This window comes from Coffea eugenioides, chromosome 3 (genome assembly GCF_003713205.1).
Source record: "Coffea eugenioides isolate CCC68of chromosome 3, Ceug_1.0, whole genome shotgun sequence".
Taxonomy (NCBI): domain Eukaryota; kingdom Viridiplantae; phylum Streptophyta; class Magnoliopsida; order Gentianales; family Rubiaceae; genus Coffea; species Coffea eugenioides.
In genome coordinates this window covers 19769893-19841981 of record NC_040037.1, presented here as the reverse complement: position 1 = coordinate 19841981, position 72089 = coordinate 19769893, and the positions used below count along the sequence as shown (strand labels likewise).

Sequence of the window (72089 nt, the reverse complement as noted above, 5' to 3'; positions counted from 1 at the left end):
CCTCAACGTTCCAATATGCAATGTTGTCAATCAATCTATTTACCAATATGCTTCACCATTATGTGACATATTTACCATGGCCTTTGTATAAGAATTCAAGAGTCGGTGGCACTATGTATAATTAATAGTCATCCTTTGCTGATAAACTTGACATCCTTTTCGTACTGGCAAGACTTTAACGTGAAACTTGTCTCTTGCTGAATTCACCTAATTGTTTAGGTTCATACTTTCCATTCCACTCCTAAAATTTTAGATCTACTAGGCATAATTCTTGATGTACAATCATATTGTGTTGAACATTTTTTCCAACACTCCCCCATCTAAGTTTGACAAAATTCAGTCACAATTTCGCAGAACGACGTATGCAGTATGACACTGCAGACAACAAATATAAACTGTAAAAAGCACAATATGTAAAAATACAACAAATTTTGTCACTTATTAAAATTTATGCTCCACACAGAATCCAGTTTATTCAATTTCAAATTAACCATCTCCAACCTTTACTTTTTTCTTTCTTTTTGCTTTTACTTTGGTAAGGAAAAATTTGAGGAGGAGGGAAAGTTATCTTATCCCAAGGCTATGGCAACCAATCACAACATTTTGTAGAGATTTATAGTAATTTTTCTAGATCACTTATCAACAAAGACTGTCGGCAGCCAATGATCAGGGGAGGGGAGGACTTTTAAAGTTCTCGTCGCAATCAGGTTCAGGATTCAAATTCTATACTTGGGCCTTGTTTGGTAAGTGAATTTTTTGGATGTTTGTCTAAAATTTTACTGTAACTTACCGTAGAAGTTTTTTAAAAAATTTTGAAATGTGTTTTTTTTTTAATATTTTGAAGTGTATAGTTTGAAAATTTTTTTGAGGTCACTGTAGTTAAAGTTTTTAAAAAACTTGTAGCAGACAAATTTGATAAAAAACTTGTCTGCCGAACAAGGCCCTTTTGGGAGTAGGAAGAGCACGGGGGAGGGGTGGGAGAGTTAAAAAGAAGAAGAAGACTACCGACAGCTCGAACCCAAACATATATAGAAATGGAGCCTCACTATTTCCAATTCTACTTAGTTGTGTAAACTTTATAAACATGAATTATAATTGAATTGACATAGAACTCCCAATTACACCAAAAATATTATTAATTTACACTAAAATTGTGTCAATTTACACAACTAGACAGACGTGAACAGAACCCCAAATACAAAGACATCGGATCCCAACTTTTTTAAACTAGTCTTTCTAGGTTACCCAACCTCATTGGTCCACCTTAACTATACTATACAATCACTGCAAAGAGCCTGGATCATCTTAGAAGGCCATGAAAATCATGGTCTTTGCTCCTTTCTGCTTGATTTATTAGCGACATGCATTTGCCACGTTTCCTTCTTTATCCTGGGAAGGTAGACATAAGCTTTTATTTTTGGTCGGCCCCTGTCTATGAGATAACTTCCCCGCATCACATCTGCCTGAAGATTAAATGACTTCTTCTGTTCCCAATTAGAAATCTGGAGAAAAAGACAAAGAAAGACAAGATTTGACTCTTGTGGAGCTAGTGATGCAATAATTTGGAGTCGTAGTTAAATTACTAATTTTGATTAGGGATTTTTGTAAGATTCGTTAATCACTTAACGGGCACTCTAACAACTAATTTATAGTATTTAATCTAATTACCATTTAAACGGAGACGCGTGTAGATCTTCTACCTTCTCGAGATATTTTTTATTACAACGTTACTTTTACAAAAAAAAAAAAAAAAAAATAATTAACACTTGAGATCCCTATTAACGTGTTTAACTATTGCACATTAAGCACCCATCACACAAATACTTTAGTTCATTACAAAATTTTTCTAAGCGTTGGTCAATATATCCAATTATTGCTTCCATTGTGTTTAGATAATTTTTAATTTAATTTTCACTTCTTCCAAGTACTCGCATTTGGGGATCTTTTTAACCAATGCCCATTAAACATCCTCTAGACATATCCTGTATTATATAGCCATTTGTCAATTTTGTTTTTCAAAGTAATTAGTTTGTAGTTTTTTATGAAGGCATCATTCATAAGACCAAAATGCACGTTTAGAGCCATTGAATAAATTCAATTGCGTGGAGTGACTTTCTTCTTCTTTTTTTTTTTTTTTGAAAAAATATCATGATTTTATTAAAATTCGCTTTAATGGCAGAAGTTACATCATCAACCATACACAGATATCAAAAAATAAATCTGAAGAGAATAGATACTACAAATTTGAAGAACAAATAAAAATTAAGATAAATTAATTGTAGCATCAATCAGATCACCGCAATTGTCTCACAATAATACAAAGCATAGACTAACAAAGCTGATAACATGCTTAATGGAGAAATCAAAGGCAGATATTGAAATTAGTGTCAATCTTTTTTCTTTTTAAATAGCATGAATCATGTGTACTTCAATTTTGATTGCATACAATAGTCATGGGGGAGAGAGATAGAGACTGGAAATTGTTTCAAAATTCGTGTCCCTGCAAAGTCCATGTGAATATCTCTACATCTACGCAAAATCTAAGCTTAATTTATTATTTGTCAAGGAAGTCTTAGTCTAATGGTTAAGATCCCTCCCAAGTTGTTTTTGCTTCACTGTTTCAGGCTCACTCGTAGCACTCTAGAATGTCCTCCGCTGTATATTTGTTTGACTAGCTACAGATGTTGCTTAATAATATATAAGTAGTTTTTTCTCTTCACATAAATTATGATCAGTTTTCTCCCTCCATTTTAATGCTTAATTTGTGCACTTAGCTTCTTACTCCCTGAAATTGACACCAAAAAAAAAAAAGAAAAAAGAAAAAGGAAAAGGCATATCATACAGTCTAATACTTCACAGTATGTAAACATTTTCACCCCTTGCTAATCATACCGGGATAAATGCTAATTAAGTAATTTTTAGATTATTAACTGATAAGGCTACAAACAACCCTCTAATGTAAAGTGGGATATCCACTAGCATGTTAGATAAACTCACAAACTACAATGGTCATAGCAAGCGTGGTTGATTTGGCAAATCGATTTGGTTTCTACGTTCAAACCAATTGTCATATACCAATTTTTTTTTTGGTCAAAGTACCTGCAGAGGATACAAACTCGACCTTTAAACTATGGACGCACTTTCACTTTTATCCTTAAACTTTAAATTTGGATACTTTATCCTTAAATTTTGGCTAAATTCTATAATTCAGGAGTCCAGAATAGAAATTAGTCTAAAAATCTACACATTATGCAACTTCATGGATTTGGAAGATAAGGTTTGAAATGAAAACCATATTTGCAATCGTATAATGATGATTTGTGTGTATATATAATACAATTGGTTTGGCTTTAATCCTCTGTGTGTGTGTCTATATATATATATATATATATCACATATCAATGTATTTTAACAACTCAATTGAGATTGCCAGATGACTTTTTATTTTGTTTTATTTTATGTAACGGTACATATATTGGGGGGAGGGGAGCCTACTCTAAAGAGTGGCTCAACTGAGCCGGGGGAACTTGATGGAGACTGAACCACCATCAGATCAGACGGGTGTGTGGTGCAGTTATATGAATTTAGAACAAATATCATATAGAGGCATATTAATGGGAGACAAGATTTGAATTCTTAATCTCCCATCTCACAATTAATATGGTGGTCAACTCCTCTAGAGGGAGTTTGTTGATTGCTAGATCACTTAAATGACCCAATTTTGGACTCCATTTTCACAACATGCAATTAAAAAAAAGGCCTCAAAACAATCTGTCACCTTCTCCACAGATCAGAAAACTCATCAATTTTATGGCCAGCACTTAACTGTCGACTTCAATAGTGCCCTGAAATCGGTATACCAATCTCAAGCCAGATCATGGCCACCATAAAGCATAACATGATCTAACACCGACTAAGTCTTAAATTGAAACGACAGATCTTAATTGGTCAGCGCTTTCATTCTTGGAATTTTCTATCATATTGTGATTGTTCTTTATACGTATTCTCTAATTTTTAAACTTTTGTTTTGGTATTCCATCATCTAGGAGCCAACCAGGATAGATGGCAACCGGGGCAGTGGCGCGCAGGGGCACGAGCGACGCAATCAGAGATGCCGGCCATGTGACACAAAATCTCCTCTCGCTTTAAATGGGGCGAGGGATGGTGGAAGCCCATCCACCCCTGCTCAGTGCCCTGCATAAAATTTGATATATATTTTCATGCAATATGTATTTACTCTTATATATTAATGCTCATGTTACGCAGTAGCAAAGCCACGTGCTTTTGAGGAGAGCGAGGGTGCTCACCTCAAGTTTTGTGAAATTGTAAAATTTTGCACCTAATTTGCACCCCCTCAATTCTCTAAGAATACCTGTTTGTCCCCTTTAAGTTTTATGAAATTATAAAATAGGCTTGACAGTTTATAGTAGTGTTTTCGCTTTTGCACGTTATTTGGACCTCCCTCAATTTTCTAAAAACACCAATTTGTCCCCTTCATCCCTGTAATTTTGTAAAGTTCTTTATATTAGACCCTTTACAAAGCTTGAACGTTTATTTATGTCTCATTCAAATTTCTAAAATTCTCTCTCTATGTAAAAATGATGCATAGGTTTACTTAATTTGACTTTTTTTTTGAGAAAAAATTAACTTTTTTTTTAAAGTTTAAACACAGTTATGATGTTACTTATAAATCTCAAGCAACAAAGTGAATATAAGGGTATATAGTCGTTCATATTGAAGATTTTGTCCTACTACAAATTTATATATTGACGATTGTCCCCCCCTAATCCATAGGTCCTAACTTCGCCACTGACGTTACGTGTATTTATGTATGTAGATGAGTGAAATGTTCTTATTTACTTTGTTACACAAATATGTAAAGTGTCTTTTCCAAACTTTATTAACTTACTAAAGTTTCATCACTATTTTTTTAAAGTAGTTTGAACTTTTAACAGAGTTTTCTTGTATTGTTGTTTATACTTAGTAATATTATTTGAATTAATCTTTCTTACATTATCAATATATACATTGAAAAGTTTGGATGTATGCTATGTCATCTCAATTTAAATTTGAACACCAAACTTTACATATATGATATGCATTTAGGGCCCACTTGGCATTGCAATAGTTTATTAAAAAGTACTTTAATAATAAAACTTTTAATAAAAGCACTTATTAAGTGCTTAAGTCTTTTTAAGTATATTGTTTGGATATATAGTTCAATAAATACTTATTGTATTGGAAAATGTATAATTTGAAAAATTTTAATGTATTATCTCTTTATTTAGTTCGTAATATAGGATAAAATGATTAAATTTAATACTTTATTTTTAAATATAAAATCTATTTTAAAAGTATCAAATTTGAGTTTTGTTAAAAGTGCTTTTAATACAAAAAAAATCTGTTCCTAATTTTATGAGATGGTGTTCATCAAACGTTTCAAAAAGCACTCAATAGTGCTTTTTTACTAAAAGCGCTGCAATTCCAAACGAGGCCTTAAACTTGCTAGTATATACACTGTTGGTATATAAAAGTTTTAGTAGTTTTCAATATCATATTGAAGTTTAAGTGTTAGTTTCCAAAATTCTATTCTATTTGATTATTTAACCTAAATATCTAAATGATCATGCACCCAACAAGGAGATAAAGGGGATGCAACGCCGAGGTGGAGTGAGGATGACGATTGAGTGTGCTCGCTTACCATTACTCCAATCAACATGGTAGATGAACTTAGGCAATTTTCACCACTTTGTATGCCCTTCAAAAAAGTTATATTTAAAGTCGTTGACCCTTTTCTATCGAAAGAGATAAAGAAATAGCCGAGTCACCTTTCTTTTCTTTTTTTTTTTAAAATCAAACGATAACATATTTACATGGGATAATTTCAGATACCTCCCTTGATGTTTCTGATAATTGTACTTAAATATCCTCTAAAATTAAAAATTACACTTGGTTCCCTTTGGTGGACACATTTGATAAATATTGCAGCCCCTGTCACTAAAAGAAAGTTAAAAAAGTGGGAAAAGATACTGACATACAATTTTTTGCTAACTTTACTCTCTTTATATTCTGAACAAAACATTTGCCACTTTGTTTATAAAAATTAATTAAAAAAGAGAAAAAAGATACAAAAGTAGCAGGGATCCTCTCAGTACAACAACGAATACATTTACAATTTTGCACTTGTGATCGTTAGAAGCAAGAAGAGTTGGACAGATTGCAACAGCTATATCTTGGCACCGTATAAGTTGGATAAAATGTGAAAATTGAATGCTATTTTCAACTCTTGGCATTCTTTCTCTCTATGGCATTTGAGGAATAATAAAATCAATTTTGCTTTTCAGGATAACAGTTGAGAAATGACAAAATCAAATTTTCTTTTGTAGATGCTTGCACCAAGAAGTAAATAAAAAAATATTATTGTTGTAGGCAATTTTTTTCTCACATTTTTACAATAATACTAGCCACAACATTTTGACAGCAAGTTAGTCATTAGGAGGCTTTTGGTGCTGACATGTTGTCACATCCATCACAGAAAGGAGGTAAGTGTAATTTTTAATTTTAGAGATTATTTAATTATAATTGTTAGAAACCTTGAGGGGGTATCTGAAATTATCCCTATTTATATATTGAACTTGAAAATACAGCATGCCAGTTACAAAAGAGACAGTTGTCCTATTATACTCCTGTATACTTTCTTTAAGCCACGGGGAAAACTTTGTTTCCATGTAATATTGGAAACAAGTTCAGTTGGAAATTGTGCCATTTTATGTGCACACCTATTTCTAGTTGTATATACAAAAGAAAAAGCATACTATCGGAACATGCCACCCAGTTGTCCTAATTCTTCTATTGTGGTTGCTATTGGTGATTCCTCCTTGCATCCCTTTTGGATTCTTTCAACGGCAGCTTTGCAATCAGACTGCATCTCAATTCTTTGAGAATACCTATTTTGTACCACCTATAGTATGCCTACTATTTTTTGTCGATCCTAATCTTTTAGGTTATTCTAACTAGCACTCTTCTCATGCCATATCATCAAGATACATTCCAAGATCTATAACTATTTTCTTTTATCATTATTTTGCATGTGGATCATGCTAAAAAATCATTCAGGAAAAAAAATGATATGCCTTAACACATAAATATTTGCACTGTGCAAAGTATTTAATGGAAACTGATTTATCCTTATTGTTTTCACTTAATTTACAGCTTAACCTTAGTAATATTTGTTTCTTTTGTCATAAAGTGGCACAATAATTTAAATGTATATGCAATACTTGAATATTTTTATCAATCCCATCCCTTAAACATCATATATTTTTGTCTAAATATCTAGTAATTACTTTCTCAAATGCTAATATACGTCGTTGATATAAACATGTGCCCAGTGAACATACATTAGAAAGGCCGAGAAGCTAATTATCCTTTACATTATATTAAGGTAAAAGAGAATAGGGTGAGATGAGGAGTTCGTAAAGTGTACTCATAGATCTTTGATCAACTTGGTCAACTCTACTACCGCTGATAAAACTAATTCTGTTATTGATGGTGTTAATACTTCGAAAAAGGAATACTAGGTCACTTTCTTAATGATATATTGAAAGGGGAAAAAAAAGTGATGGGACGCAATTTGGCGTAAGTTAAAAGATCAGAGGGATGATACGAAAAGCAAGTTTTAAAGGAATAAAACAAATTCAAATATTAAGGCTCTATTTGATAATTCAATTTAACACTTTAGAGTTATCGGATTCAGATTTTAATATATTAATATATATTTGATAGTAAAAAATAGAACATTTTAATTAATTAAGTGGTTTTGAATTATCTAGGTAAAATTTATTTCAAAAAATAAATGATAAACTGTTCACTTATCACTTAATACAAACTACGCTCAAATGATGGGATTTCAATGCTTAATAATTCAATAACTTAATGGATTTAAGGGAGAGGGTTGGGTTGGGTGGTGGAGGGTTGGATTTAAAATGTTTTGAATTCAAGTTTTCTCACTTACCAAAACAAAACTTAATGAATTCAAATTTTAAATTTTAATTTTATCAACCGTATCCTAGAAAAGAAATCAGATAGTTAAGGCGTCAATCTCACTTTGTTGATTTCCAAATTATTGATCTTGGAACCCTTTCTTTAGTTTCGCCACCCTTGGCCGCCTGTGGTTCGCTAGGCGTACAACATTTCTTGTCTTTCCTCTTTTAGCCATGCGTTGGGCTTTGTATTTAAGATTCTTGGTTTCATTTTAGGTTCCCTTTTTTTTTTGTTCTAATTTGGCTGTTCAAATGCCAATTTGTCAGTTGAGTTGCCAAAAGGTTAATTCATTAGATTTAAGCCTCCAATTTAAGGTGGTGTCAACTTTGAATTTCATTCTAGCTTTACACATTGGATCTTCAACCCAAATCCAATACTGCCCAGTCTAATTTACAAGGACTCTTTATAATTTGGCCATTGCTAGGACGACAAGCAAGATGGGAAAAAACCCTCTATTGTTTCAAGGGAGCGGAGCCTTTTAGCCTTTTTAACTACAATAACGAAATTTAGGGTTCATGAAATCCCACGTCAAAAGATAACAACTCATTTTGACACTAAACACGTACATGACCATTAGTTTTGTCATTTGGGCATTTCTCCATTAAGCAAAACGTAAGTGATATTATCTAATGTGAATTTTGTGATTCACAGCTGAACTTATTATCAGGTCTACATAAGTATTGTGGTCTAAAATATGCATATTGTCTGTAAGATGACTAAGTTTGCAATTAAATCCAATTTTTTTCTTTTGCTCTATCTTTTTTTTTTTTTTTGGTTGTATAAAAAAATTTCTAGTATTCTTGCAAATAAACTCATAAAAGAATACCCTAGTTTGAATGATCAGAAGGAGAAGTTACAAATGCAGCATTGACTATAAGAGAGGCGGTTAATGTAAGTTGTCCAATTTATTCATATACATGCCACTATTGCCAAAGATTAAGTTAGATATGATTAGAAAGAGCATCTTCAAATCTCGGCCACATGGCTTGTTATTCTTCGTAAATAACTGCCTATAGTCAACTTGTATCCTGCAATCTCACTTGTTCAATAATGCTTGTTTTCTCCATCATGGTCCAAATAGTTGTTCATTTTTTTTTTATTCCAAGTAGTTGTTGTGTTTCGAACATGTACCTATCATCCACCTTTTAACTAATATATTGTGCCATTGAGTCGGTGACACTTCAATTTCAACTGTGCAATCACAAATGGTTCTTTCCACAATGTTCCCAAATAATTCATTCTCTAACTGACCTTGCTTTTAGAATAGGCTATGCATTAGGGTTTTCATGGCACCAAGTGTTTGATTATTAATATGGCTTGTTAATTGTCATTGACCACCAGAGCTTTTCTTGAGTTACTCTATTTAATTCAACTAGTTCAATCTAGTCTTCCGTTTCATTACATGAGTTCTTTTGACTTAAGTCATGTGGAATTTAAACTAATGGTCTTAAGATTATGTACTTTATGTGAAATTTAACGTGAATACGCATTTTTTTTTTATTGGATAAACTCGCAATACATATTTTTTTTCATAACTTAGATGCCATGCATATTACTTGGAAGCACTTGGATATTTATTTTACCATTTTAGTGTCTAAATTTAGAGTCTTTGATAATTATTTGGAGTACATCAATGTGTCATGATTCAAAAAGTTAAAATACCTCTAACTTGTCATTAATCTTAAAATAGCACTTATGAATTTCTATGACTTAAGCGAACCCTAGGATCTTCCTGTACTGCTTCACAAGCATTTCAGAATATGTTTCCAAGTGGCTTAATTTGTTACCGACAAGGCAGAAGCATGTGAAAAACTATAGGCTATAATTTTGACATAAAACATTGGATCCCTAGTAGTTAGACTGTCTCTTTCGAACCGATCTACAAATATCATGCTTACAACATTTAGTGTATGTTGGACCATGTCTGTCTTCTTTGACAAATAATCCCCATACCATCTATAAAGACTCAAGTGGAATTGACATTTTAATGTCTATCACATTGATCCTGTTGATCCAATGTCATTTATCTATAGTAACTTCAATTCTTTCAAATTGTATTTCCCTTCCGATTGACATATTTGTCTATATATGCAGAATAAGACTAGACACCAATAATCAGAGGTCAGTATCAACATGATGGAAAACTAGTGATTCAAAATTAATGAAATTAAAGATGTTATTTTGATTTAAGCTAGCTAACAAATTGATTAATGTTTTTTGAATTTAGCCAATGTGATGATGTAGTTCTTATCAAATTGCATTGCACAAGAAACTAATATTCACGGCATGGAAGGGGTAGAATTTGGATGTAGTGAATTAAACTGGATGATTAATGTTCGGGCAAATTACATTTTATCCCCCTGTGGTTTAGCCTTTTTTTACAGAACCCTCTTATGGTTTCAAAAGTTATACATAACCCTCTCATGGTTTGGATTAAAGTGTCAAAGTAACGGAAATAGTTATTCATAACGGAATTTCTAAAAATATCGAAATTACTTTTATAAACACATGATACATTAACCCCATATGATTTTTATATTTTACCATATAACCCCCTTATGGTTTAATACATTACCATATAACCCCTTTATGATTTTCAAAATATACACATAACCCCTCTTGGTTAATAAATAATTTTCAACTTTACATAAGGGTATTTTTAATATTTTATGTGACTCCATTAAGAATGATCATTTCCGTCACTTTGACACTTTAATTCAAATCATGAGAGGGTTATATATAGCTTTGGAAACCATAGGGGAGTTAAGTAAAAAAATGGTAAACCACAGGGGGTAACTGGAATTTGCCCTTAATGTTCTAAAGTAATTTGAATTAAGAAGAAAGTAATCAGTTGAGAAACATCATTTGCATGTTGTGGGTTCATATATTTCTTACAACTGGTATATGTGTAGATGCATGCATGAGTGTGGTATATTAATTTATACATTGGACCTTTATTTACGAGTTTAATTTTTCATCATTCTTTTGTATATAATGAAATGCACATTATTATAGCCAACAATACCTGATTATTTTGTTGGGACTTTGGAAAACAACAATATTAACTGCATGAAAGGGGAAGAATTTGGATTAGTGGATTAAATTGGATGTTTAATGTTCTAAATTGGTTTGAACTACATCAGAAATTTTCAATTTAGATACATCATTAGCATGCATGTGGTGTGCGTAAATGAAAATATGTATCTATTTATGTATTTATATGGTATTTTTATAGACACTTACATGAGGTGGAATCTATACTCAAGAATCCCTTCAATTACAAGTTTTGCATTATTTTTTTGTATATTGTAAAAAGCACAATTGTTGTAACCAACAATACCTAATGATTTTGTTGGGACTTTGGAAGAGAGAATATTGCTTTTGAAATAAGTGACCAAAAAGAGGATATATTGTGATGTATGAAAATCTCAAGATAGTGTATGGTAGATTGGTAGGTCTCTAGTTGTTCTAACTATTAGTTGTCTCCACATGGCTGCTAAAGCCTCTATAACCTTTAGCTACGTGTCCCATGTATTCTTTTCCTAATTAATAGTTCCATGTTGGGATTTCTAATTTGCTTTGCCAATTATTGTCACTGTGATTACAACTCTTAACAAGCACTTTGGGACCCCCCTCCCCTCCCACTAATCCAATATTCCTTCACCCCAATACAAACAAATTCCTTAACAAATTGGAGGCCCTACCTCAACAATCCCCCCAACATCATCAAGGGGCACTTTTGGACAAAACCCTTATGGGAGTTTTCCTTAAAATTATTGATGGTTTGATGGTATTAGTTAAGGTTATATTAATTAGTACTCATCTAGGCTAGATAGTGTACTCAAAAGTTTATTTATAGTTCTTTTACAACAAGATTCAAATTGTTTATAGTTGCTTGAATTATGTCATATTACTAGATTAGGTAAAGATGATTGGACATCTTGTTTTAATTTATTTCAAGTTATCAACAATGAGGGCACCTAACCAACTGGGGTTGAGCCAAGTGGTAAGCAGTTTGGTTCCGCTTAAGCAGGTCTCGGGTTCGAAACCTGGCGTATGCAGCTACCCTTGTTGGGAGACTCACCCACCACAGCCAGGTGTGCGACCCGGGTCGACCAACGGATTAGTCAGGGCAAAGCCCTGGATACCGTGGCAGGCAACCAAAAAAACAATGAGGGCACCTTTTGGATTTTATTGATGATGAGGGTATAATTAGGGGTGACCTTAATTGGGTTAATGTTAATCTACTTGTGTTTTATTGATTAGTTCAGATATTGTTTGGTCAAAATACATATCTCACTAAGAAATCATGATTTTGGGTTCTGAGCTGTGGCGAAATCAGGAATCATTAATGTACAGTTTAGGAATATTCGAAAAATAATTTCGCTGGTCTCTTTTAAAAATTTTTTTCTGGGTTGTTACCTGTGCCGGCTTTATGAAATGCATGAACTAAGGAAGCTTCTTCTTGAGTGAAGCCGCTTTTTAGTAATTTTATTTTATTTTTGTCTTGAGAGGAATTTCAGTTGTTTTTTTTTTAAAAAAAAAAAAATCTTCCCACTCTCAATTGTCATGTCAGGTCACTGAGCCAATCCCAGTGGTTGCATAGTGAAGCTTCCAAGAATAATTTCACCACTTTAACATGTAAAGCCATGCATAGGGTACCTTTTCAAAATTTTTCTTATAAAAAAATTTTGCATTGTAATTGTCTTCCTTAACCAAAAGGAAAACATAGGAATATAAGTATCTTAAATTTACTTTTTTTTAATCCAATTGCTAGTCCCAATGAAATGAGGCCTTAACCTTTGAACTTCCATATGTTGAATTTGAAGATTGAATTGTTAGATAAATATCTCTTTTAGCTGTTACATTACCTATTTTTAACTTTTTAAATCTTAAATTAGTGTTCCATTCTTAGATCCTCTTTTCCCTTGCCCTCCCCTCCCTGCTTCTTAAATCCCACCCATTCTCTACTTAAAAAAGATTTTAAAAAATGCAACAAATTACAGTACAAAAATATTACAAAATGTAAAATGAATAAAAATATAGTTGGTCTTTATATATTGTATAAGATTATGAAAAACTTATGGTAATAGGATTAGTGCAAATAAATTACAATTCAACAATATTACAAATATCAATAAATGGTGAAATGAATAGTAACAGATAGTTAGAAGAAACTCATTTGTCAACAGCTGTCCGAGCATATTATTAGTTTTTTCTCAATTCTTTCACCAAACTTTTGCATCTTAACAAAAAAAATTTGGCCTCTAAAATTATATGCAATACATACATACATATATAAATATATATATATAATTGGTTGTGTGCATGTATATATAAAACATTTCTCTATCCTTTAGAGTTTTTAATCATCCAAGAATCAAATTTTAAGTGCATTTATGTTCTATTATTATTTTCTTACATGTAAAGATTTTGTATTAATACATTCGAAAAAAGTGATGACATTTCACATTTCCTAATATATCTCTTTCTTTCATATATTAACTTATTAATATTAGTTTGAGTAATACAAAAATGAATCATAGGGTAAAATTTAGTTGAAACTAATAATTAAGCTATTGATGAATTTATTATTTGTATTCTATTTAATTTCAAATTTTCTCTTGCATTTAGTATCTTAAATTATACAAACCTTGGTATTCAAGTTATTTTATATCAATAATTGTTCAAAAAGAAAACAAAAAGAAAAAGTTCTTAATAATAAAAAGTGTCATGCAAATGCAATGGTGAATAACTCTTTTAATTAATAATTTACTATTAATTAGCTAAATTGGTCCCTGAACATTTACACTAAAACCAATTTAATCCTTTATGAATTTTTTTAACCAATGTAGTCTTGGAACTACTTTTTGTTTTTTAAAGCAGGACTTCTATGGCGTCACCACCAAATTTTACATCTCTTGTGCGACTACTTAGGGGTATTTTTATCATGTGGATCACATTTTTCAATAAAGTGGTTAGAACAAACACAACACACGATTAAATTTGAAACATTTAGGGGGAAATGGAGAACATCTACTCACTTTGGCCTGAGGGTAAGTCGCCAAATTCGCACCTCCTTGTGCAAATTCTCTCCAAAGAAATATATTAGAGGAGGAAACTTCGACCATGGTCCATCAAGTTCAAAAAGCAGTCAACAATCAAGCCATGATAGGAAAGAAAGTGGGCAATCATCAAGGGTGAATAGAGGAAAGGTAGAGTTCTATAATGGGAATGAGGTTGGTTTCCATCACGGGCGAATAGATAGAGGAAAGGTAAAGTTTTACAATAGGGATGAGGTTGGTTTCTATCACTGACGTGAAGCATGTCGAATAGTGATTTCGTGGATATTGTTGAACCTAGGCAAAAGATTTCATGGCTGCTCAAATTATGGGGTAATTTTTTAAATTAATTTTTGCCAATAAAATATGATGTAGTTATTAATTAATTTAGAATAATGATGGTAGTAATTTTTATTTTAGGCACCAAATGCTTGCAACTACTTTTTGTGGTATGATCCACCTATGCCACTGATGACAAAGAATATGGTGGCCAAAATTTTGAAGAATCTGAGGACGGCCGAGGTGGAGAACACATTGATGAAGATTGAAATTGGAAAGCTTCAAAAAGAGAACAAGATGATGAAGATCGAAATTGAGAAGTTGAAAGCAACAACGAAATTGTTAGCGGTTATAGTGATTTGCTCTTGTTTTTTTTTGGTTTGCTGTAGTTCTTGGCAGTGGCCAGGAAAGACAAAGTGTCATGGATTTGAAGCCAAAAATGTTGCAATAGAGCTGGTATAAAGATGGACCCAAGGCATGGTTGTGTTTGTATTTTCGATTTTGTTGTAAGAAAATTTAAATCCATGAATGTAATATCTGTGTATGTAATATATGCAATGGGAAGTTGAATTTCAAAAATGTTGACATAGTTGCTAAACTTGGTTGTGGCATTTGGGGTTGAAAAAAATTTGGCAGAATTTTGCCTTAAATTTTGATATCCGCTAATTTGGACCTGTACCAAGAATCACAAAACAATGGAATGACAATCACAAGACATGATGTTGGTAACAAAGCCACTTCCATTGCTTAACCAAAAAGTTTACATTAAGTTCCGAACCAAAAAGAGGACAATCAGCACACAATCTTTGTAGATATATACTGAGCAAAGGATAATATATAGTCCCTAAACATCTGCACCAGCAAGTCTGGTTCTAATTTTGATCTTCAAACAAATGCCAGCCTGAGTTATGAACTTGCGGGTATGTTCTTCATCTAACAGCCTATGTGCCTGCATTGAACAGATGAATACTTCAGCAAACTATATTTACAATCGGACTTTTTTTAAAAAAAAAAAAAATGACAGAAGTAAACTCACTGTTTCTTTTTCCCTAGTTTTCTTTTCCGTTGATTCAGGAAATGGACCATAAATCCTCATATCACCTCTTCTCTTTCGCCATTCTTGAGCCTGGCAACTTGAACATGTTGTTCCGTTACCTATGCCGTGGCATATAGAACACTCACTGATCTTAGTTTGGTCTTTGAGGAATTTGGTTCGAAGCTGAAAGCTGGACATCAATGACTTCAGGCTCCTCACTCGCAGCATGTACATCTTCACCCGATAGCATGAAAAGTAATCTCTTAATCAATCAGCATAATATTAAATTTAGCTGAAGTGTAAAGTAGATCTTGAGTAAAAATCTAACTAGCCATTATAAATGATAAGAATTGCCTTGTGGGGGTCTTTGATTTCTCTCATTGTCGCATACTTCGTCTAGGAAAAAAAGAATTAGGCCATGTTTAATAATTCAATTCAACACTTAAACTTAATAGATTCAGATTTTAACATGTTCAGACGCGTTTGATAATAAAAAATTGAACATCTGAATTAATTAAGTAGCATTGAATTCTTATGCAAAATTTGCTATAAAAAATAAGTGATGACCTATTTACTTATCACTTAATGTGATGTCTACTCAAATGTATTAGATTTAGTACGTAACAATTCAATAACTTAATGGATTCAAACTTCAGATTTTAAATTTTAAATTTTAAATTTCAGTTTTCAGATTTCCGTTTTATTAAATGCACCCTTAGTCTTAAGTTTATAATCATGTAATAAAAAGCCAAGAATTGTTCAAACTTGGACTTTACCAGCTCTTATATCTAAATGAGGTCTTCCTTTCACATCAATTTTGTTTGGACAGGTTCTTTTGTTATGACCCTTCATTTTTTGCACTAGGCACACTTGTTGCTGTTAGATAGAGAAGGCCTTCTATTACAAGATCCAGCAATTACATCAGGTTGTACAATCACTGGGCATTTCCTCACTATGTGGCCTATTTGATGGCGTTTTGAGCATGTCATTTTGACAAGTCCACTTCTTGGAAATGTGATACCATCACTTGAATTTGTCCTTGGTTCATCTGGCTCCCTTTTCCTTGATGTCTTCGGCTTACCCGGCAGCATCAACTTCTTAGGTGGCAAGATTGGTTGCCTCTTTAATTTGACCCAAGCATTAGGCCCGCTCATTGGACCTATAATTGGTTCATATTCCTTTCAAGTAGCTCTCTTTTGAGTAGTATGGATGAACTAAACTCTCTGTAGACACACCCATCAAAGAACCGTTTGGATCGACCTATTTTTAAAAAATAAATTTTTAAATACAATGCTATAGTAATATATAAATAAAAATAATTTAAAAAACATATCATTCATATAATATATTCAAAACAACTCACAAATATACACAAAAAAAAAATAAAAAAAATTAAATTTTATAACATTTTCTACCTATCACCACCATCCACCATCACCCCCTCCCCCACCCCCACCCACCACCGCTACCACCTCCTCTCTCCTTCTTTCTCCTCCCCCGCCCTCTTGGTCCTTCTCCATCTCTCTCTTCCTCCTACACCCCCCTTCCCTCACTCATAACCACAATCGAGAATAGATCGAGGGGCGGAGAAAGGGCTGGGGGGTGGTAGGAAAGGGGAGGAAAGGAGAAAGGAGAAGGGAGGGGGTGGTAGCAGTGGTGGGTGGGGGTGGGGGTGGGGGGTTGTGGGTGTAGGTGATCGTATTAATTTTTTAAAAATAGTCTAAAAATATTTTAAATTTAAAAGGTACCCCAAAATATATTTCAAAAACATCACAAAAAATTTACAATAAAAATTTTTCATATACACTGCTATAGTAAAATATTTCAAAAACATATTAAAAAACAACTAATCCAAACAGAGTTATGACACACTAGTTAGCTCCCATCTTCTACAAGTGCAAGTTTTGTTTGGAATGTCAATGACGTATGTGCCCTCATACGTGTGTTTAACGTCAAACAACTCCTCCTTTGATCATTTGCAATGTTGGCAGTACTTTTTTTTTTTTTGTATTTTTGGGGCAGATTTTGTCAATTTTCTTCTTCATCATTCCCTTTTGGTTCACAGTCTTTTCATTAGATAAATTCTAATTGCCTCAAACATGCCAAGAATTGGCATCTCACTTACATTTGTTATCCCTGAATTAAAGTCTAACAAAGGTTGTTGAGTAGAAAATCACACTTGGGAGTGGTATGGAAGTGTGACCATGACCAATGGTGAGGTGATGTGTTGTCCATCAATCACTTCTAGGCAGCTCCATCATACTCCCTTAAAGAGTCTATTTGATTTTGGAACATTGTCATGTAAGTTGACCTTGCACATGTCCAGAAACTCTCTTTTAATGCTTCACTAGGATTTAACTTTTATTATTATGAAGATGTCTAACATAATGCCTGTGCTCAACACCCGAAATTACTTCTTGAGTAGATCCTAGGTCTTTTACAAGTCAAGTACAAACACAAATTTATCAATAGGCAACCGTGTAATAGAATGTGACAAAAAATTAATTCATATTAAAAATGATTAACCTTTTATATATCTATCACTGATGAATGTCCAGCTTCTTTGATCACGGATTCCCAAATCGTGTTTTAGGAATTCAAGAAACCACTTCCACGGCCTCTTATTCTGAGTCTTCACTATTGCATAAGCAACTGGGTAAATGCAGCCATTGGGATCTTTCCCCATGACAGTTAAGAGCACCCCTAGATGTGAACTTCTCAAGTGGCAGTAGCCATCTACACCAAGTAAACGCTTGCATCCAGTTTTAAATCCTCTCTTTAGTGCATCAAAACAAATATATGGCATCTGAAATATTTCTTTCCTAAGGCCTTCATCTAATGTTGTCTCCATGTAGACTGTAGAATCCAAATTTCCCTTTCAGCAACTCTTTACAATAATCTCATAACCTTTCATATTGGTCTTTTTATAGCTTCCATGGAGTAACACTTTTCCCTTCATGAATGTCTTTTAAACTAGAGTCACTCTCTTGTTCAATCTTAAATAGTCTACATACTTTCTTGCCAAGATTCTCGAGGTTGCTCTCTTATGGTAAAAGGTCCTACCACATTTGTGTTCTAGACCTATTGTCTTCATCACCCTCTTCAACTTCAGAAGCAAACAACATCCATATACAGTTTTCAGCCTTGTATTTGACTCTCATTCTTGCAGCATCTTGCTCCACGCACTTAAATGTCCTTGCCCATTTGACTACATAGTTGTCAACTACTGTCTTGAACAACTGTTAACATGGAATTTTGGATATTCCATGTCAATTTTAGGTTTGAATCTCGCAAATTTAGGCCTCCTCCTTGTGCTATCTTCATCAAAGAAAGAATACACACTTTTCAACTCATCTGAGACCATTGAATCAGATTCTTCTTAGACTAGAATCTAGTCTCTATCATCAAGGTGTAGCTCATTCATAGCAGTCGCCTTGGCTCTACCCTTTTAAAGTGCTACCTCCATTGCCAGCTTGCAAATTACCAATGCGCATCCAGCTCTTTCTTAGGACCCACAACACAAGTTTGGAATATCTCATCATCATCATCTTTACTAAAATCATAGTCACTGTCATGGAAGCTATCACCTTTAGACGAATCTGAATGTGTAACTTCATTAGGGTCATTTTCTTCATGTAAAACAGCTTCTGATTTTCCCTTTTCTTCTTCAAATGCTCTATGATTTTCTCTACACGAATGCAAGTTCAATATCTTCAAAGGTTATATTGACAAAGAAATCATCTTCTTCTGCAACATTAGTGTCACAATTTGTTACACTTGAACTCTCATATTTATGATCTATAAATCTACATGGATGTCATCAACCACATACAATTCAACTTCACCATTCTGTTTACCAATAGTAACCATATCAATTGCATCATCAGTATCAATTTGCCGGAGACTAAGGATGCATTTGATAAAACTGAAGTTTGAAAATTGAAGTTTGAAATCTTGAATCTGAAGTCTGAAGTCTGAATCCATTAAGTTATTGAATTGTTAAGTATTAAATCCAATACATTTGAATACATATCACATTGAGTGATAAGTGAATAGCTTATCACTTAATTTTGGGAGCAAATTTTGCCTAGAAAATTCAATGCAACTTAATTAATTCAGATGTTCAATTTTTTATTATCAAACGATCTGAATATATTAAGATCTGAATTCATTAAATTTAAGTGATGAATTAGATCATCAAACAAGGCCTAAAGTTCCGTTTGATAAAACTGAATCTGAATTCTGAAATCTGAATACTGAAACAATTAATTTGCTGAATTTTAAGTACTGAAAAAAATATATGAATGTCTGAATTTTAATGTTAAATCTAGTTATACTATTTGATAAATATTTATAACTGAACGCTTAATAAATTTAATTTGACAATTTTGCCCTTATATCCTTTCATTAAAAAAAAAATAGAATCTATGATTTAATTAGTTTAAAATTGTTAGGTATGAAAATGACAATATTTATTTTTAAATCCAACTAATATAAAAGATGAAATATATTATATGAGAAGTATGGAGAAGATGTGAAAGTCATTAAAAAAGGAGAAAAGAGAAACTAAAAATCGTTAGATAGAGAATATTAGGTTGTTTAATTGGATAAGAATTTTGAACATAATTAACAAACAAGGGTAGATTTGGTAGATAAGATAAGGTAGTTGAAATAATTCTATTGATTCTTATCAGAATTAAGCATTCAGTTAAGATTCTTGTACTGAAAAAAATACACACAGGTTCAGCACTGCTTAACAAGTTCAGCAAATAAATTTTTATTTATCAAACACTCAAAACATCTGAATGTCTGAAAAAATTCTGATTCAGCACTTTTTTATGTTATCAAACGCACCCTAAGTTTATTATCTTCATGTGGAATTCAGTACATCATCCAACAAGACTGCAGAAATCAGGCAAAATTGATTTGTTCACCCTCATGGCAATAATTTCTTTGAATGTTTCCATACTACCCTCCACATATTTCTCTTGTAGATCTCTGATATATAAACCACCATAAAAGACTTTTAGGCTAAAAAATTTCCCTTCTTGTCCTTTTTTTTTTGAAAAAAAAAATACAGACTTGGTTTAATTAATTATATCCAAAACTTTGGCTTCTAATATGTCTCACTTTTGAGGAGCAAGAAAGCAATAAGACATTACAATTTAAAAGAAAGGGACCACATAATACGACATAAGTGGTCAAAATCAAAAGTAAAAAAAAATTCACCATCCTCAAATCTATTGATGTCTCATGAGATTAATATTTTACATAAAAATCAGTCACCCCACCAAATCCTGCAATTTTTTAAACCATTCAACACACTTAATACCAACATCAAATAGCTAAAAGATAACATAAAGCATAGCAGGTCTCAATGAAGCTTACTTGACGTTGGTGATGAGCTCGTCTGATCATTGCCATCCTTATCCCTGTCAACATTCTCCATCATCGAAGATCCTGATCTATCGATCAGATTCATATGAATTTTGGCTGCCATTAAAATTTTCTACTAAACCCCTAGAGATGGCTGAGACCATTTCCTCCAAATGTTTTGAGTTTAATCACGTGTTGTGTTAGTTCTAATCCCTTAATTGAAATATGTGATCCAACAACACAAAAATACTCGTGACTAGTCGCGCAAGAGATGTAAAATTTTGTGGCACCGCCACAAAAGTCATACATTGAAAAACAAAAAATAGTTCAAGGACTACATTGATTTAAAAAAATTCATAAGAACTAAATTGATTTTAGTGTAAATGTTCATGATTAATTTGACGAAATTCCCTTAAGTTTAAATAATTAATAATTTACTATCATATGCAGGGCACGCATATGATATTTGGTTTGCCATATTTAGAGGTATCAAAATGGGTGATTTGAACAGATTTGAGTGGATTAAAATAAATAATATGTATAAGTGAGTCAACTCAATTGTACCCATTTAATTAGGTGGATAGAAATGGATAAGTACCATTTTTGCAAGAGTGCTATACAATGTTTTCAGAATCAAACCGAACCGGCTGGTTCGACTGGTTGGACTGCGAACCAGACATACCACCGGTCCGGTCTAGTATCAAACCCGAAAGTTAATGATAAATTGATAGAAATCGGTCGAACCGTATGAACTGCTAAAAACCGTAACCCGGCAGTTTTTAAATTTTCAAAAAAATTGTCAAGAATGAAGCTGCTCAAATTCAAACCGAGTCTCCATATTCACATTAGACAATCTTACCACTAGACCACAGTCATAGAAGAAGTTCAGTTTGTCCTGAGAATTCTACTTAACTTAACTAAAAAATAGATTAAAAAAATGAAAACCTAACATTAAGAAAAGAAACAGCTGACGCACTTTTCTTTCAATCCATCACTTTCTTGAATTCAGGCTTCTACTTCTAGGCCAACAGCTCCTCCAGTTCTCCTCTTGAATTTTTTTTTTCAATTTTTTCTTCTTAACCCTTTCAAACCCAAATATCCACAACAAGATTTTCTCAAGCCTTCACCATTATTATCAAGCTATCATCTTTAGCAGATTGTAGACAAGTTGGAAATTTCAACTTTCACAAGATATTTGAGACTCAAGAGCTTTTCCTGTTTTCCATCATCTTGGTAAGTTTAATTTTTCCCTTTTCAAGGTTTTTGTTTTCTATGTTATTATCTTTAGCCAATTTTTTTGCATTTTCTTCTTTTTTTCCCCTAATTTTCATCCATTTCCCCTAGTTTTTGTTTTATTTTTATTTGATTAATTAAGGATGAAATTATGAATCATTAATTATTTTGCAATCATATTTGGAGAAGCTATTTTTTGGATGAAGTATCAAATTAATAAAATTAGACATGGATGAAGTATCAAATTAATAAATTTTGTATCAATGATTGTTCTGTTTTTTCTATGCTGTATATTGTGTTTTTATTGCTTTTTCTATGCTGAAGTAATTAGTCTACCGAATGCTCATTCATCTTGAATTTTAAAGGTTTCACTAAAGCAACAAAATTAAAGACATGTTAAAGTTGTCAAACAAAAGCTTAAAAAAAAGTGCCAAATCGGACCACATGTTTGTATGTCTTGGTAAATCCATAAATGGTAACCTCAGGATCCCATCAATTGACCATTTACTTACACTTGCCGCTAGGGTCATTAGAACCATTAAATTTATTGGCACAAAACTGATTGTATCTCAATTGATGTTTGTTTCATTTAAAGCTAGTTAGTTATTCTTACTCGAAAGTTTCATTTATTCTGTATATTAGATTTTTTTTCTTTTTTAGCTCACAGCTTTTTTAATGTATTTAGTTGTATCTTTGTTTTTCAAAATTTTGGTTTTTTTTGAGTTTGAGCAATTAGAGTTATATTTTCATAATAAAATTTTAACTTTTTCAGGTTAAGTTGATGAAATTGTGAAGGTGGTATTGTTGCTTGTCATGCCACTGATGGAAGTTTGTTATTCAAATGGTTTGTCTTGAATATGAGTTGGACTCTTTTATAGACTTTTTTAAGGATTGTAAAAGAATTTCAATATTTATTTTATTTATTTTTGTGTTTTTATTTGTGATAATTGGTGAACATTTGGATTGTATCTATTTATGTTTATAATGAATTTATGAAAACTTGTAGTGAATTATTAGGGATGGCAATGGGGGCGGGTGCCCGCTCGGGGCGGGGGGGAATTTTTTCCCCCCGCTTAGAAACGGGGCGGGGGGCGGGGGAGTATACCCCCGCCCCATCCCCCGCCGCCCCCGCAAAAAAAAAAAAAATATATATATATATATATAATTATATATAATTAATTAATTGTAAACTTATGATAATGATATTATTAGTTAGATGTATTATATAATGTATATTAGTTTATGTAATATAATTGATATTATCAATTATATGAATAATTCTACATGTCTACTAATAGAATTTATTAATTAGTTATACTAAATTTACTAATACATTTATACTAAATTTCTAATTACACTTAATAGAATAACACTTTTTTCTCAAAAAAAAGCACAAACACAATAATGAATTAGTGATTGCATTTGTACTAAAAGTGAAAACTTGACTATTTTAGTTATATTTATTTCATCATATTGGATTGTATTCAAATAACTTATGTTTGATTGTTTTTATGAGTTTCAATTGTAAAATTACAATGAATAATAATTTGGTGATGTGTTGATATTTTAGTACTTGATTATTTATTAAAATTTAATTATAATAAAATTATATAATAAAATTTTATTAACCCCGCGGGGGCACCCGCGGGGGAAGCGGGGCAAGGCGGGGCGGGGCGGGGGGAGCAGGAGGCGGGGGACGGGGCGGGGGACGGGGGGAACTAATAGGCAACGGGGCGGGGGACGGGGGAGGGGTCCCCCGTCCCAACCCCGCCCCGTTGCCATCCCTATGAATTATGATATTTTAATTATGTTTATCATTCCAGGTTTTATGTATAACTTTTAGGAAATTTGTTATTATCTCAACTTAAATTTAGTTATGTTGGTGAATGCATTTTAGAAACTTACGTTATCAATAACCATGTTAAATTATACATTAGCCGTCAAGTTCAAGTGTAGAATAAAGACCTGTGAAATACTTAACACTAAAGTTATAAAAAAAAAAAAAAGCAGAAAACAAGTCAACCGGCTGGTTGGACCGGTCGGACAGCGAACCGGCCCCTCTCCGGTTCGCTGGCCGGTCCGAGTTTAAAAACATTGGTGCTATAACGACTACTTTTTGTTTGTCTCAACCAAGATGGATTTTGCGAGGAACTTGGAAATTTACCACAGGTCCACAACCCATTAGTGCAATTTGCTCCCTCGTTTTCACCGATTTCGTTCCCTCCTTCGCAGCACCGCCGTCGCTCCCATTCCCGTCAGTTCTAGTCAACTAAACCCATTCTCTCTGTCTAAATCCTCCTAAAAATTTACCCAACCCAGAATCCCAGATCGAGCGAGGATGAATTTAGCCGGCAAGTGATCGGAGGTAAATCTTCATCTTTTTCTTGCTGATATCTTCGTCTTTGTTTTCCTTGTGCGCTTAAATTGTTTGATAATTAGGAGGGAACGGGTCTGTGTCTGTTTCTGGTTCTAGGTTTTTGAGTTTCCAATCAATATTCGTTAAATCAAAGCTTTTGTGCAGGCTAATTAACTTGAATTATTGGGGTTATTGCATTTCATTTGCCTGTGGCTAGCTGCTGTGAAGACTAGGAGTTGTAGGTCTTTTGGTTGTAATGCTAATATTTCTTGCTTACTGATCGTTGAAGTTGCAGCAGCTTGCGCATGATTGTGTGGGTTGGAGGGGATGGGTTGGGTCTCGCAAATGAACTGAATTTCTGGTCTAGTAGCAAGTTAGAAGAGCATTTCTGTAGAAAACACTGATTTTCCTGTCGAATTCTATTGCGCGAGGATACATTATAGTCTTTCTTACATCATTATGCCTGTGGGCTGTGGTGTAGTGGGATATTGTTTCTTATCTCTTGCCGCCCTTTCTCAGATTTTCCGTTAATTCTCTGCTTCTTCTAACAAGAAAAGGCTCAGAGGCATTTCACTGCCAATTTTCCCTATTTTTTCTTCGTTCTTTCCCCTCATTTACTTGTGGAATATTCTTATTCAGGCAGCTTTTGCTTTCACTTTTTTAACCTTTCTGTGTATTTTAATTTCACTGCTGATTTTTTTTTCCCTTTTTCCTGTTAGTCTTTATTAGTATTGTAAATGCATTGGTGACAATTTTTGGTTTAGCTTTAATTTGAAATTAATCAAATAAAGGATAGTTGTTTTCGTGCATATAAGATGTTTGTGAAAAGCCTTAATGAAAATCTAAATACAAGTGCCTAATGGAACAAGAATTCTTTCCATGTCCTATGATATCGTTTGTAAGCAGGTTCCAACAACCATGGCTTTGTTTTTTCCTTCATTTTGCTGATGTTTCTCTTTTATGTTTTCCATTGATTTTACCTTTTGTTATTTCTGGATTTTAAATGTTCTTGGTATTTTTGGTTAGTGTTTGGGAATTCTTCCTCTCTCCTGTTAGTTCTCAAAAATGCTTGGACATATGAGGAGAGTTTTGCTTTTCATATAGGCTTGCTTCTGAATTATTATTGTTATTTTTTTTGCTTCATGTACTAGTGCATAAATTTCTGAGTTGTTCAATCCTTTTAGATAGCCATGGATATATGTACAAGGCTGAAATAACTCCAAATAGTATATTTCGGTCAGGAGATGGGCTGGTAACTGAAAAGTCAGATATACATAGAGGGGCAATCAAGTGCAACCTAATAAAAAATTCAGTGAATTAATATCTGTGACGAAAAAGTAATTGCATGCTCCAAAGTACACCGTTTCATATGCTGGATATTGTTGTGTTTGTTTCTGATATCAAACATATACTGAACTTTTTGTTCTTTGGTCTTCAGAATTAAATGGCTGCATAAGCATTTCAGATTAGTAATGATCCATTTATGCTCCTCTAGATTCTAAACAGAGGAGCTGTAATTTTAGTGTAAGTGAAAAATTATAGTTGTATTTCAGTTGCACTTCTTAATACAACATTCAATATCTAAATAGTATGGACAAAATTCTTGGACAGCAATTTGTTCTTAAATATTATTCTTTGAAGATAGTTTAGACCTTGACATGTACTACATCCCTAAACCATGGTGGTTTTTTGTTCCCAATCAAATTAATGTTTTTTGCCAATAAGGTATCAATAGAAGCACCATCATAAAGGAATCTAGAGAAGATGGTCCTTTCAGGTTAAATAAATTTCCTTTTAATTAATTAAGTAACTGATTAATTCAAGTCAAAAGATACTTAAGTGTCTAATAGAGAAAATAATTCCTTCCTATGTCATTCACTGCTCCTCTGATGCGAAAGTTAGCGCTGATCTAAATCTTTCGTTCAGTTCTACCTGTGAGATTATGTGGAATTAATTCTCATGGATTGGTAAATCTTCTGGAGTAAAACTTTGAAAAGCTTCTGCAACAGTTTAGTGGAGTAAAAGAGGTGCATCTGTTGGTTCTCAATTCTCATTTTTCATTGTTTACTTGATTAAATTGTTTAAATGTGTCTGATGTTCTTCAAAGTTTCTTAGCACCTGATATCTCCATCCATCACTGAATTTTGCGACTCTTTGCTTTTGATTCATGCTTTACAAAGCATACTTGTACAATTTCACATAGTCTACATTTTCCTACCACTGCCCGCTGCAATTGCCACTATCCAAAGCACAAGCCGCGATCCTTTTCAGGCTCAATCTCAGTCCTTATGTCAATACTGTAATTACAAAAACTGGTCCAATCCTATGATTTCTACTTATTGAGTTACTACTATTATATCTGCTTAGCTATATGTAAGTATCTACCTAGAAATATTGCTGACAACCTATCTATGCATTCATGTATATAGTACAATCTATATGCTACTTGCAATGCAGTAAGATGACCTTGTGATTACCATATTACATACAAATATGCTGTTAATATTGCGGACCTTATCTTTTGTTCATGCAACAATCCCAATATCCCATTACAGGTTTCCCTATTATAACAACCACATAGGGCAACTCATGCAATGCGTGAGTAAATAAAAGCAGCAAAACTGTAAGGAACAGTGATCTTCATCCAGTTTCAAGGTTATATTGGGTGCACTGGTGGGCTTTTCTGTCTTTTCTTGTGCACATTCTTGGTCTTTTCACACTTTTCTTGCTGGCGCGTGGCAAAGATACAGTCCTCAATGCTGCATCTCTCTTGTTGTGACCATCTGATTTTTTCATTGGCTAAGGTGATGTCATTGGGTATGACTTTCCTCTCTTCTCTCTCTTCTTTTCTCTCTCCTCTCTTCTCACTCACCACCGCCCAAAGCGTCAAATGTGCATCTTTCCTCTTCCTTCTCTTCCCCTCCTTTCCTCCCACTCCGCATTCAGATGAAAACTGCTGGCTATAGAAATATCTCGGTAAGGTAGAGAAATATATCTTCTCTGAGTCTCCATGTTTTTTTTGGTGTCGAATTCTTATTTGATCTTGAGTCGTGTCTCTATCCTGTTTGTTTGAATTATCAATGCCAATGGGAAGAGATCTAGATCATTTTTCTTGTTTTAGCTAGGATCAGAAAACTGTATCAAATGGTAAGAGTAGTATCTCCACTTTCATCCTCCATCGTATAGCTTATGTCATTGTCATTTAGAACATGTATTGCAAATTCATATCTTTCATTCAGGGCAGGTGTTGGATTAAATGATGAATTTTTTGTCTTTATTGATAGCTCGTTTATTAGGAGATCCAGAACGAAGCTAGAAAGTCTCGATGGAAGATAAACCAGGGAATGTTAGTATTGAACAGGAGAGATTTCAACTTCGAAGGCTTGAGATCTCCGACAAGAAGAAGGGTTTTATCGAATTATTACAACAACTGACTGTCTGTGAATCTGTATCTGACAAGGACTTTGAAGAACGATATCAAGAGCTTGCTAAACATGGTGATGAGCATGTTATATGTGTAATTGAAGATCGACATGGTGGGAAGATTGTTGCTAGTGGAAGTGTTTTTATTGAAAAGAAGTTTATAAGAAACTGTGGCAAAGTTGGCCACATTGAGGATGTTGTTGTTGATTCCTCAATCAGAGGAATGCAATTAGGAAAGAAAATTGTTGGGTTCCTCACTGACCATGCTTGTTCAATGGGTTGCTATAAAGTGATCCTCGACTGCAGCTTGGAGAACAAACCTTTTTATGAGAAGTGTGGGTATAAACAAAAAGAGGTTCAGATGGTAAAGTACTTTATCTGAATGCATCTTTTTTTTTTTCAAAATAAATTTTGGGGTCCCAATTGTACTAGCTGATTAAAAGCTAACACACCATTACAAGTTCTCTTTTTATCAACTTGTCGCAGATTATACAAGTTTGCTGTTGTTCTTTTAGAGCATAATTATGTGTATGCCAATCAAGGGATCTTGAAATTTAATCTGGAAGTTCATTAATCCATTTGGTATTCTCTCAGATTTGAGCTTCATCTGAAAATGCTTATAAAACTGTTGTACCAAAACATTTTTTTGAAATTAAAAAGCACAATGCTATAGGCAAATTTTCATGTTCCTATATTTGAGCGGGTAATCATTAGTCACGCAAGCCCCTTTTCAGTTGTAAATTACAAATTGACTGCATATAAAAGCCTCGACAATGTGGCTGTAGAAAACAAGCGAAGCACAAGTCTGCAGCCAAAAAGTGGCTGGTGCAGGAGGTGTAACTCTTTTGTGGTCAATTCACTGTCAATGTTCTCTGAATATCTACTTTTTGCCACTCATAGGGAAACAATAAACTTCGTATGAAAAAGGAACTACGACAAGAAGTAGGATGAAGACAATATAATTACATTTGACAGCCATTAGAATACATAATCCCAAATATTACCTGAAGATAAAAATTGTAAATCATCTGCTTTAACACTTTGTTAGTAGGTCCTTTGATTGCTTCTGCAAATTTGATGAAGTCTTTCTGTCCTTCAACTGGAAAAAATTCATGCTTTTCAGTCCTTCAACCAGGAGGCAGTTTTGAACTGAGCAACGTAAGCAGAAGATCAAACAGGAAGCTATCATAGACGATCAAGAATCTGAGATTGCAAACCATTAGTTAGCTATTGGTTAGGTGACCACATAAAAAATGGGTACCTGCATGCGAATGTGTGTGAGAGAGAGTGAGTGAGAGAGAGAGAGAGAGAGAGAGACCAAATTTGCAGCAATCAGGCAGTAATATATACGTTGCTAAATAAGTAGATGTGATTTTGAACAAGCAGTCCTTTCTGTATTAGTAAACAATAACTCTCATTTTGGCATATTTTTATAACCACGATAGTTCAAGAATATCCAACATGAGCTAGGTGGTCAATCTCCAAAACATTGCCGGCTTGCCAAAAAAAATCCTAGGTGGTCAGTATTACAAATCTTTACTAGAAATGGCATTCCTCAACATATGTTGTGAAATAGTGCCTGAGGATGTTTTTTAGCATGGCAGGCAACCATGAATGAGGCTTCTATCCCAGAATACTCTACCTCCACATGATGCCCAATAATTCCTTCCATTAAATGAAATAACTATTGGAGATGCTTCCATAGCATTACAACACCCAAGCAAGGGATAGCCAGTTGAGAAAGAAGGCCAAAATACACTCACCAGTGTCGGATATACTGCAGCAGCCATCCAAGTAGCGGAATCTGATAGAGAAATACCTTAATAGATGGCCAAAATCCACTGAGAGGATAAATATCAACACATAAATGTATTAGTACTAGTTCTTAGAATAGGACTCAGAAAATAAAACAAAGTACGACAATTTAATCAAGGTATTATCATTACGAACTGACCCAAAGAGAAAAACGCAGCCATACAATTCTGTGATTATACCAGCTATTGGCCAACGAACAAATATGAGGAACATCCCAAGAAGAAATGAAACAGATCCCTGAAACAAAAGATGAAGAGAAAACAAGTAATAACATCCAATTCTCTTCTTTATTTGTATGCTACTATCTTGAAGAATCAAGGAAATCGTTCTAGTAAGTTTTATCGTGCTTCTGACTAGCATGCGCAAAGTATTTCATTTAATTGTCAGAAGAAACACCAAACAGATCTACATACTGAAACAAATGCAAGATAGTTATAATGCCAATAAAGAATATGCAGAGAAGGTAATCAAGCAAACTCAAGTAAGATCTTTGCATCGTTCTCATCAAGACAAAGGCTGTTGTGCCTCATGAATACCTTATAGTTCCTTCTGTCTGTAAAAAGTTGCAGTGTTGACCGCCAACCCAGTAAAAGGGCAACACCTGCCAACCATAATATCTACTAACAAAGGCATGAGATGGACACAAGTAATTTTTTATAGACTCAAGTAATTTTTTATTCTATACTTGGATATCATCTAATAAGCAAATCTTAATTACAAACTATTCTCTTACATTTCCCAGAGCAAGCAAACCCCTGTCAAAAAATAGAATGATGCCAAGAAATGAGAAGAGGATCCCAAAACCAACAAGACCTATGCCAACCTCTGCACAAAGAAAATCCCATGATGGAGATGTTAGAAGCCCACTTGAATTGAGCAAAATGTAAGACATGGCAGGAAAAGGAGAAAAAACTAGAATTATTATTTATGACAAGCAATTATCCACAGATACATATAAACTGCAAAAGAAAAATAGAACTACCATTTTGAACATGCAACTATTGACAGTTCAACTCTTTAACATCTACCAATAAGGCAAAATGAACTTTAACAGAGTTGCAGTCAAACTTAAGCTTTACCAAAGGGTATTGTGAACCTAACGGAAATTCAATTTCACACTCAAAATGCCTTGAAGTTTCAATGAGATCGTTTATGTCAAAAGTTAAAACTATCACAATATTTCTGCCAACTACTGTACCAATATGAACTTTTCAGGAGCTTTTGTCCATGAAAATATTTGATGTCCATATCTACCCATGCTTCGACAAGATTTATTAGGTTACTAAAAACACATCCAAGCTCTTTCATTAAGTGAGAACATTTAACAGCTCTCTTCACCACTTAAAAGTCACTTCAAATACGTTAAAGGGAGTTCAGTTTATCTTAAATTCAAGGAGCTTGTGCGTGCAAATAGTCACCTTCAAATCAAGTAGATGCACTATTTACAGAAATTTCTGTTTCTTGTAGATGTACTTGGTTCTACTATCTTTCACCACCAACCAGGTTTTCTAATCAAAAGAATCAAATAACTTACAGCAGTCCTCTCTCTCCTCTCTCTATGTGTCTCAAATGAAACTGACCAATGAAATGCCCCTGCACCCATCCCACCCCAAATTTATGAGCTACAAAAAAAAAACTAAAACCATATAAAGACGGTCTCTTCTCTTTTGTATATGAGAAAATTAATGGACACTGTCAAATTTTGGGATAAATAAAAGTTTTTCTTTGATAAAATGAATAAACACATGCGAACTTTGTGCATGTTGCTAGTACCACCACCATATGTTTTGGGCAAAGGTCATGGTAATGAATACATCCCCCCCCCCTCTCAAAAACCCCCAGAAAATTAAAGAAGGAAGAAGAAAAGAAAATACTATTACATCGTTTTCTTTGTGAAACAAGTCACCTCAACTATACCCCTGTTCAAAGCCTCATTCTAATTGACAGAATAGACTCCAAACCAGTTTAGTAACTGTTTGAAAGATTATGTACATTACCTAAATGGACTGCAGAGTATCATCAAATTTTTCAAAACCTGCTAGCTAGTTAGTCCAAAACATACCCACTTTATGGCCATAATTGTACACCCTAATCCTATAAAACTACACTACACATAAACCCAAAGTTGAAAACTTGACTTAGCAAATATCCGCACATGATTTGCTCAAAGGAAAGATAAAATTCCAGTGTAGTAAACCAGCATCTAATTGTGGATCAAAAAAGATGCTACTCTCCAGTTAGGAATTAGTCTTCTACTTCTAGTTACAAAACATGAAGACTTGTCCATCTATTGATATTGTGAATGCAGAGAAGGATGTACTTTGCAACAAAATTGTAAGTACTAAAAAGAAAATACCATAGAAAATAGACAGGCTAAGCAATGTTTTTATCTGGAATCAAAAAGCTTGATAAAGACTCTTCAGTTAGGAATTAGTCTTCTACTTCTAGTCACAAAACATGAAGACTCAAACGTCTATTGATATTGTGAAGGCAGAGAAGGATGTAGTTTGCAACAAAATTAGGAGTACAAAAAAGGAAAATACCATAGAAAATAGACAGACTAAGAGATGCTTTTATCTGGAATCACAAAGCTTATACCAAGTTTAGACTGCCAAATGTTCAAAATGAGAAAAGCAGCCAGATGTAGAATAGATGAAATTTAAACGTATTCAACAATCAAAACTTACTCTTTTGCTCACTGATTTCATAAGCCATCTTGCTGGTGCTAAAAATTGTGTTGAAAGCGAAAACAAAGCTCCTTCAAACAAATTACAGTGTAAAACTTCCAGTAGAAAGAACATTATTCAACAAAACTAGGAAAACACATATTTAAAGAACAAGAAGTCATTAACCAACAAATGTTAAGCAGACAAAGATGCACTTTAATATAACATTTACTGCTAACTGTCACTAGTAACACAGAATGTCCAGAAAATATATGCTTTCAAGGTTAAAGAAAAAAAAAAAGGAAGTCCAGTCACCCATACCCTTTGTTGAACCTAAATTATCTCCATAGTTCACCAAATACTTCTACTAATCTAGTCATAGGAACAAATAACAGAAGCTAGTGACTAAGCTAAACTTGACCAGAAAAGGTCGAAAGACTAGAAATGCATGGAGCAATTAAATGAAAGCAGAATTATCTTTTTATCCCTAGTCTCCATCTTTCATGGATGGCAAGAAGTCTCACTATCTTTACACTTCCTACTGCCCAATTAGATGCACCCTTGGTTTCAAAACTTGGATCATAAATAAAAATTCAAGAATAAAGATTTATAACCACAAGAGTGCTTAGATTTCCTAGATGATTGAAACATAACAACAAGATTTCCATCAGATTAGAGTTTCATCATTGTGTTCTCTAAAAGTAAACATAGGAGAAATTGGGCAGAGGAGTATCAGGTTGCTGTTAGAGCAGTCAGTCAAGCTTCAGCCATAATAGGGGTGTTCAATAAATCACCCAACAAGATAGCAGACCAATTAAACAGCTTATTCAAATTTTAGAAGGTGAGCTAGAGTTCTTTGAAAATTAAACATTAAAAAAATAGAAACGTTAAGAAACTTCAGCACTATGGAATGGCAGTTTTGCTCCTTATGCAAAATAAAGTAACCTTGGTGCAACTATATTTATTGACACGGTAAGCTGGGTAATATCACACAAAGAAATTGAAAGTATATGCAATGCACTTATGCATGAGAGGATACATATCTCAAAAAATATAAGCCACCTTCAAGAATACTTGTTTAGCATGCAGAAAATGAAGAATTCTAAGCTTTAACTGGGTCCAAGTCAAAAGTGGATTTCAATTAACCTACTATCATAGTATGCAATTTATTTGAAGTGATCCACGTTGACTCCATGAAAATCAGAACCCAAATTCTGTTTGAGCTAAAAATAAGTGTATTTAGATACTAGAGGTTTCTCGATGTCATATCCAACATGACCCATTTAGTAAACTATTCATTAAGACAGATAAGAGCCAAGTGGTTGACAGGAATAACATGAATAACTCGTCAAGACAAACTATTGACCCATGCCCATTTCATTGGATGTAGATTTTATATTCAAATCTTCTCAATATAAACATTTATGCCATAGCTCCAAGAGGGAAAAAAATAAGGATTAAGTAGCTAGCTATTGCCAGAGTTATGAATAAAATTCCATGCTTCATCATGCTACCACAGTCTGGAGTCTGGACACATAAATAAGGGCCTAAGGCAAAAAAAAAAAAAATCTTTCATCAGCTGGCTTTCATAACAAATGTTCCGAAAGTAAAATCCATATCAGTTTACATCACATGATGACATGGTTCCTACAATATTGCCAATGTCTATATGACTAGAAAGACTCTCTTTCCTGCTGAAGCCCATCTATAAAGTTCCCTAATTTTCCTAGAAAATATCCATAATATTGCTTATCCGCAATGACTACATAAATTGATCATCCTTTCAGCATGTCATCAAAATCAAACCTTTTGTCCAGTTAGGAACAATACAAAATCTTGGATACAAAATAGTCCTTTTTACAACTAACAACAATATAACACCTTCAGATCAATACTGCCTGCTTATTTTTTTTGTACTTAAAATTGAAGCTTGCTTATTGCTCAAAATCTATCTATACCAATCCTTCCTCCTATCCCCAGCTCTCAATACGAAACTTATCGAAAGCAACTTTGGACATTTATATCATACAAAACCATAAAGGAACATATATGTAGAATTTCTTGAAAACTTTATCATGCACTTTTCCATTTTAAGCAATTTAAAGAACTACAGACAGTGATATGCTTCTGAACCCATAAAACTTTCCGATCTTAAATACTGAACCTGAAATTAATAATGATCGTTAACAAAATCTGAAGTAGAATTCAAATTGGGAATTTCAATTTCTTTTCGTGCTAGAATAAAAAAAAATTGCAATAGATTCAAAACAACTGAAGTTATTAAAAAAAAAAAGTATACATATAATCAAAAGGAAGCTCGGGGTAAATAAAGAACGGAAATTCGTACAGAGGAAGAGGAAAAACAGAGGAAATTCTTCAAAATTAGGAGCATTTCATATAAATTAAGACACAGAATTACAAGAAAGAGAGAATTACCTAGGTTTTAAGTTTTAACCTTTGCTTCCAAAAGAGAGGTTTGTTAAAATTTTGAAATGTTGGTTAATTTATAGTTAACAGGGTTCGCCATACGGATTATGGGCCTAAACGAGGTGACTGGATTTGGCCTGCTAGCATAGTTATTAAATCAAGCCCGAGGAGGAACCGGCGAAAGAGGTGAATTAACGAGTTATCGATTTATTCAGTGGGTGAGTTGTTGAACCGCTCTGGTTGAATCGATGGCCCATTAAATATATTTAAAAAGTATGTCTCATAATTTTTAATATGGTTGACACTATGATAAACTATACCATAGTAAGTGCTCATTTAATCTAATTCATTATAGAATCATTAATTTTTATAAGAATCAAGAAAACCTAAATTTAATTAGTAATCCACCAAACTTCAAGTATAAAATTTTATCTATATTTAGTGTAATTATTTAGTTTATTTATGAATAGGGCTACATATGAGTTGAGCAACTCGTAAGCAATTCGAGTCGAGATCTAGATGACCAAGTCAAGTTTGAAGTCAAACTCAAATAAGCTCGCGAACCAACTTAATTATATATATATACATATATATATATTATTTTAATAGTGAAATTACATATATATCTCTAATATTTTACTATTTTTAAGAAAAATTACTATTTGATTCATTTTTTAAAAATAAAATAATTATTTTTATTTTTTAAACTTGAGCTCGAGTTTGGCTCAGTTTGAATTTGAGATCGAACTCGAACTTTACATTGAGAGCTCATCAAACTTGAGTTCGATAAAATTAAGTCGAGACTTGATTCGGACATGTGAAAACTTGACTCAATTCAGTTTGTTTGCAACCCTATTTACGAATTTTAAGTGCAAAAGGTTAATAGGAACGATATTTGCCTTTAAAATGAATTGTTCAATATGTTATTTTTTAAATCCATTTCATAACTTATAAAGTTTGGGGAATAATAAAATTTTATTAAAAAATTTCAAATAAATTTTTTTTTGGAGAAATAAAATAACAATAAATAGTCTAATATATAATATAAGAAGGACTAACAACCAACACATGGGTTGGTGGTCCAGCAGTGATTGCACTTGGCTTGCACACATGAGGCCCGGTGTTTGATTCACCATCCTAGCATCTCCTCAAAATTTTTCCCCCAATAACATGCTAGACTCAGGTTCCTTACAAAATCGGTGGGTTCACTAAGTTGATTGGTTGAACCATCGGGTTGAGTTGACTTTAATAACTATATGTCTGCTAGTACTCGAGTTCTTGGATAGGAGTGTAAATAAGTCTAAACATGCCGAACACATTGGCATTCAAACTTGTTTAATTATTTTGACGAGTTTGCAATTTTGTTCAAACTTTACTTCTTTGTTTCTCGAGCCAAGCAATGAGTCAACCTTAAATGAGTTCTTATCGAGTCGAACTCGAGTTGAGCTCAACTAGTTTGAATTTTTTTATTTGTAAATTTCATTTATATACTAATCGAGTCGAGTTCGAGCGAAACTTGAACGTTAATCAAATACAAATTGTTGTTCAAGCTTCGTTCGAATATCTGCCGAACCAAATTCGAATGAGTTCTTATCAAGTCGAACTTGATTCCAGTATTCAAAAGTTTGGTTTGTCTTTCAATCCTATTCTTGAATGGACTAATCTAGAGTAGATTTGGTTTTTGATTGCCATTCATATACTTTCAGACAATTATAAATCAGATCCTAACATACCTAAATAAATGAAGTGGAGACCAGAGAGGTTTATATGCGTATGATATCATTACATGGGATAGAATACGAATAGGCAAGAGACTAGAAAGAGTTTGTGTAGAATGGAGTAAAAATGTATACTTCGTTGTGCAATTTTGAACAGTGAAAGTATTATTAAATCAGTTGTAGTAACTCCACTTTGGATAGAGTGCAAATACAATATATATATATATATATATATATATATATATATATATAGACACACACACAACAACAAAGTAAAGCTTTCATCAATCCACAAACATTATAGGGTTCCTGATCGGACAACATTACGACTGGATTCAGGCCACTATAGTGATAGGTGTAATTGTAGACTGCATTGGACGCGAATCAAGTCAAATAAGGTCAGCTCGATCTAGGCAAATTCCACTATAAGAAATTGATATTGTCATACACTATAAGAAAGGGTAAATTGCACTTTGGAGTTTAGACCCTTAAACATTAGATGCACTTTCACTTTAATCTTTATACTTCATTTTTGGACATTTTACCTTCTAAAATAAGAAATCCATCCTACTTTACTCCTTAAACATCGCTTTCGAACACTTGCCTCTCAAAGTATAAAATCCGCAATTATATTATCCGTAGCTAAAATACCACATTGCTGTGTGGAAATTGCACTGATTTGTACCACATTTTATACCTGCAGCTGATCACATTCTTGTTTGAACCAACACTGCTATTAAGATGTTTACCTTCCTCGTCTTCTTTTTCCAATTTCTCCCCGCCTGTTGTTCGACCATGCTGCTTATCACAGGACATTATAGGGTCAAGTCTTTCTCAATTGCCTTACCAACCTTGATCACGGTCTCGTTTGACTCTCCAAGATGATCAGCAACTTCACCTTCGTTGCTTGATCTCTTCCTGCCAGTTATATCAGCATTCTTATCATCAGGAACAATATCATGCACATTTTAATCGGCTCATGACTTCAGAAATCCTTCTTGTTCGATCTTCTTCTGGCACATTTTCCCTATCTATAGTCCACGGACTTTGTTACACATTAGCAGCAGCGTATGCAAAGTCTACCAACTTCTCTCGATGCGACGACTGCATTCGTGAACCATTCTCTAGGTGATTTCTTTATGTCTGCAAGCTCTTCCTGCATTAAGATGCATATTTCTCTCCATTAGTCCTCCTTTGAGGCCAAAAACTAGCAAACAAAATTAGAGCAGAATCAATTTATCCAGCATTTTGTGCCAGCGCTGATTCAACATAACAGCTTTCTGCAATTTTTTTTTCATTGGGTGAGGAGGTGGGATGCTAACTAAAAAAAAAAAAAAAAATTATTTGTTGCGAATAATTGGATAAAATTTTATATTAGTTTATTTTTTGCTTTGTCCGAACTACCCATGGTTGTGTTCGATGAGTGAATACTATCACCATTGTCATCCCTTCTTCTATATAGCCCTCTATTTACATCTACTGTCTGTCATCATCTATATACCACAAATTTGCCACACTGTCGTTTAATCAAACAACATATGGAGACCACCATAGGAAATCATGCAGGCTACACAATTGAAAATTGAATAACAATAATAATAATATTCCAGTTCATGCGCACACATGCAGTGCATATCAAAACAGCCATTCACAATCTCCAAGTAAGGCTTAGCTGCTTGTAATCTACAGAGAATTGTAGGGTAATCGCTTTGAAGGTCCCTCTTGCATTTGTTCTTCCTTCTCTTTGGGACAAGAATAATTTCGGATGATCTTCTTGCAGTTCAGATTTCTTTCCTTTGCAACTCCAATCTTCTCTCAGGTGATTAAACACTTGGCAGCCACTACAAAAAGATTATCCCAAGCACAATAGTCAAGACATCAAGAACGTAACACGGCTACTTTAAACTTTATTAGAGTGGAGAAGCTTCATGCTTTCCAGTCCTTTAATCAGAAAGAGCATAGAACCAAGTGACACATGAAGAATACCACCAGGTAGCAAACCTTAACCCCTTTGCAGATTATCAAGAAGCTGAAATTGCGATTGGTTAAGTCTTGATTAAACAAAGAACAAATGTATAGTGGATAGGCGAAACACAGACACCGAGAAGTGGACAAACCAAATTCGTGACAATTAAAACAGTTTCTCAAAAGAACAAACAACAAAATCAAACTGGTTATGTTTAACATTGTAAGGCATCAAGTTCCTTGAAGAAACGGAAACGTATTAGAAAACTTTAACATGTCTTTCATCTCTCACTTTTTCCCAAGCAAATGAACCTCATGGAATCTGACTTTAGAAAAGACTATTTACAAACCAAACCAGATATCTAGACAGCAAACGGACTGCATGAAGTAACCACTAGGTCTAGAGAAAACTGTATTTTCTTTACTGCGGCAGCTCGAGAGGCTATATTTTACAATCAAGCCCTATCCTATTAAAAGCGGAAAGAAATGATTAGATGAAACCTTTTAGAGAAATTGCAGCAAAAGGAAATAGTTTAATTAACAAACTATACCATCTTTCTGACATCTCAACTAGTGTAATCCCAATATGTTAGTATGAAACTAAATGAATAGAGCTTATTAAAGAAGCAACCATTTTTCTCCAAAAACAAGAAGAGAAAACACAAAGGAAAGAATTAGAATGATTTTGAACAACTATTTGCCTAATGAGTTACACCGCCTACCCCCCCCCCCCCCAACACACACACACACACACACAAATTCTCCAGGATATTATAGAACATAAGTTGCCTGAATACAAATTCTCTGTTACAGCCTTGAAACGTCAAATTTGTTTCCAACCACTTATACAGAAGGAAATTCAAAAAAATTGCACCAACTAAAGCTTTTACAGAGCCAGCGGGATGCATATGAACATTTGTTGATTGGAAAATTAACTTTAAAAACTTTCATACAAATGATCCTATCTTTGCTGAGAAAAGAAATTCTAACACAAAGGTCTCATAAGTTTCCAAGTGATGAATCCAAATCTGTGTTCAAACTTGACAAAGAAAGAAGCTTTCCTCATAGAGGATGTTAAAGCACACACAACATCATTGAGAAATGACCAATGAAAAGAAAATATCAAAGGGAAAATCATTTGTAAGGCAAACCATGACTCCAGAATTCTGAAACCATCACAATATTGAATATTTAATAGACATCACAACTCATGGCATAGACAAAGAAGCACTAATCACTCAAGCAAACATCAACTTCCACTTGGTGTGGTGTCTAATACAATAGCAGAGAAGAGCAGCATGAGAATTGAATGAAGATCAATAAGTGGCTAAAGATGGAATGATGGCAAAGCAGCACTCAGAATCATTGTTCAGCCACATTGCCATCTAAAACTTCTTTAGATTGATGCAAGCTTCCGCAAACATTGCATTCCATTACAGTAGATGTACTAGAGTCAGAAGGGGGCAGGGGAGCCAATGTGCCCCAGCAGTTGTCTTTATTACACATATATTGCAGAAAGAAATATGCGTGAGGAAAATAGCTCTCGTCTTGAGCCACACTGCCACCATCCTCAGCCACCATTTCTTCGTCGTCGTCGTCGTCGTCCTCATCCATGGCAGCCCCCTCATTATCACCGAGGTTGTCTTCATCCAACTCCTCATCTTCTTGGTCAGACCAATTAGCCTCAACCCTGCACCGATCACAATCACAAGTGAAACCGTAGTCTTCCTTGAGCCTCTTTTGCCTTTCAGAGTATTTCAAGTTCACAGGGAAGTAACTCAAGGAAATCTCCCGGCCACATGGAACATCATGAATAACTCTAACAGTCATGTCAAGGTTTCTGCCATCAGCAGTGGCAGCATCGACATAATCGAACCTGCAGGCATTTGGGAGGCAATCATGATTAAAGAAAGATGCTCTCGGGTAGATACCATAGGCCCTAACAGACCTTTCTTTATCAGGGGCAAAGGGTTCCATCAAACCAAATGCATTAAGCTTGTCCTTGGCCAGCAGAGCAGCTGTCAGTTCCACAGAGAATGACAAACCAAAAGTACTTAGATTAACCGGTCCTGAAGGGAGAGACAAAACAAGGGAATGGAGAAAGAACACAGAGTCCTTAGCCTCAGGTGAGCTCATAAATGTAGATGGATCACCTTGGAGGGATAAAAGGGTCTGAAAACTCGAAGGGCAGAACATTGCTAAGTTGTAGGCCGCAACAAGAAAATGGGCCTGAACCTGGATGTCAGGCTGGCACCGGAGAAGTGGCGAAGAGCCCTCTCCAAATTGTTTGAGGGCTTGGCAGACCCAAGGGGTATGGGAAGATGACAAAGCAAGTGATTGGCAGTTTTGACTACAGAAGATTGACAAAGAACAACTAGGACAACGACAAGACGAAGAAGGCTGTTCTTTGGCAACTAATCTGAAACACTGGGAACAATACTCAAAGTTATGATTTTGCTGAGCGTCGTGAGGTGCTACTAGCAAAGGAAGAGCAGAGTAGAGTAAAATAGGGGAATCCCTGAGGACAACTTGACCAGCCCTTAATGGCACAGAAGCCACAAGAGCCCTCCCTTTCCCTTCTAGCTCTACCATTTTCAATAGTGGAGCTGAAGATTCAGCTGTTTCTGACATTTTTTTTTCCCTAAAACCCTGATGTCAAAAACCTCTATACAGTTTAACGGTGCTTTATCCTTAACACCCTCAAAAACCCATCTCTAATTCTCTGCGTAAGATGCAACTTAGGAGATTAAAGTAAAAAATTCAACACTGACAAGAATCAATTTTTAAGGATGTTCTTGATAAAAATTCCCAGAATCAAGTCACTAAATTTACTAGATGAAATACAATATAAATAAACGATAGCAAGAGGAGAAATAAACAAGAAAGTTAGTAGTGAAACACCTGGAGAAGAACACAAAAGGAAGAGGGCCGCAATTGGCGAGGAGAGCTAGCCACTTTCAAATGGCTACTGGGGTTCAGAAGTTTTAGAAATTGGAAGAGGGCAGAGGGTTTTGGTTGAAGACTGGAAGGTTTAGTTGATTGTTGAAATGGACTAATTATGTTTAGGCCCCTCAAGTTATGAGTATAGAAATATGGGGTTTTCACTTTGACCCATCAGAAGACTCATATTTGTCCAAAAGACTAGATAGAGTTTATCGAAAGGCTTCCATTTAAACTGTGCATTAGCGCGAGATTTTTTTTTTTTTTGGGTCTTTTTGGTTAGTATTGAACTTGTGAAAGATATGAATAATATGGATATTAATATCAATAATATTCTTCAGTATTTATTCATATTTATTCCATAAAAAGTGGTTTATTTTAAATGTTCTACTACTATGTCAAGTTTGAAAAAATTTTAATACATCAATATTACTACAAAGTGATAATATTCATGATATAGTGCAATTCACACTCAAAAAACATGTAACAAGTGACAATAATTAGATTTTTACAACGTTTATACACCTAAAACTAAACAACTTCACATACTTATTTCAATTAAAAACAAAGATGCAGCAATTTAGTTTTTAATGAATGAATACTCATTAATTGTAGCAAAATTAATGAATTTACTGATGCAACAATCAAACTGACACTAAACAAAGTTACCCCACATGGATAAAAAAAAATCTTCAAATATATTAAAATAGATAAAGTTTGTTAGAAGAGATAGAAATTATAAAAAAAAATAATTTGATGAGAGTTAGATACAAAAAATGCATAACCCATAAATCCTAAAGCAACAACTTTTTTCTTTCATTTGAATTACTGATTTTTAATCATATAAGGTAACTAAGCTTAGTAAATATTGCAAAAATAAAGAAACACACGTTTTCACTCTCAATTTATATCCTTTGCCTTCTCTATAATTTCTTCTTTATAGAGCTATTTCTTCTTCCTCCATAGGAGGAGGACTAATATAAGGTTCTTGTTTGTTTAAATAAATGCCACTCTTAAATTTGCGTAATGATAGTTTCCTCTCTCTTAAGATTCTTGAGTTAGAGTTTTTTCTCTGTTAGATTCAACTAGTGACAGTTTTCTTCGCTCCTTAGTTTTTCTTGTGAAAGTTTTTTTTTTGTTAGATTTGATATTTTGTAGATTTGTTTTCTCAAATCTGAAAATTCTTAAACCTATTTTGTCATATCTAAACTTTTCTCATTGGGCCTAAAATGGATTCATATTAGATTTGGCTACTGAAAACATGCAAAGATTTAAGTGCAGTGATTCATTTAATGTTGAAAAATTTTTTAGACATTGACAATGCTGTTTTTGTTTATTTTTCATATTTGTTGTATGTTGTTTTCCAAATCTGATTGTATATGTTGCATGTTTTATGTATTTTTGCCATAAGTTTCAGCAATGAAATTATTTTGTTTATAAAAAAGACTTAGTAAAGATTCCAATTGATGTTTTTGACACATAATAATTCTCTACAAGGTTGGATAATTAATATTGAATAAATTTATTTCTTTATCTAATTTTGCGAGAATGTTTCTCCAATTTTTAAGGTTATGTCTCTTCAAAATGAATGAATAAATTATACAAATCTGGCATGTTTTTTAAATTAACTTATACTATATAATTTTATTCAAGGATGTAAACAAAAATATGTAAGGCATTGCTACATCTATTTGTTAAGCAAATATAATCTCCTAAATTAATGCTTGAGTTTAAATCTAGTATTTATTAAAAGACATCCATTTACACCTCATGTAAAAACAACTTACATGCTGCAATAATCATTATTCATAAAATAAGAATTTTCATAAATCTACAATTTAGTAATCACATAAGATAAACAAGAATCACTACCTATGGAATTTTAGTCAATTTTCTAAAAGAAAAGTTAGTTAATAAAGTAAGAGAAAATTTGTTGTTGTGATTGCTTTTTTCTTGAACTTAATTCTACAATTCAGAATCTAGAAAGTTTCAACCAAAACTCCTAATATTCTCACTTTTTACTAGAAAGAACAAATAAGATGACGTGAGAAACTATTTAATAAGATGATGTGAGAAACTATTTAATAAGATATGCATTTTAGATGATCATTTTTGGTAAAAACAAAATCAAAGATGGAATTCAAATTGAATTCAGGGATTCAAAATATTCTTTTTTTGATCATTTATCTAAAATTTAGATAATATCAAATTATATATTACAAATAAACATATACAGTTTGTATAACTAAAATTTACGTAAATAGGTGCAACTTACAAGTATTGAGTTTAAGGAGTCTTATGTTAAACTATAAATTCTAACTCATATTGATTAAACCAAATGACGAGCCCATTTAGATGGTGATTTTTTTTTTTTGAGTATTTGCATAAAATTTTATTGTTGCTTACCGTAAAATTTTTAGAAAAACTTTTGTGAAGAAATTGAAAAACTTTTTTTCTTTTTCTTTTTCTTTCTTTTAGTTTTTTTATTTCTTTCCTTTCTTGTTCTTCCTCTCTCCCACCGCCCCTACTCTAACACCACTGGCTGGCACATTCGCCAATGCCAGCGATGCCTTCCCCTTCCTTATTTTTTTTTCTCTTTCTCCCTCTCTTTCCTCCTTCCACTTTCCCCTTCTCCCTCCCTCCCTCCCTCCCTCCCTCCCCCTCCTCTTTTGTCCTTTTCTCTCCCTTTCTCCTTCTCCTTTCCCCATCACCTCTTCTCCCACCCTAGGCCCCTTCCCCTCCCCTGCGACCTCTAGTAGTGTTGTGGTAGCAGCGGTGAGACAGTGGCGGCAGTGGTGGGTTGAGGTGGAAGGGTGATGGTAGAAATGAGAGATAAGTGTGTGTTTTTGGGTTTTGGAGTGTGTATTTTAAAAATTTTGTGAAATTTTTAGAAGGTACTATAGACAAAGTTGAAGAAAAACTTTGTTAATTAAAAACTCGAGTTGCCAAACAGATCCAACATACAACTTTTGCTTTTAGAAAATAGTATGCATAAATATCAACTTTACTTAAGTAATAAATATATTTTGTCGATCTAGTGGTTAGGGCAGAGCTCTTAAAGTCTCCCATAGTAACCAAGTTTTGGGTTCGAATATTGTGTTTGACACTTGGAGATGGAAAGGTTTTTTAAAAATATATTTATAGTATATAAATTTTCAAATACAACTTTTTCTACATCAGTTTTTTATTCATTATTCATTAGTATAATTAAACAATAGATATATATAAAGGTTGTTATATTTTTCAGCTTTCATATAAAAAAAGCAATGAAAATTTGAAAGTAATCATTAAAGTAACCGTGAAACTATCGTAAGATATTACATGGATGATATATATTTCCACATAGGAATTGTTTTTATAACTTAAAGCACAATACAACGTGAATAATGAACTTATATCCTTAACTTAAGGAGCAATTATACTAAAACTATATCTTTTAGACTTTTGACTTTTGAGTCATATTAAAAAAAAATGGTTTTGAAAGTTTTACTATTAATTATATGAGTCAAAATGGTTTTGAAAGTTTCACTATTAATTATATGAGTCAATCTTATGAATGGTTGTACGACTACTAACCTCCATTAATAATAACTAAATTATTGCTTATAAACTACATCATGTAGTCTTCTACGAACTTAGTAGACATTTGGTTAAAGTTTCTCAATCACAATTATTGTGAGTATGATTAGCTAGTTAATGATAATGGATTTTGGTTCTCACAGAGGTTTTGATATATAGAAATTCAAGAATGACTAAAGCTTTTCATTTTTCTAATTTTTTCTTCCTCCATTTCTTTTCTTTTCTTTTCCTTTCCTTTTCTTCTTCTTTCTCTACTAATGTTAATTTTTTGCCACCTTCAACACCATCGTAACCAGGACTGTTAATAGGATTCAGTCAATTCAAGATTGCTTGATTAACTGACAAATTTTCTGGTCAAATCTTAGGTTTAATTACACTAAATAGAGTTTGAGCCTAAATATAAGACCCAATTGAATCGTGAGTTGAGCTCAAATTTCATCAAGCTAGGCTCTAGTAAAGACAACTTGACTAATTTTATGTATTGGCATTTATACTATATCTACAATAATGTACATAATATATAATTAATGTATTAAATGTAAAAAATTGATAACTCATATATGATTATACAACAAAATATAAATATTTAATATAAATTAATAGAAATTATATATAATTATATTTTAATTATGAAATTGGATTGAGCCCAAACTAGTCCTAAATCTCAAATATATATATGAGTCAAGTATGAACTTAATATAATAAGTCTAAAACTCAAAAGAAAATCTTATTTCTTTTGTGAGTTGAGTTTCAGCTTACAAAAGCCCTACTCACATGGCTCAATTGACAGCCTTAACTAGAATCACCTTAAATGATGAGTAATTTTGGCAAACTACCAATCATCCTATCCCAATCGAGTGCTTATCTCATTGTTTTGTCAAAATTGATAAAATCTGATAAAGAAAGGCCAACATGACCACCAACTATAATGGCACCAGACTTTCCAACTATAATAAAGATGAAACTCCAAAATTTTCAAATCTCAGTGGTCTTCTCATCTTGCAAACTAAAATCTACAGAGAATTGACATCAAGATCAACTCCAATTGTAAGCATCAAGCATAAAAAAAAATACGATCAAAAGAAGCATGACGTATATTTGAGATAAAAAAGAAGATTTTTATGAAAGAGAACAATTGTAAGATCTCAGAAAAAAGGACAAGGAAAGACTATAAAAAGAAAGATGGAGTAAGAGGAGGAGGGTGTACAAAACTATCGATCTCTACCTTTTTTTTTGTTTTGCTTTTTTCTTCATCACTTTTAGGCAAAATCATTGTGAAAATGCCCAATTTGGTAATTGTTCACAAAATCCATAGGTATATGAATGAAATTGATAGAATCATTATCATAGAGGTCTCCTAAATACTAAAAATTAATATCATCAATATTGATACCCAGTCCTATGTGTTATACTCCTTTACTGAATAAGTGCTTATATTGTCAATGATTTTATTAGTGCTTTTAAATCATATTAAACAATCGATTCTATGTAGTATAGAATTAAACATAGTTTGGGTAGTGACAATTAAGTTTTTACTTTTACTTTTATTTTGTTTATATTGATTGAATCTCTAGTAACTAACTGAAAAAATTATAACTATATAAAAACCCCAATGTGTTTTATATAAGCAATATATGCGAGTGCTACTTTTAACTAATTTCAATATGAATAATGCTCATATTAGAGTAATTTGATAATTTTATAGAATTTAAATTAATCATGGAACTTACAGTTTTTGCTAAAGCATCGAGTAGAAAATCTTTTCCATGTTGTTTATACCATTGGATTCTTTACTCATGAAATCATGTTTGCTGTTTGCATATTGACTCGAACTTAAGGGAGCTAGATATATTTCATTTTCTCTTTCTCAACATTAAGTTAGAACTTTCTTTTTCCAAACATTATTAGATAATATATAAAAAACAAAGAATACAAGTTAGCAATCTCTGTTGCTGAAGTGAAGTTATTGTTTTTTGTAGTAATTGAGATAATTACTCATTTATGCATTATATTTGTGCTTTGTTGCAGCTGAAATTCATTTGCTACTTAGAATATTTGTTGAAAAGTTCTATTTGAAAGGTTCTTTCCTTTTATGCAAGAAGTAACTAGTTTCATAATTATTTCTTTTTACTTGGAGTAATAGCCAAGATTATTTCTATTTGTATGGATTTATGTTTTAATTTCAATTATATCTTTTTATTATTTGAATAGTGGCCACGTAACATACACCATAAATATGTGGATCACACAAGGAGAAACACAAGAGAGTGTTATTGGTAGGCAAGATAAATTATACAAGAGTTGGACTTGGGAATTAAAAACGTCCCTTCAATTTGTCATGATAAGGTGTGAAAGTTTGAACAAATTGTGCAAGTTGTGCAACTTGAACACTTGCAACTCATAGTCCATGGATCTGATCTGTAGATCCATTTGAATAAATATGATATTGTATCTGTTTCAACTTTTGAAATGTCATAATTGTGTGCAAAATTTGCAATCATGTTTTTCCAAAGAGGTAGACACACAGTATGAAGAACATAAATGAAAGAAGGCATCTTAAAAAATTGATTCATTTAAGGTATATCAATTCTCATGTGAAACTTGTCTTGTAGCACAATAAACAATAAACTTGTTTTTATAGAAGCTTATGAGTATAGGAAACTAAACTACTAAATCGAGAAACAAAATATCATTTACTCGTAGCAAAATTCGAGAAAAATGACTATCCATTTTGCTATTTCACGGCACAAAAAGGATTCTAGAGTGTTCCAATAATCATTTTCACAGTATATTTTTATGGGTTTTTTATTTCATAATAAAGAATGAGTTTCTTTCCGTGGACATAAGTTTATTTAATTGAGAGCTTGTGGCTTTGGATTGTTTTCATTAAATTGTTGTTTTTTTATTTTTCATTTGTTATTTTCTGCATCAAGATCCTAAAAATTGGTATCAAAGTTTGGTTGGATTCTGGTAAAAACTATTAAGATCAAATCGATTAGTAGAAGTATCCAATAAACAAAATTTAAAGTGTATGCAATTTGTACTCTTTGGTAAAAGAAGAGTAAAGGGGATTTTTATTCAACAAGGTCTAGGAAAATGCTTTTGAAAAAAATATTGGAAGCCAACAAGTATGTCAAATACTTATAATGAATCTAAAATAGATAGTTCAAAGGTCAAGGGAAAGAGTGGACTAAATATCGAATTGGATGTAATCCCATGAATATGTTCTCACAATTTCGAATGGTGTATATGTTTCATTTTATGATGGCTAAACTTTAGACTCCAGTTATATTTATTCTCTAAGTGCTATTACATATGCTCCCAAAAAATGAAAGAATCTGATTTTCATGCATAGGTAGACTCTGTGGGTTACAAATTTCAATTGGAGATGAAGTAATGAAAATCACATCTGTTGAGATACTTTTGTTAATGAGATGAAAATTTATTGACTACTTCAATAGGTTAGAAGTAGAGTTCAAGGAAATTAATCCAAAATTGCATTCAAATTGCAAATAGTGATGAGAAGGAAAATTGTGCATAAGGGGTTGCAGCATTGAGGTCATTCTCATGACTCAACTAATGGTCGAATGCCTTAGCTATATATGTTCTCTTACCAATTGAATCAAGTGGAGATGAAATTGTATTAATTCTAGGTATGTAGTTAGGCACTAGGCATATAGATTTCTTATTTTAAAAAATTGCTAATATGGAAAATTGATAGGAAATACATTAATTATTTTCTTTTAGGCAAGCTCTTTCATTTTGTATAGGAAGTTAATATTTTTGAATTGTTTCTAATTACTTGAAGTTGTAGTCTGGATTACTTTATATTTGAAAGTGTTTAAAAATTAACCTATATTAATTTATTTTATTACTTAAATAGTGAGCAAGTAATCTATATTGTAAATATGTGGATTGGTATTCTACAAAGTGCAAGATAAAGGAAAATATAAGAAAATAATGATGTGGTTTTATACAAAGAAATATTGATTTTTTGATTTGTATGTATGCCACTTTTATATCTGCTAAGATGGAAATTTCATTATTTGCTAATTGAATATATTATTTTTAATTTTATATTGCAATTATTAAGCTATGTGTAATTGATTTTTATATTTAGGATTAAATTAATTCCTTGAAATTGAATTTTATTCTATTTATTAGACTTCTTTTCAAACACATACATTGTATATGCTTTAGTGAATATGCTATTGAATTTTTATTTCTAGAGTAAAACACATGAATCTTAAATGATTTACAAAGGATACTACAATGTTATTTCTATTCTTAAAGTAATTCTTTTATTATGTTTACACTTACAATTAGTTGTTATTTTATCATTTATGTACTTTGCTCATGTTCTTTTAAATTATATTTTATATGGTTATTCATCATAGCGAAAAGAGTGTACATTTTCAATGCGTGTTACATATTTGTTCTATTGATTTGCTATGTTTTGCAGTGATGAGTTTTAATGTCCTAGTGTTCGACTGTACCATGAAAACTTTGAGTAGACTGTTAAAGTGTTATGGCTTGTACTTGATATTCTAAATTATAAGATCAACTTTGATTATTATTATTATTGTAGTTGGAGTTATTAATTATATTGTCACCTAAGTGAATGTCTGATTGTCTCTTAATATTTTTGTCCATTTGTTCAACTTCTAAAACTTATAAGAAAAATAATATGTAAGTTTTCACTTCTTCTCCTAATGTTGGTGTATTCATGGATCAACAATTTTAATTATTTGACTTAGTGTAATATTATTTCAACTTTCTCTTAACTTTGTTTCTTAGCCAATGTATTGTTATAAATAATTTTTATTCTTTTTTGGCATATTTTTCTATTTTATCTCAAAAAAAGCATAAAAACAGCAACAAGAAACCCTTCTTATCCAATATCAATAGTAACAATCTGAAGAAACTTCACAAATACTTTGAGTAAAAGTAATTATGATTCTCCTCAATAAATCTGTAATTTCAACAAAAGTTCAAAGTTTTGTCTCTCCTTCTGCACTTCTACCTCTTTGTTCCATATTTTATGCATTAGTAGTGATAAGGTATTTTACTACACTACAAATTTTAAAATCTTATTACCCTATTTTCGCAAGTGTATAGTTCATTTATTGAGTGTACGGATAATAGGTGTCGATCCCACAAGGACTTAGAATATGGAAATCACTTGAGTATAATTACTTACTTTATTATCTAAATAATCAAAGTTTAAGGAAGTAAAAGCAAAGAAAGTTAACTAGGTGCTAAAACCGACCATGAAAGATGTTAGATGAGGTGGTACAACCGGCCATAGAAAATGTTAGTTTAGGTGATACAACTAGCCATAGGACATAAACAATAAATATAAAACCAGCCATTAGGTGGTAAAACCAACCATGTAGGCGATGTGTTGCAAGAAAATAAATAAAAGTAAAGACAAGTTAGATTAGAATTGCTTAAAGATTGAGAGAGAGGATCCTAGGGATTAGAATCCCTTGTTATGTCAAGATTAGAAGTTAGTTAAGGTGATTATTCTTATGCTTCCATAAATTGTTAAGAAATAACTTCCAAATGAATGTCCTTACTTTTGCTAATGGACATTCTTAAGAGAAATCACCTTAACTAATTGCTCTAGAAATTGTTTTTGCCAATTTCTTTAACTTCTTGATTTATTGTTCGCCTATATTCATCGAAAAAATGTAAGAAACAAGTTGAATAAGTTCAATGAAGTTATTATATGAATCCAACGAACCATTATTCACTACTTTCGTGAGACTAAGGCTAATGTTTAAGAACTTAGATCTATTAGAAGGCAATTTTCATTACTCAACAATTATCAAATCATTCATAGTGGATGACTAAACAACTATAAAGCATAAATACAAGTTCTCAAACTAATAAATCATGAAAAAGCATAATCATCCCCTAACTACTTCAAATCAAAACTATAACAAGTTCATCTTCACCCTAGTATATGAAAGAGTTTAGTTAGATGTCATACTAAGAACATCTAAACATGAAACAAACTTGTAACAAAACATGGCAAATAAGAACAAAAGACAAAGTTTAGAAAGAAAAATTCTTAGTCAATGTCTTGAAGGTTGAATCCTTGAATTCCTTCACAAGTTGATCTCTCAAATAAGTTTGATACAAGAGTGTTTTCACCTTTGTCTCAAAGTTTTTAAACTAAGAAAGAAACTCTCAATATGAAGTTAGAACTAAACTAATTCTACTCTACTCTAGAAGATGCTAAAGATGTAAAAAGATACTACAAGATGCTTCAAATGAATGAGATACAAGGGGTATTTATAGATATTTTTTGGATGAGAAAATGTGCTCATCATGTGATCATAAAGTTGTTCTTCACTTTTCCAACTAAAGTTTAGCTAGATCCACTCGAATTTTATCGAAAAAATTGGTCCACAAAATAGTATGAAATGAGTGCAAGTTGCATAATCAAGTTGTCGAAGCTTCTTAGGGATCCATGAGGGTAGATCCGCGATGTGTACCTCGCGGATTGCCTCGCGGTTCTTTCTTTCACTCAGTTTTTCACTTTTTGCTAAAAATTCAACTTTGCTCTATTTTTGGACCAATTTCAACTATAATTTTCTTGATGATAAAAGTCGAATTAGCTCTTACACAAAACATGAAAGTTGTAACTCTTTGAGTTAGCTTTCAAATTCATAAAGAATCATCTCATTTGAATCTCTGTATGCTATTAAATGATCAAAATACCCCTAACGAGTTGATGCTCTATTTTAGCTTTCAACAGAAATTTCATCAATAGTATTTTGACTTTTTGACTAGGAAAATCAATGACCTAGATTTCAATGTCTATAATAATTGTAGAGCTATGTCTTAGTTTTAAAATGACTCAAGAATCATCTCAATCTAATACTTGTAACTCAAGATATGGCCAAAATGCCAAGGTGTGTCAAAACTGTCCAACTCTTCTTGTTTTGAATCAATTCATAAGATACCAAAACCTACAAAAACAACACAAATTTGCATATTAACCCACACTTTTGCATGTTTTCGTTAAGAAATACTATTTGTATAAAAAGTAACTTATAGTTAAGAAATACTATTTGTTAACTTAAAACACATCAAAAACTTGCCCTAAAACCTAACTAAACTATTTCGCATGTCTTATCGTCAAGATATTTAAACAAAGCCACTCATAACCTAGAAAAATAGTAAATAAGGTGGGACTATTAGGATAATGTTGGCTAACAACACATATGAAAAGAGAGAAATTAAGTCTAAAAGCAGATATCAAACCCCATCCAAATGAAGATGATTTTGCAGTTAAAATCAAAGGCAACAAACAAATGGTAAAGTCAGAGAATCTGGGATTTGTAAAGTTTTATGTGCAAGGATCTGTAAGATTTTATGTACAAGAAGTCATCACTAGTGTTACGGAGATAATGATTTTCTAGAATTTTTAATTTTTGATATAATTAAAAAATACTGAACCAGTGACTCAACTAGTTAAACCGGTAAAATCAAAGACCAATGACTCAGATGGTTCGGTCATCCGTTCGAATTTAAAAACATTGATGAATAGTGATTGACTAAATAGTAATACAATGAACACTAATTACGTGAATAGTAATGTGATCAATAGTCTCGAGGAACAAAAGTAGATTTCAAAATTAACTCTATTCTTGTCTCTTTCCCATAATTGCTTGATCTGATACCATGATAATGTGTTTGGCCAAAACAAATTGGATCACCTTTTTGTATTGTGTGTGTGTGTCAAACGATTATATATATATATATATAGCAATACCCTTATTCTCTTAATAATGTTAACCAATTTCAATGAAACAATTTGAACTGCAAATTCACATACTACCTAATCATCATCCTTTTATGAGTATAGTCCAAAAAAGGGGTGCAAAGAAATAAGTTTTACCTTATTAAATGTTCAATTTCTCATCTTGTTGGGATTAATTGTGACTCTAGAATCATAAAATCTTTGTAATTCATTGATTTTTGGCCCTAATGGAATAACTGACAAGAAAATTAGTGACTAAAATATTCTAGAATTGTTATTTTTCAAGCAAAAAAGAATGTGGCACAGAAGGATCCTCCACCAATCGCCAGTGGGAAGAGTGGAGGATCCTTCTCTGCCACATTCTTTTGTGCATTAAAAGTAACAATTCTAAAATGTTTTAGTCAAAAATTTTCTTGCTGGTAACAATTCTAAAATGGAGGATCCTGCAATGCCACATTCTTTTTTTGTATGAAAAGTAACAATTCTAAAATGTTTTTGTCACTAATTTTCTTGCCAGTCATTCCATTAGGGCCAAAAACCAATAAATTAAAAAGGTCTTTATGATTCTAGAGTGACCAATTAATCCCAGAAAGAAGAGAAATTGAGCATTTAACAAGGTAAAACTTATTTCTCTGCACCTCTTCTTTGGACTATACTCATAAAAGGATGATGATTAGGTAGTATGTGGATTTGCAGCTCAAATTGTTATACTAGAATTGGTTAACATTGTTAAGAGAATAAGGGTATTGTTATATATATAATCATTTGTCACACACACACAACACAAAAAGGTCATCATATTTTTTTGGCCAAACACATTATCATGGTATCAGATCAAGCAATTATGGGAGAGAGAATAGAGTTAATTATGAAATCCACTTCTGTTTCTCAAGACTATTCATCACATTACTATTCATGTAATTAGTGTACATTGTATTACTATTTAGGCAATCACTCGTCATCAATGTTTTTAAATTCGAACGGATGACCGACCCATCTGAACCCATTGATCTTTGAATTTTACCGATTTAATTAGTCGAGTCACTAGTTCAATATTTTTTAATTATATTAAAAATTAAAAACTCTAAAAAATCATTATCTCCGTAGCACTAGTGATGATGCCTCACTGCACATAAAACCTTATAGATCCTTGCACATAAAACTTTACGAATCCCATTTTCTTTGACTTTACCATTTGTTTGCTGCCTTGGATTTTAACCTCAAAATCATCTTCATTTGGATAGGATTTGATGTCTGCTACTGGACTTAATTTCTCTCTTTTGTTCTATGTTGTCAACCAATATTATCCTAACAATCCCACCTTATTTACTATTTTTCTAGATTATAAATGGCTTTGTTTAAACATCTTGACGATAAGGCATGCGAAGTGGAGATTCTAAATGAAAATTGTGAGGTTGTCAAATTGTTGGAGGTAGAAAACCTATCTAAAGTGGCAAAGTTAGGGTCCAAAGCTCTTTTGAGAGCTGATGTAGCTGTTTTGTTTGCCTAAACATCTCCAGGGGATAGACATCGCCCCCTTTATTTGCTAAAAGAACGTGGATTTTACCTAATCATTGATGATTGGACAAATTTGGATGAAGTTAAAAGGAAGAGATATCATTTCTATCAATTTCCAGTACTTGTTTGCTACAAGAAAAGCCTTGGGTGAAACTTATTTCATCGTATATTTGATTGTGGGATTCTTTTTGTGTTTAATCCTTGTTTTTTTTTTCTTAATGCATATTTAGGTTGATGTTTAGTGTCAACGCCTATTTTGAAAATGATAGCCCTGGAACTGCTACATGGTAAAAGAATTCAAGAAAAGACAAAATGGAAATCCTGAAAAAAGCATTTCTCAATCAGACCCTTCAATGGATAAAATAAAGGCTAATCAAGTAGCATTTTCAGTTCTCTTGATAGTATTCTTAAATAGAAATGCTTAGCTATTTTTCGGTGATTAATATTTTTGTTGTTGATTTCTTTGTCTAAAACAAGAGTGAGAACTCCTAGTTTCTATAATAAACAACCGAAAATAAAAGATCTTAATAAAACTTAATTTTTTCTTGGGTTAACATGTAATAACATCCCATATTACAAATAGTATTAAAAAAACTCTAGTTCTTCTTTAAATAAAGGTAAATATGGGCAAGAGAATGTATATATTACTTGTATGTCTTCATTCATTATTCCATCTCCAAGATTATAGGTTAATACTCTCATCAGATCTGCCATGAAAATAGGAGGAAAAAAGTGTAAGTTTTTTGTTTTTTACCCAAATCCCTTAATACAACTAGGTAGCTATTACTTTTTCTTTTTTTTAATAAGAAAAAAAATATAGTTTAAACAATAAAAGATTTGAGAAGTCCCTTCAAATCCTCAGAATAGATAGAACTAATTATTTAAGAGTAAATATTATACAAATAAAAATTGTTGCTAAAAAGTGCCCTCCTTAGCCAAAAGGTTTGCACACCAATTTCTTTCACGATATACATGTTGTATTTTGACTTGGTGCAACTCTGCTGTTATCTCCCCTTGCTAGTATATTGACTACTATTTACTCCGCAAGAAAGTTGCCTATTGCTGGAGCGGTAAACGTATCATAAGTAAAGTAGCAGTAGTTACCATAGAAACATGACAACTACTTTTCTCTCCAAATGGTAATGTGATTGGTATGGGAGGGAAATAGTAGGCTTGTATGTACCACAAGTAAAGTAAAAGTTACCACTGGAAACATGACAGTTAACTTTTCTCTAGACTAAAATTGATTTTGAGGCTTAAGAAATTGCGCAATGTGCAAGGGACAACAACGCTAGAATGGATTTTATGACCTGCAACAATAAAAAAAAATGGCTGGAATGGTGTTTATGACTAAAAAATAGAAGGATTATCATTGGTAGCAATCAATAATTGGGTAAATAAGTTTCAATTTTTTTTTATTTTGTTCTTTCAAATCAATTTTTGCATATCGTCTAAACTTTGGTATTGAATTTCAACAGAACTTTTTTTTGGCATATTTTTCTATTAATTGTTTATGGTATGGATGTTACTCTCTCTCTCTCTCTCTCTCTCTCTCTATTTTTTTATACTAGATATACAAGGTAACTATAGGACATACTTTGTTGTTAAAGACTTAATTTTAGTATAACAAGAATATCTATAATACTTCATCTTCTGTGATATTCGAGAAAATTATTGCATTTTTTTCAGCCTAGTTTCAACTAAATTGTTGACTTTTTAATCTAGTTAAACTGTTTGACTTGAGAAACTATCATGATTTTTGTTAAAAAACTCATAAACTTTACACGATTCATGGCAGATGCTTTCCTTTTGCTCTTATGACTTCTTATAAGACGTTTCTATTGTGGAGTCACTTTGCATGATCTATGGCAAACATAGTGCTGACCACTTATGTTGAATATGTGGGATAAGTTAAATATAATTTTAGTTAAGGTGTTAATTTGTTCCAAAAGATTTTGATCTTTTATCTAAATATGAAATACGAAAGTTTCTGTCATTAACTCAATTTCTCTTTCATAGTTTCAAGGTGGTTCAAGTAAACTCTTGCAAGTGGAAAAAATAAAAGATGTTTTAATAGAGTATTAGATATCGCAATTGGTGCTTGTAAAAGTTTCAGATATTGATGATTGGAGGATTTAGCATTACAATATTAGAATCGAACAATAGAACACTAAATTACCATTGTATAGATAAACTAGTGACAAGTGCCATTCTAGCTCCATAAATTCAATGGCCGATTTGAAAAAGACTGTAATATCTTCAAATTTAAATGATATCAAAGCACTAATAATAGATAAAGGTCATTGGGTCAAAGGTTTGTCTGAGATCAACCTTAAAACTCTGCCACAGGAATTCATTCGGCGACCTGAAGAATGGTTCAATACTGACAATATTTTAAAATATTACATACCCGTGATTGATATATCAAATTTGAATGACCCTAACATTGAGAACATGGTGTATGATGTAGTTGAGAAGCAGGGATTGATTCAAATTATTAATCATGGGATTTCTACTATGATACTTTCAAATTTAAGGATTGTAGCTCGTGAATTCTTTGAATTGCCACCAATTTAAAGATTGAAATATACCAAAAACAATTCTTCAAGCAAAATGTTTCTCTTCAACAAGCTTTCTCCTAGAATTTGAAAAGATTGATAAGTAGCATGACAAACTTATGTTTGCGTATGTTTCCGATGAAGATGGCCAGGAGCTTTGGCTTCCAATTTGTAAGAAAGAAATGTTGGAATATATAAAATTGAGTGAAATACTTGCCAAAAAGCTACTAAAAATTCTCCTGAAGTGGTTGTATGTGAAAGAGTTAAAAAAAACACTCAATGCTTATGTGTACAAAAGGAGTCAATTTAAATTATTATCCAAAATGTCTCCAACCTGAGCTTGCTACTGACATAGGCCATCATTCTGACTCATCAACCATCACTATCCTTTCTCAAGGTATGGTCAACTATTTAGATTCAAAAATCAAAAAGTGATCCGTGGATACATGTTACTCCAATAAATGGAGTTTGGATGATAAATATTGTTGATACTCTAGAAATCATGAGCAAATGATGCTATAAGAGTATCGAGCATTGTGTGACTGTTAGAAAAAATCACAATAAAATTTCAATGTCATTTTTGTAGGCCCAAGACCTTTGTCCAATCATTGGACCTTTTGAAAAAGTTTATGAGAACACTGGAGAAGAACCACTCTATAAAAAGTGTCGCTATTCAGAGTATGTGTTGCGCTACTCGAAGTATGCAACACATTTGTACTCAAAAACACATCATGGAAAAGACAAGATTCAATTTGCCTTGATATCTAATTTTGTCCTTTAATGTTATATATTTTTATAGGATGTTTGAATCCCATACTGTAGAACTAATCATGTAATTTACATTCCAAAAAAAAAAGGAACAAAGACTAACGTCGTTTATATGTTAATAAATTTTTTGGATTAGGTAATGTTTTTTGGGCTTAATGGCCTTTATATATTTAAATGAATATCAACCCAATATAAGTATGTCTAATATAGTAGTAATAAAAATTTTAAAAATTGTGACAGTACATCTATAAATGAACCATGTATGTTTTTCAATGTTTGTAGTATAATAAAAATATGGCTTAATATCAATTGCCTAATTTACATCCAACTAAATTTGATATAAAATATCGAATCTAAAAGGGAACAAAATTCAATAATTTTTGAATACAAAATACAAATCAAAATCTGTCAAAGCTTTCTTAAGTAAATTCACCAAAAACATCAAAATTCAGCTTATCGAATTACTAATTTACCGACATATTCTCACCCTCAACTACAAAGATGCATATATCTATATCCACCTAATTAAATTTGATGAGAAAATAGGTGTAATTCCTTCGGTAAATTTCATCCATGAACTTTATATTCTACAGAACCTTTTTAATTTACACTATGAAAAAAAGCTAAAATCTCCAACTTTGATAGCTCTAGTTGTATGCAACACTATATCATTTGATAAATCATAAATTTCTTTGTAATTCTCACTCCATTTTCTTTAATTCTTTTTTGTTCTCTTTATTATTCTTCCCCTTCTATTTTTTCTTAATTTTTCCTACCACCAATTTATCTTTATTCTGCTTCGTGCATAAGCAATAAGTTTTAAACTTCCATCAAAATAAGCAATTGTTAGATAATATTAACTTGATAGTGGTTACTATTGCAATTTGATTTATGATGTTTAGAAAAGATATACTATCTCAATATTACCATTATTCTTGATAAAATTTAATAATTCAATCAAAATATTGAAATCTCTTATAATACAACACAAGATTATAATTTTTACACTACGTAACTATTAAAATCACCACTGTAATAAAAATATTCATCAAATCATTCATTTTAATATCATAAAATTATGTGCACAAATTCTAGCTAATTTCAAAGTAGTACTCCCTCCATTTCATTGAAGTTATGTGCACCAATTCATTTTTGGTTGATTGTCATATAATAAAATGAAAATATTTTCATCCAATTTCAATATTTAGCCTTCTCAAATGTGGGTCATGTAAGTTTCACACATTAATCAAAAGAAATTGGAAATACCTACAATATGGTGCCTAAAAATAGTAGAAACTATAAAATAAACGGGCTCCACAATGATTGATTTTCAAGATATCTTTGTCAGCCTACGTTACACATATAAGTGTAAAAGATGGAAAGCAAAACACAATTTACTAGATTGAATGCACTGTTGGTAAAAATTATAATTTTCTAAAGTACAATAAACTTATTAGGAGATAGTATTAAATTTGGCATTATGTGAAGATGTTTTTTTTTTAGATAAAATTTATGTTGAAATCAAAAAACAACTTTCATATTTTTGTGGACTATATGAAAAATGCAAATCTTACATAGGTTTATTAATCACTATACAACAATACAAAAATATCTGTTCAATAATCCAATTCAGTCACAAATTTTGCTAGTTAGAAGTCTAGCAAAATCAAGTTCATGTTTGATTCTTGCCATGTTCCAACTTAAATGCATCTATTTAAGTGAACTTGAAATTGGGAGAGGGAATGTAAGTAAGAAGTTGGGTTCGATCCCTCCTGCTTACACTATATATATATATATATATATATATATAAAGTGAACCTGCAACAATTTTAAAATAAGATAATTTGGTATTATTTGAGCATTATAGGGATAATTGCCTTATTTGAATTTTTGATATTTCTAATATAAATGTAATAGCAAAAGAGTTCATCGATCTATAATGAAATTGTAGTGACTTCTTAAAAGGCATAAGATAGGCAATTGTTCCTTACTAAAAATTAGTGGATCTATAGAACAATATTGAGAAGTTAAATAAATGAAGTTAAATAAAAGCAACACATAGTTGGGTTTCATTTGCATAGTTTTAACTATTATACATCAACACTCTCCTATATTTCTCAACTAGGAAGGAAAATTATCTAGTATTTCCTAATGCTGGACCATAGCTATACTTACAATCATACATTTGGTCTGCATAGAAGACATACGTCACACAACCAGCATCTCTTACAAAAGTTGGCATATTTTACCACATAATAATTAATTAAAGACACATGCATTGCACCCTTTATTTTTGTGAGGCATTACACCTAGGGGTGGGCGAAAAAATCCGAAAACCTGAAAACCTGATAGACCGATCCGACCCATACCGAAAATTAGGATATCCGATCTGATTTTTATCAGTGGAGCAGATAGGGTCGGGTACCCATAATATTGGGATACAGATACGGATCATAAAAATAAAAACCCGCCGGTACCCGACCCAGGGTATATTATATAAATATTAAAAAATGTACGGGCCAATTTATAATATTTTTAAGTTATTAACCATAACCTGAAATCCATCGGGCATCAATCATTCAATTGGAACTCTTCAGCGGCCGACACTCTCATTTCACACTTTCACCCCAACGGCAACGCCTTTCTGGCTTTCTCCTTCTCTTCAATTTTGTTTCAAGTTGAATTCAAAAGAAAGTTGCAAAAGATTCTCAAAACTCAAACCTCAAGCCTCAAGCAGAAGATTCAATAGAGACCTTCGATTTCTCAAGCGTCAAACTATCAAACAGAAGCTGTACAAGTATAACGCCGACCTTCACATAAAGGTAATTTGGACAAGTATTTGTTAGCATTTTGCATAAAGTTTTTTTGTGCCATACAGTAATTTTGCCATATAGTAATTTTTGCCATAAATTAAAAGGTTTTTTTTTTCGAGAACGCCGACCTTCAATAGCTTGAGTTCTTTTGGTTTTGATGCTTTTAGAGAATGCCGACCTTCATCTTGTTTTTTTCTTTTTTTTTAAATTGGTTTTTTCTTTTGGAGGGAGATACAGAGGCAGCACCACCAGTCCAGCCACCGAGTTGATGTCATAAAATATTGTCAATTATTATTATTATTATTATTATTATTTTGTTAACTCTCGCTTTGCCAAGGATCTATAAACGTTGTTTATTATTTATTAAGACCTTTCAGCAGGATGCATGTAGCCTCTATAGAAAATATATGGTACATTATAGATTAAAAAACTTTTGGTAATACGTGTATGGTTTAGAGCCTTTCGGTATTGAAGGACAAAAAACCCACGGGTACCCTATGACCCGCCCCTAATTTTGGGGTATTCGAGGATCGGCTACCCGAGGACAAGTGGAGCGGATTAGGGTAAAAAAAATAGTGATCCGACATATTAGGATCAGGTCAGCCATTTGCCGTTCGGGGCAGGTACCCGACCCGTGCCCACCCCTAATTACACCAAGGCAGAATGACTTAATGTAAATGAATTCTAATTGAATTTTAGTTGTCTAACCACACCTACCATTACAATTTAGCACACATTTTTGTCAAAATATGGTAAATAAAGGCATTTCATACTATATGAATTTCACAAAAAGTTATACAAAAAATGCAGATATAAGTAGAGAAGATACATATCCAAAAAGTTTTCAATTATGTTTCTAAAATGATAGAGTAAATATTTTCTTTTCCTCATCTACTGATTGCAACGTTTATGCAAAGAATATCATACTATCTCTTTCAGTCAAATAATGTAAATTTTGCCCTTTCTTGAAACAAATTTCCAAAAGCATCTCTGAACCTGGCTTGGCAAAAAAAAAAAAGTAAAGTTTCTTATTAACACTATGAAAGTACAATGGCACAATAATTGTGAAAGAAAGAAGATTTTTACCCTAGAATAATTAATGCAATTGCTCAAAGAAAAAAAATTAGAAACAACCAATATTTTTTATCATAAGATTGCACTCATAATCATGTGATATGCAATGATAAAACAAACAAAAATTTATAAACCATTGTTTTGTTCTATGGAATCTAGAGAGGAAAAAAGTACCTTTAATGATTCCTCATGATGGTAGATGACAACAGAATTGAGATGCTAAATGATAGGGCTTATGGATAAAGATTTGTAGAGAATGCTAGATTGAAAAAATTTTAGTTAGTTTCAATGTTTGAGGGATTTACTCTAATACTTATTTGTTAATAGAAGAAATAAATTAGGAAAGCAAACTCATCAATTAGGCAAGCAAATCTCATCAATTAGCAAATTGTATTTTTTTTAACTTTTTAGAAAATGCCAGTAAAAGTCATGATTCAATGACACTTAAGGTGGAATGCTATGAAACTTTGCTTACCAACACGTGTGTTCTTGTCTAGTCTTGACCAGCCAAACTTTGATAAAGGCATAGAGGATTACGAGGCTATATAGGCACCTAGAAATAACTTGCTTCTCCTTTTTCTTCAAGTGAAAGTAATGTGTATTGCAATTTCCTGCTCATTTGATAAGATGTTTCTCTACCTTGAATGCTTCATCAGGCAGCAGCAAGTTAGCCGCCGGCACCTCCTCATTGGCCATCTTCATGTCTCTTGGTTCTCAAAGTTTGTTGTTGTATAAGTGATTTTTTGAATTTTGGTATATTGAGGATTTTTTGGTACTCTAATAATATGTACAGGATTTGTATGGATTGTACAGTGAATTTGGATTTGTCTCGCAGGAGGACAAGATTCTTGCCCAACCATTTCTTTTATTTTGCCCTAGCAAGAGTAATCAATGAGGTAGACATGACTGTTGTATTATTTTTATCATCGGCATCAACGTCTTTCAGGTCTTTTTTATTGAAAAATGTTAGGTAAAATTTTGGTGTATTAATTTAGGATTCTATCAAGTTTTATTTTTCATACAATTGCTGAATTAATTTTGCTTGAGAATTTAAGGTTTTGTAAAAAAAATTTTAATTTTTAATTTTTTTCTAGAATAAAGTTTGTCAAGTTTGTATCTAACCAAAATAGTTGCATGTTTGCATTTATGATGTACTCTTTGCAAATATGGTAATAAATAGGTTGGGGCCTATGTCTTATCCCTTACCTTTTTCAAGTGGCTTTTGTTAAAAAATGAAATACGTAGGAAAAATTGAATTGCTCAAATTTTCAGAGATTCATTTTGAGTTAAGTTTTAACTTGTATGGTTAGTTATTTTTAATTCATTTCAAAATATTTTAAGAATTTTTCATAAACTTCCATTCCATTGTTGTTCTTAGCATTTAATTTTGCCTTAAACATTATATTGCAGAACTATAGTTTATCGATTTTCTTGATGCAAAGTGTTATAGAACAATGATTCTTTATATAATATCAATGATTCTTTATTATTTATCTTTCCATAGTTAAATGATCTTAATGATTTCTTTGCCAAAAAATGATTTTCTCTCAATATTGATATTTAAGTGAAAATTTTTGAAAATATTATGGATTTATGACTATTAAACTAAATTTGTCTATATCTAATTGCTACTACTTTGGTTTAATAGTCCATAAACATTTCCTAATCAATATGAATTAATTTTTAAATTATGGTAAAATTTCATCGATATCCTTCTATATGTTGTAGTTAAATTGGTTTTGTTTAAAGTCAATTGAATTTGCATATGTTGGGAAAGTTAAGTAAATTTTAATTTAGATTATTATTTTTTATGTTATAATTGTATTTTTATTATGTGATGGATCTTTATTTTGTAGTGTTTTTCTTCTTTTATATCTTGATTAATTTTGGGCTAGTAGATAACAAATTCAACAAAACCGATTATATCCAATTTTAATATATTAGATTGGTAATATGCTAATTAGTCATCTTGCTTTGGAGTTGATACTAAAATGTTAGATTGGTGATGTTGGCTACTGGAGTTAGTAAGTCACCTTCAAATAATTAAAAAGAAGATGGTTGACAATTTTCGTAGGAGAACTACCTATGGCTCTGTTTGGATTAGCTGTTTTTGGGGGTGTTTTTGAAAAATTTTGCTGTAGCAGAGTTTTTAGAATATATATTTTGGAATATTTTTAGAAAATATTTTAGAATCTTTAGGAGTAGAAGAGTTTCTAGAATATATTTTGAGATATTTTTTAAAATTTTAAAAAATTTTAAACTAATTTTTGGATTACCTTTTAGAGTATTTTTTTCATAAATTTTTATTGTATTTGAAAAGCTAGTTTTTGAAAAACAGAGCCTATAATCAAATTAGAATTAAAAACTTTTAAAAGAAGCATGAAATCTTTTTAGACTCAATGGTTTATAATATCTAGTAAAACATATTGATCATACTTTTTGTTGGTTCTTTAACACATACTATCTAAGTTACTATTTGGTGATAACCGCAATGCCAGATTATGATAAACATGTAACCATTGTTATGATATAACTGTGCTTTACATTTGTCTGATATATTATTATGTCAAGTTGATCTAAACTTGCATGTTCTTATTTAAAATCAAAATTTTATAAAATATAGTTTTAATATTATTTTAAATAATGTTCTTTTGGAGAAATCCTATAAATACTTTTTGCCAATACTGATGAAAATTTTTGTTGGAATTGTTGTTAAAAACTCTAGATAATAAAACTCTTTTTTTTTTTTTTATCCTTTGTTCCCTTTCTGCCATTCTTCCAAAGATTTATAATTTACTCATGGGATGTTTGGCCATTTGTATGCATGACCCCATGCAATAGCAGTAAAAAGTGAAAAACTTGTAATGTTTCTTTCGTTCCTTCTGCATAGATTTGGGAGCGTAGTGCAATCAGATTACATGTAATAAACAGTTCACACAAAATATCAGCCACTCCTAATCTACCCCAGAGATAAGAGCCTATCAGCCAACACAAAATATCTCTAGAGTCTATCAGTAAGAATCCTAGTTAGTCCTCCTGTGGCTCTAGCTTTGGGCTTGGTGGCTTGGAGGATTGGGCTTGGACTTTGACTTTGACTTGTGCTTATCCCTTGGGTTTCGGTTTGAAGCCTTTAAGGTCTCATCTTCATTGTGTCCATAGTAGGAGGGATCAGATGAAACTCCTCCAAACTTAAGTTGACGGTTACAGGCGTGAGAATCCAGCCGTGATTTGTCAAATAGATTGCCACAATGACTGCACTCATTCAATTTCTCCAAATTTTTCTTTGATCTCTTCTTCCCCGTTCCGTAATCAATGTGATAATGCCGCCTCAGTTTCTCCAGAGAAGGAGAACACTGAAAACGGCAATGATAACATCGAAACACCCTATCTCCAGCTTCCTCCCCTTTTTCATTTTTAGATTCTTTTTCTCTTCTTTGAGCGGAAGGATTTTCAGCCTTCTTCTTTAGCGTTACTCTGTCTTTACTTCCCCTGCCCTTCAGATGCAGAATCTCCTTCCCCCCATATGCAGACGGCCAAATGCGGGAATAGCAGACCCTCTCCTGACAGAGAGGGTTTGCTATAATAGATTCCATTTAATTGGATTTAGGATTAAAAAGAATTCTGCTGCTACTTTTAATATGTTTGGCTTTACTAAACATTATATTGTTAGAAGTTTTTTAATAACTACACATGACTTTAATAAAAAAAAATACAAATATTTTATTTGTATCAATTGCTCCCTTCTTAGTTCCTTTTTTTTAATTCAAAAGAGTTGAAAAATCACTATGATTCAACTTAGGTGGAGTTGAAACAAGTGGATGAGAGGCGATAATAAGGAGTAACATGTGCAAAAATGCAACAAACTCATTGACGGTAATAGACCTTTCGAAAACCATAGAAGTACTCGTACAAAAAAAAAATAAATAAAACATGATGATATGGAGTATTACACTTTTAGAGGTTATAAGAAATGTGATGAGGTGGAGATCTTGTATGCTGAAATAATAATTAAGATTTACTTCACCTTTGTTTTTCTTAAATAGCATAATCAAGAGTCAATTGCTTATGCTACTCATTTCGGTATAAATACTGATCAACAATTTTACTTTGTTGGTATTTGGCTTGCCCAAATTGGGTGATTATAGATTTTACCGGAAGTCTCTTTTGAAGATAAATGTGAAAAATTATTCTGCATTTTTTAAAAAAATTACTAAATACAGGGGATGTTAAGTGATTTGCTAGGGTATGATGTTGATTTTGGTAGGATGGGGTGTTCATTAGAATTTTGTAATATTAAGTCTTGACTTGTGTAACTTTTGGATTCAATATTATTAAATATTAATGTCTTGACTCAGTAACTACTAAATTCAACATTATTAATGTTTTGTCTCGTGCAACTTCATAATGTAACGTTAATGTGTTAATGCGTTGTCTTAAACAAAGATATTCTTTCATATCAATTTCTTTTGTTGGGATCATTTTCATTTAATTCTTATAATAAATACATTAAATTTTTTAAAATTTTGATATTCTTTCAAATAGTATGATCCAAGGCCTTGGATATAATGAAAAATACTAATAATTTATGGTTGATAACTTTTTTATAGTAGCATATGTTTTGATTGATTTAATTATATGAAATTATGTAATTAATTATATTAAATTTCTATAGATGGATACAAGTAGTAATGATGAGATTATAACGGTAATTGGTATCGTCACTTTGATTTTAGTAGCAAAATATGTAAGTCTTGAAACTTTTAAAATTCTGATTGTCATATCAAAATTACATTGTATTAAAAGAGATAAAGTTAGGCAAGATTATACAGATAGCATATTATATGAAAGTTATTCTCATTGTATAGGTCAAATTAGGATGGACCAAGATATATTTTGTCAATTACTAATTATTCTCACAATTAAATAATTGTTGTAATCACCTATCTATATCTCAACAAGAGGGCAATTGCTGATATTTCTACAAATAACGAGTTATAATTTGAGGTTTTGAGTTATGAAGGGTTACTTATATAGGACAACTGAAACTATAAATAGGTATTTTTTCATTATTCTTGATGCCATATTAAAATATGTCTATGAGTAACATATATAATTATCAAATGGTGAAATTGCAATGAAAAACTATAATAGTTGAAGAATTTTCTAGAATAAAGTTTGTCAAGTTTGTATCTAACCAAAATAGTTGCATGTTTGCATTTATGATGTACTCTTTGCAAATATGGTAATAAATAGGTTGGGGCATATGTCTTATCCCTTACCTTTTTCAAGTGGCTTTTATTAAAAAATGAAATACGTAGGAAAAATTGAATTGCTCAAATTTTCAGAGATTCATTTTGAGTTAAGTTTTAACTTGTATGGTTAGTTATTTTTATTTCATTTCAAAATATTTTAAGAATTTTTCATAAACTTCCATTCCATTGTTGTCTATATCTAATTGTTACTACCTTGGTTTAATAGTCCATAAACAATCCCTAATCAATATGAATTAATTTTTAAATTATGATAAAATTTCATCGATATCCTTCTATATGTTGTAGTTAAATAGGTTTTGTTTAAAATCAATTGAATTTGCATATGTTGGGAAAGTTAAGTAAATTTTAATTTAGATTATTATTTTTTATGTTATAATTGTATTGTTATTATGTGTTGGATCTTTATTTTGTAGTGTTTTTCTTCTTTTATATCTTGTTTAATTTTGGGCTAGTAGATAACAAATTCAACAAAACCGATTATATCCAATTTTAATATATTAGATTGGTAATATGCTAATTAGTCATCTTGCTTTGGAGTTGATACTAAAATGTTAGATTGGTGATGTTGGCTACTGGAGTTAGTAAGTCACCTTCAAATAATTAAAAGGAAGATGGTTGACCATTTTCGTAGGAGAACTACCAATGGCTCTGTTTGGATTAGCTGTTTTTGGGGGTGTTTTAGAAAAATTTTACTGTAGCAGAGTTTTTAGAGTATATTTTGGAATATTTTTAGAAAATATTTTAGAATCTTTAGGAGTAGAAGAGTTTCTAGAATATATTTTGAGATATTTTTCAAAATTTTAAAAAATTTTAAACTAATTTTTGGATTACCTTTTAGAGTATTTTTTCATAAATTTTTATTATATTTGAAAAACTAGTTTTTGAAAAACAGAGCCTATAATCAAATTAGAATTAAAAACTTTTAAAAGAAGCATGAAATCTTTTTAGACTCAATGGTTTATAATATCTAGTAAAACATATTGATCATACTTTTTGTTGGTTCTTTAACACATAGTATTTAAGTTACTATTTGGTGATAACCGCAATGCCAGATTATGATAAACATGTAACCATTGTTATGATTTGCTTTACATTTATCTGATATATTATTATATCAAGTTGATCTAAACTTGCATGTTCTTTGTGACGCCCAACTTCTCCCTATGGCGAACTAAAGGGTATCCGCGGGACGCCTGCCTAGCTCTCGTCAGGACTCAAGCCAAATCATTCAAGTTTATTATCGAACTACACAACAAAAGTAAATAACTTAAGTACAGTAAATGCGGAAGCGTTCAAACTTATCAATAGTCATCCATTATCCAACCCGTACGTCGGGTATTCAAAATACATCATGAATCCCAAATATACATTACGCCCAAAAGTTATATTTCAATTCCAAAAGTACAATCCAAAACCAAGGGCATAACCAAAATATAATAGAAAGTCTAAAACAAAAGTACATCAGGAGGGTTTCTCCACACTTCCCCGAGATTCAATCCTGTTAAGAAAAACAAATCTATAGGGTGAGCAAAACGCTCGTGAGGCCAAGAACACACATGCAAGCACGTAGTTTAAATAACAATCTCAATTACGAGCTAAACAATAATATATTTCAATAAATGACAATTCACCAAAGGAAATTTATCAGAAACAATTCAAGGATATAGTAGCCCTCAAGAGCTAAGTTCCACTCGCTTTGCCGATGTCACTCGTATACCTTCCCCGATGACACTCCGTCAACTGGGTCGGTATTTCCAATCCGTAGATCACCACTTACTTCTTTCCGTCCACTCAACACCCACTCGGGCCCGCAAGACATGTATGAGACAATACTCCACGAGTATGCCAAGCAAGACCTCTCAATAGGTTGAGCTTATTTGTCTCATGGCACGCCTAGGTTCCCGACCAAACCCATGCCGGCTCGAGTCCCCGGTCAGCCTATGAGTTTGGGCGTCCCCCATTTACAATTGTGTGTCGAGGAGATTCACTCCAGCGACGTACGCAACCATTGCATTCAATCTCATTCAATATCATTCAATATCATTTATTCAAATGAGAACGAGTGAGATAAAGTACACACTCGTCTCCATTCCTAAAATCAGTAATCATTCATAACAGTTAAGCACGTATTAAGTACTTATACACTTGACACTCACCAAGTATTAAGTGCAAGTAGGGTCAAGGAAAGTTCAAACGTCCACCGTGGGATCCTCTTGAAGGTCCTCGTGTGCGCCTGAGCAAATAATAGTGAATTATTATTCACCCAACCCAATTATCGAGAAATAATTCGTGCACTAATATAATCTAGGGAATTTTGTGAAAAGGAACCTTAATTACTTGTAAATCGAGGTTCGAGTGGCGTTTCATAAAGTACAGGAGCATTTGGGTTTTTTTCTTGGAAATCGAGGTTAAAACGTTTGCATAATGTTGAAAGAATAAGTAGTTCTTGGAAAACTCTATTTCCTTGAAAGTTGAAAAATTTCAGTTTTGATATGGATTTTTAAAAAATTGTATCTCACTCGATACAAGTCTAAAATTGGAAAACTTTATACCGTTGGAAACCTCTTGGAAAGTACTAAAAGTTTTTAGAAGACATTTTTCCACGAATCTAAGTGAAAAGTACTCAAAAATGAGGTTGAAATCACTGTTCCAGAATGTTCAGGATTGAGCTGGGGTTGATTTTTCGCTAACTTTGGAAATTCGGCAGAATTTACTCGTTACAAACTAGCCCTTGAAATTTTTAACTCAATTAGAGGTGCAAGTAAGGTTTAGGATAGAATAAGCGGATCGAGAATCGGAGTTTCGAGCACCAAGATATGGTAGCTCAAAGTTGGGGAAAATTCAAGACTGTTGAACAATTTCCAGATTTGGGTTTCCAACTTTGGACGTTTAGTTAAGTGTCGAAATGGACTTGGATTGGTGCCAAACTTTTATAGTATAGTACTCCTATATTAAGGGTATCTCTCTGTCAAATTTCGTGGAAAAATACCTTCGCGAAGGTGGTTAATCAATCAACCAAAGTTTTGAAATTACTAAGGCAAAACTACCTTTAGCTCCATTTCTCTCCGTTTCCAAACATTCGGCTAAGGAAAACCTCCAAACATGGTTTATTTGTGCAAGAAAAGTCTAAGGAACATACATGGTACATTTGGTAGGTGTTTAGTACCAAGAAATTCATTTAGTAAGACCACAACAAATCTCACATCAAATCTGTCCAAATCCAAGGGTTTTCAAGAACAGGGCAGTCACCGTATTTCGATCATGACTCACTCAATTTAACTCAGAATTGAGCATGGTTGATAGTGTTGGAAAATACATTCATAGGGATATAATTTCTCAGAAGAAATCATTTTAAAATTCAGTACACAACTAGCTCGAAATCGAGTTTCAAATCACAGCTTCTGTATTTCATTCCAGCAGAACAGAGAAACAGAATAGCTGAGTTCAAAAGAGTGGTGCAGCTCACACACATGGAACCAGAACATGCATTTTATACTGTTGGAAAGGTGGGAATGTCTAGTTTCAAATGCCGCTAACGGCACTTGATTTAGACATCGGAGCACGGAGTTATGGACGAAATACGAACACTGGTCTGAGCATTACGGGAACAGTTTCCAGATTACTAGCTTTGGGAAATAAATTCATTTGACCAACCAAAACTCAATATTTTCCAATGAAACTTTTATACAACTACTACAACATGTAAACAACACAATCAAGCCATTAAATCCTCAAATTTTTGCATTAAAGTGGCCGAACAAAGCAGGGGCAAAATGGTCAGATTTGGCCTTTGCACCCATCATGAGTTTCCATCAATTTTCCACCAATAATCCACTAGTTTAAGCACTAATCCAACATTATAAACATCATCAAGCATAAAATCAGCCATCAACACAGAGGTGGGAGTTCATAGAGCCCACCTTCCAATTTTTCCAACAACAACAACAACCCATATGAAACTAAGAGTTTAAAGGTATACTAGAACTTCCAAAAATCGAAATTTGAAAGTTTGATCATTACTTACTCTAGTTGATGTCCAAGGCAGTGATTTTCGGTCCTTTTTGCTCCAGAAAAACCGTGAGTTTTAGCTCCCTTTTGCAGCTCAAAATGGTGTCCAAGTGTAGAGTTAAGTGTATGTGAAGTTTTGTGTAAATCTATGAAGGTTTGAGCAAGATTTGGAGGTGAAATTTGCAAAACTTGAAGGTGTTTTACTTCAGCTGTTGCTCGGCCAGAATGAGAGGGAAAAGAGAGATGTTTTGATCTGATTTTAGCTTGCTAAGGAAGCTTGAGGGCTAAGAGCTTAGGTGCGAAAAAGTCAAACGCTAATAGTGCGCGTACGCGCGCGTTTTGGGCTCGATTCCTCTTAAGTTTGTTGCACTAGTGCACTAAACCTTTAATGCACTTATATTCATATAAATATTATTCACTCCTAGTTATCCCAAATTAAGGGTCTAAAGTCCCTCAATTAATCGCGCGCGTGAAAACGCGTATTTCCAATTTAGGCGCGATAGAGTGAAACCTTCGAGAAATTCTTGTAACGATCGTACTACTAACTATCACTTGAGTACTTAAACCTAGAATTACCTATTTTAGGACCATTGTACATGTCTCCAAGTTTTGAACTTATTGTACTCCCAAATGACTAAAGTTTTCAGACACGTTTTCACTAATTTCATTAATCAAACTTTCAAAAAATTAATTTTTGAAACGAATCATTTTAAAATATAATGAAGTCATAACTCTATGTATTTAAGTCTAATAAGGTTAGAAAATAATAATCGAAGCAAATATTTGAATAAATATTTAAATGAGCAAAGATAGGAGTCGAAAATAATACTTTTACGAGTCCTCACATCCTCTCCCCCTTAAGAAAATTTCGTTCTCGAAATTTACCTTGATTGGCGAACAGGTCTGGATACTTTTCTCGAATTGCTTTTTCGACCTCCCAAGTTGCTTCCTCCAACCCATGGTTCTTCCAAAGGACTTTTACTAATGGTATCTGTTTATTCCTCAATTCCTTCACCTTCCTATCCAGAAGTTTAACCGATTTTTCCTCATAGGTCAAAGTCTCATCAATCTCAACATTTTCCGGTTGTAAGACGTGAGAAGGGTCCGGATGATACTTCTTAAGCATAGATACATGAAACACATTATAGATTCGAGATAAACTCGGCGGTAATTCCAACTTATAGGCTACACTCCCCATACGTTGGATAATCTTGTAAGGCCCTACAAACCTTGGCTGTAACTTCTTTCCTTTTCCAGATATCAAATTTGTTTTCAAAGGTGTAATCTTGAGAAATACCAAATCTCCAACAGTAAACTCCAAATCTTTTCTTCGATTATCGGCATAACTCTTTTGGCGGCTCTGGGCGGTCTGAATTCTTTGGCGT

The 72089-nt window shown here is 32.5% G+C and overlaps 3 protein-coding genes across 7 annotated transcripts; 1 reads left to right on the top strand and 2 right to left on the bottom strand.

Annotated features, from left to right (window-relative positions):
* Positions 1–24183: 24183 nt before the first annotated feature.
* Positions 24184–28206, top strand: LOC113765520 (glucosamine 6-phosphate N-acetyltransferase). 4 transcript variants are annotated; one of them, XM_027309735.1, is made up of 3 exons: positions 24184–24394; positions 26941–27040; positions 27670–28206. In XM_027309735.1, exon 3 carries the CDS (start codon positions 27711–27713, stop codon positions 28188–28190), a length of 480 nt encoding a protein of 159 aa, XP_027165536.1. In that variant the 5' UTR covers positions 24184–24394; positions 26941–27040; positions 27670–27710; the 3' UTR covers positions 28191–28206. The 4 variants fall into 4 exon arrangements, with proteins under 4 accessions (XP_027165536.1, XP_027165537.1, XP_027165535.1 ...); XM_027309736.1 differs by lacking the exon at positions 26941–27040 and adding an exon at positions 25627–25722; XM_027309734.1 differs by lacking the exon at positions 26941–27040.
* A 433-nt stretch (positions 28207–28639) lies between these two features.
* LOC113765487 (vesicle transport protein GOT1) lies at positions 28640–34815 on the bottom strand. Of its 2 annotated transcripts, none has more exons than XM_027309692.1 (7): positions 34726–34815; positions 32311–32381; positions 30357–30448; positions 30160–30240; positions 29763–29860; positions 29572–29649; positions 28640–29011 (listed from the first exon to the last, which is right to left on the bottom strand). In XM_027309692.1, coding segments are annotated over exons 2-7 (378 nt in total). In that variant the 5' UTR covers positions 32339–32381; positions 34726–34815; the 3' UTR covers positions 28640–29010. The 2 variants fall into 2 exon arrangements, with proteins under 2 accessions (XP_027165493.1, XP_027165494.1); XM_027309693.1 differs by lacking the exon at positions 34726–34815 and adding an exon at positions 34637–34657.
* Positions 34816–39302: 4487 nt separating this feature from the next.
* LOC113765307 (histone-lysine N-methyltransferase ASHR2) lies at positions 39303–41293 on the bottom strand. Its single transcript, XM_027309438.1, has one exon. The coding sequence runs from the start codon at positions 41028–41030 to the stop codon at positions 39762–39764; it is 1269 nt and encodes a 422-aa protein (XP_027165239.1). The 5' UTR covers positions 41031–41293; the 3' UTR covers positions 39303–39761.
* Between the last annotated feature and the right edge of the window lie 30796 nt (positions 41294–72089).

Coding starts and splice junctions, on each gene's coding strand:
- LOC113765307 (XM_027309438.1), bottom strand. CDS start 41,030: ATGTCAGAAACAGCTGAATCTTCAGCTCCACTATTGAAAATGGTAGAG.
- LOC113765520 (XM_027309734.1), top strand. CDS start 27,711: ATGGAAGATAAACCAGGGAATGTTAGTATTGAACAGGAGAGATTTCAA.
- LOC113765487 (XM_027309692.1), bottom strand. CDS start 32,338: ATGGCTTATGAAATCAGTGAGCAAAAGA. Junction 30,241..30,356: donor GTTTGCTTGCTCTGGGAAAT/GTAAGAGAATAG, acceptor CTTTGTTAGTAG/ATATTATGGTTGGCAGGTGT. Junction 29,861..30,159: donor CAGACAGAAGGAACTATAAG/GTATTCATGAGG, acceptor CTTTTGTTTCAG/GGATCTGTTTCATTTCTTCT.